The following is a 72,089-nucleotide window of genomic DNA, read 5'->3' as shown; positions in this document are numbered from 1 at the left end:
CCGCCATCCCCGCCCCGCTCTGGGACACTGACCGCTGTCCCCGCCACACTCCGGGACACTGACCGCTGTCTCCGCCACGCTCCGGAACACTGACCACAGTCCCACCCTTCTCCGGGACACTGATTGCTGAACCACCCCGCTCGGGGCCCCGACCACTGAACCACCCCGCTCCGGGACACTGACCGCTGTCCCTGCCCCACTCCAGCCCCACTGACCGCTGTCCCCGCCCCGCTCCAGCCCCACTGACCACTGTCCCTGCCCCGCTCCAGCCCCACTGATTGCTGTCCCCGCCCCGCTTCGGAACACTGACCGCCATCCCCGCCCCGCTCTGGGACACTGACCGGTGTCCCCGCCACGCTCCGGAACACTGACCACAGTCCCACCCTGCTCCGGGACACTGATTGCTGACCCAACCCGCTCCGGGACACTGACCACTGAACCACCCTGCTCCAGCCCTACTGACCGCCGTCCCCGCCCTGTGCTGGGACACTGGCTGCTGTCCCCACCCCGCTCCGGAACACTGACCTCCATCTCCGCCCTGCTCTGGGACACTGACTGCTGTCCCCACACCGCTGTGGAACACTGAAAGCCATCCCCACCCCGCTCCGGCCCCAGTGATCGCTGTCCCCACCCCGGTCTGGCCCAATGACCACTGTCCCCGCCCGCACGGGCCTCACTGACCGCTGACCCTGCCCTGCTCTGGAACAGTAACCGCCAATCCCACCCCGTTCCGGACCCACTGACCGCTGTCACCACCCCGCTCCGGCCCCACTGACCGCTGTCCCCACCCCGCTCCGGGACACTGACTGCTGTCCCCACCCCGCTCCGGGACACTGACCGCCGTCCCCGCCCTGCTCCGGGACACTTACTACAGTCCCACACCGCTCCGGGACACTGACCGCTGACCCACCCTGCTCCGGGACACTGACCACTGACCCACCCCTCTCCAGGACACTGACCGCTGTCCCCGCCACGCTCCGGCCCCACTGACTGCCGTCCCCACCCCGCTCCGGAACACTGGTCGCCGTCCCTTCCCTGCTCCGGGACACTGACTGCTGTCCCCACCCCACTGCGGCCCCACTGATCGCTGCACCACCCCAGCCTGGCACCACTGACCGCTGTCCCTGCCCTGCTCTGGCCCCACTCACCGTTGTTCCCTGCCCTGCTCTGGAACACTAACTGGCATCCCCACCTCACTCCGGCCTCACTGACCGCCGTCACCACCCTGCTCTGGCCCCACTGACCGCCATCCCCGCCCCGCTCCTGGAACACTGACCACTGTCCACATCCCGCTCTGGCCCCACTAACTGCTGACCCCGCCCCGCTCCGGCCACACTGACCGCCGACCTGCCCTGCTCCGGGACACTGACCTCCGCCCCACCCCACTCTGGGACACTGACCGCCGTCCCGGCCCCGCTCCGGGACACTGACCGCCATCCCACCCCACTCCGGGACACTGACCACTGTCCCCACCCCGCTCCAGGACACTGACCGCCGTCTCCACCCCACTCTCGGACACTGACCGCCGTTCCCGCCCCGTTCTCGGACACTGACCTCTGTCCCCGCCCTGCTCCAGGACACTGACCGCCGTCCCCACCCCGCTTCGGAACTCTGACCGCCGTCCCCACCCCTCTCCTGCCCCACTGACCGCCGTCTCCCCCCCGCTCCTGCCCCACTGACCGCCATCCCCAGCCCGCACCTGCCCCACTGACCGCTGTCCCCTCCCCGCTCTGGGACAATGACCGCTGTCCCCGCCCCGCTCTGGACACTGACCGCTGTCCCTGCCCTGCTCCGGCCTCACTGACCACCATCTGCACCTTGTTCTGAGACACTGACCGCGGTCCCTGCCCCACTCCGGCCCGACTGACCGCCATCCCCACCCCGTTCCGGAACTCTGACCGCCGTCCCCTCCCCGCTCCGGGACACTGACCGCCATCCCCACACCGCTCCGGCCCCACTGACCACCGTCTCTGCCCCGCTCCTGCCCCACTGACCGCCGCTTCCCTCCCGCTCCTGCCCCACTGACCGCCGTCCCCAGCCTGCTCCGGGACACTGACCGCCGTCCCCGCCCCACTCCGGCCCAACTGACTGCCGTCCCCGGCCCGGTCCGGAACACTGACCGCCGTTCCCACTCCGCTCCTGCCCCACTGACAGCCGTCTCCCCCCCCCCCCCCCCCCGCTCCGGGACACTGACTGCCATACCTGCCCCGCTCTCGGACACTGACAGCTGTCTCCACCCTGCTCCGGGACACTGACCGCCGTCCTTGGCCCGCTCCGGGACACTGATCGCTGTCCCCGTCCTGCTCGGGCCCCACTGACTGCCGTCCCCACCCTGCTCCGGCCCCACTGACCGCTGTCCCTGCCCCGCTCTAGCCCCACTGACCACCGTCTCCGCCCCGCTCCGGCCCCACTGATCATTGTACCTGCCCCGGTCCGGCCCCACTGGCCACCGTCCATGCCCGGCTCCACCCACACTGAAAGCCATCCCCGCCCTGCTCCAGGCCACTGACTAGAATCACCATTCCACTCCAGGCCACTGGCTAACATCACTGCTCCACTCTGGGCTACTGACCACCGCTACCACTCCGCTCCAGGTCACTGGTAGAGGAGGAAAGAGGCAGGAGAAGAAAAAAGAACACAAGAGAAAAAGAAAGGAACAAACAAAGCAATCAAGTTCTGGCTGGAATGCCCTACTCTGCCGCCATCTTAGATTTTGCACTTGGCACTGGAAGTGAGGGTGGAGGAGGTTGACAAGGGATGTGTTAACGTAAAGCATATGTTGTATAGTTTCAATAAACTACATTGCTGCTACCCAAGGCTCTTTCCATTTTTGCAAAAACATCAGAATTGAATCATGTGGTAGATTTTCATTGTAATGTTTCATTACATCCTCCAACTTTTCATTCCGTTTTCCAACATGCTAGGTGAGATTCAATTAAGACAACAACAAAGTGTTGTTTCCTATCATTGTTTCATCCAGAAAATAAATTTTGCACCAATCATTTTGGTGAGTGGAGGGTGAAAACTACGTGTTACAATTCAACACAGGATGGTTGTTTTTATGAAGGCATTTCAAAGCTTTGAAAACTGCAAGAAGTGTTTTGCAAATAATTCAAACAATAGCAAACAATCAAAATTACTTGTGCACTTTAATCTGAGAAACTTGTTCAATGAAATAAATCACATCAATCTTTGTGAGGAAAGAGCCTTGGGTGAATGATAATCCTGACTGCAGAACAAAAAAACAATGAGCCCCTTTGAAACTCACCAATGTGCTGATTTACGGGAATACAATAGTGTAAATTATGAAATCAAATACAGATGAAAACAATTGACAAATGCAACGATTTATTTATTTATTTTGCGGAGATGCGACTTTACTTTGGAGCAATTGAGGTAACAAATAAACATAGATTGTGGACTGGAAGCATCAAGAATGAGATGTTTCCTCAGTACTGGTGTGTTGAAGTCACTGCACAATTGGACAATGGTCCTTGCTTTTTGAGCCCAGCAAGGTATTTCCTAGAGGTCACCATAGTAACAGGCTTGAGTCAGCGCAGAAACAGAAGAGTCTGATTCATCCTGTATTAGCCCAGCTGGTAATTCTACTGGAAAAGAATATGTAAATAATATTTCCATTAGTGAAATGGTTCATAAAACACGGCTAAAATGAATGTAATCAGTGCTTGCTGTTGGTTTGCGAGAGAGAAAGGTAAATTCATAGTAAGATCAAGTGGAAAGATGTAGCACATTCTGTTTAAAGTCTTTGGTTACATAATTGAATTTAAAATTCTTCAGTCACTATGAATTTAAAAAGTAACAAGTACAGATTAGTGCAAATGCCTTATTTTGGATGGGGGGGTTGGTGGAGGTGGGTGGAATTTTGATAAGGTCCATTTCAAGAGGCAATGCATCATTGCTTTCTGTCTGCACAAGGCAGGCATCATGTATATTCCATGCTGGCAGCTCATTTCAAAGAATGTAATGTGCAGGTCAGTGAGACACCCAGTTGACTGGCTTCATCCACAACAAGTGGCCCATTAGTGTGCATAGCCAAAATGATACACAGTCAGCCAAAACTTCTAAAAGGAGAAGTACACTTGCAGAAGCTGTACTGCAGAGGCGTGGCCAGAAACAGATAAGGCAGCAACAGCTGGAGAGATAGAGAGCGCGATCCCAGGTTTTCAAAGGAGGCGTTGGGAATGTTATTGATGGTGGTGGAAAGACTGGAAGTGACACCTTTTCAAGAATGCATTCCTCAAGTAAAGCCAGTGGTAACCAGAGGGGTGTAATTCTCAGGCTTTGACTTCCAAGGACTTTCTTCAGTCCTTGGAATATGTTCAATTAAGGAGGAGAAAGTGAGGTCTGCAGATGCTGGAGATCAAAGTTGAAACTTTATTGCTGGAACAGCACAGCAGGTCAGGCAGCATCCAGGGAACAGGAGATTCGACGTTTCGGGCACAGGCCCTTCTTCAGGCCTTTCCTGAAGAAGGGCCTGTGCCCGAAACGTCGAATCTCCTGTTCCCTGGATGCTGCCTGACCTGCTGTGCTGTTCCAGCAATAAAGTTTCAACATATGTTCAATTAACTTGTGTGACTGTAAAATGATATCTTCAAAGGATATCTCCAACCCTCTGCATCTCTGACCTCTATTACACTGCTCCTCAGTCACCCGAACCTCAATCAGGACTTCGGCCTGATATTTAGAGGCCTCACCTCAAATTACGACACATGCCAATGCTGCCTGTCTCATACCCACCTGTCACTGGAGATATCCTTTGAAGATATCATTTTACAGTCACACAAGTTAATTGAACATATTCCAAGGACTGAAGAAAGTCCTTGGAAGTCAAAGCCTGAGAATTACACCCCTCTGGTTACCACTGGCTTTACTTGAGGAATGCATTCTTGAAAAGGTGTCACTTCCAGTCTTTCCACCACCATCAATAACATTCCCAACGCCTCCTTTGAAAACCTGGGATCGCGCTCTCTATCTCTCCAGCTGTTGCTGCCTTATCTGTTTCTGGCCACGCCTCTGCAGTACAGCTTCTGCAAGTGTACTTCTCCTTTTAGAAGTTTTGGCTGACTGTGTATCATTTTGGCTATGCACACTAATGGGCCACTTGTTGTGGATGAAGCCAGTCAACTGGGTGTCTCACTGACCTGCACATTACATTCTTTGAAATGAGCTGCCAGCATGGAATCTACATGATGCCTGCCTTGTACTTCTCCTTTTAGAAGTTTTGGCTGACTGAGGATCGGGTGACTGAGGAGCAATGTAATAGAGGTCAGAGATGCAGACGTTGGAGATATCCTTTGAAGATATCATTTTACAGTCACACAAGTTAATTGAACATATTCCAGGAACTGAAGAAAGTCCTTGGAAGTCAAAGCCTTGGAATTACACCCCTCTGGTTACCACTGGCTTTACTTGAGGAATGCATTCTTGAAAAGGTGTCACTTCCAGTCTTTCCACCACCATCAATAACATTCCCAACGCCTCCTTTGAAAACTTGGGATCGCTCTCTCTATCTCTCCAGCTGTTGCTGCTGCCTTATCTGTTCAGCTAGGGCAGGCATATCACTTTGACACCTTACATTTTTACCAAGGCACATTCAAAACATTCTTACCCCTTTCTCACAGGACAATGAAGAGCAAAGAACCAGCAGGGAACAGAGAGGACTGCATTACTCAGTCTGACCTTCCTCCCTCACCTTCCAAAAGAGTAGAAAGTGCTCCATATCACCTGACCAGTTACAACTGAGGCTGAGATTTGGAATAACGAAGGACATCCAGAATAGCAAATGTCTCCTTATGTCTCTTCTCAAGTCACACACACCGTCATCCCAAGACCTGACATGAAGTGTCAGCTGCAGAAAGTGCAAACATGGATGTCCTGCTGTCTACCCCAGAATGCACTTGCCTCACATCACCCCTTTCCTTCTGCCTTTCTGCTTTCACATGCCCCAGAATGCGACATGGCCAAGCATGGCAGCCTTAACATGATGGGCAAGAATTCCATCCAACCTTAAGTGGACTACAGCCTTGACATGGGCACTTTGTATAAAAAATCCCCTTTAGATTGTTAGAGAAAATAAAGCCTATCGGAGAGTCTATGGGTTTTCTGGATTATAACAGATATGATCTTCTGTTGATAGTCTTCCAGCTCTTTCCTCTGATCCCCCCTATGCTGCCTGAGATCCACTTCTAAGTCATGTTGCAACTCAAGAGACACTTTAGGTCGAGCCCCCATTCCTGAAGCAGACTGTCTCCTGAACACGTACTGCCGGGAAAGTTTAAGGGAGGATGTTAAATGGATTTGTGCCCCAAAAAATGATGGATTACATACCATATCAGCAGTGGAGGCTGTTTGACGACATGAATTGTCCACTTTGTTGACTTCCAGTGTGGGTACGGCACATTTGCGCTCATGCTTTGTCAAAGAGTACATGACACGCAAGTAACAGAATGAGCTGAACACTCCTTTGCCAATCGTTCGATGGTTTAGAACTTGAGCCACCTGTTTCCACCTCAATTCCAGGCTTCCCGTCCTATAGCTGGCCCAGTATCTTATTTCCAGTGCCTGGACCCATCCTCAATTCCAGCTCCAATTCAGTCCCCATCCTGTCTCTGATTCTAGTTGCTTCCCTAATTCCCCTCCCAGTCCCAGTCTCAACCCAAGTCCTAGACATGTCAAAGTTTGTGAGAAGATTGGATAAGGATACTAAGGATAGCTGGTCGTGTCGTTTCGTGGCTAGTTGGTGTTCATTGATGCGGATAGTTAGCTGTCTTCCTGTTTGACCTATGTAGTGTTTTGTGCAGTCCTAGCATGGGATTTTGTACACTACATTGGTTTTGCTCATGCTGGGTATTGGGTTCTTCGTTCTGGTGAGTTGTTGTCTGAGTGTGGCTGTTGGTTTGTGTGCCGTTATGAGTCCTAGTGGTCGCAGTAGTCTGGCTATCAATTCAGAAATGCTCTTGATGTATGGTAGTGTGGCTAGTCCTTTGGGTTGCGGCATGTCCTCGTTCTGTTGTCTTTCCCTTAGGCATCTGTTGATGAAATTGCGCGGGTATCCGTTTTTGGCGAATACATTGTGTGGGTGTTCTTCTCCCTCTTTTTGCAGTTCTGGTGTACTGCAGTGTGTTGTGGCCCTTTTGAATAGTGTCTTGATGCAACTTCTTTTGTGTGCGTTGGGGTGGTTGCTTTCGTAGTTCAGGACTTGGTCTGTGTGTGTGGCTTTCCTGTATAGCTTTGTGGTGAATTCTCCATTAGGTGTTCTCTGTACCATCACGTCTAGGAATGGGAGTTGGTTGTCCTTTCCTTCCTCTCTAGTGAATCGGATTCCTGTGAGTGTGGCATTGATGATCCGGTGTGTGATCTCTATTTCTGTGTTTTTAATGATTACAAAGGTGTCATCCACATATCTGACCCAGAGTTTGGGTTGAATTTGCGGTAAGACTGTTTGTTCTAATCTTTGCATTACCGCTTCTGCTATGAGTCCAGAGATGGGTGAGCCCATGGGTGTGCCGTTAATTTGTTCATATATTTGATTGTTGAATGTGAAGTGTGTTGTGAGGCACAGGTCCAGTAGTTTGAGTATGCCGTCTTTGTTGATAGGTTCAATGTCCTGTTGTCTGTTCTGTATGTCCAGCAGGTTGGCTAGTGTTTCTGTGGCTAGCGTTTTGTCGATAGAGGTGAACAGTGCCATTACCTCGAATGAGACCATGGAAAAAGAGGAAGAAGAACACCCATACAATGTATTCACCAAAAACGGATACCCATGCAATTTCATCAACAGATGCCTAAGGGAAAGACAACGGAACGAGAACATGCCGCAACCCAAAGGACTAGCCACACTACCATACATCAAGAGCATTTCCGAACTGACAGCCAGACTACTGCAACCACTAGGACTCATAACAGCACACAAACCAACAGCCACTCTCAGACAACAACTCACCAGAACGAAGTACCCGATACCCAGCATGAGCAAAACTAATGTAGTGTACAAAATACCATGCAAGGACTGCACAAAACACTACATAGGACAAACAGGGAGACAGCTAGCGATCCACATCAATGAACACCAACTAGCCACGAAACGACACGACCATCTATCCTTAGTAGCCACACACGCAGATGACAAGCAACATGAATTCGACTGGGAAAACATTACTATTATAGGACAAGCCAAACAGAGAACAGCCAGGGAATTCCTAGAGGCATGGCACTCATCCACAGATTCAATCAATAAGCACATCGACCTGGACCCAATATACCGGCCACTACAGTGGACAGCTGAAACTGACAACCGGAAGCGGCAGGGACAGGCCACTATAAATGCCGGAGGAAAGATCACAGAAGCGCTTCACAGGAGGCTCCCAAGCACTGAGGATGTCACCTAGACAGGGGACGAAACATCTGCAACACAAATTCCCAGCTCGGCGAGCAGAACCACAACAACTAGACATATCCTCAATCACCAGCCTTCAGAGCTGATCTCCAGTTGCATGTTGCCCACATTTGGATGAAATGCCAGAAGCAGAGAGGCAAATTGAATTCATTGTAAATGTGCTGTTTGAAGAAATGATGCTTTGGATCCACTGGCATCAGAGAATACACAATAGATAGGTACTGCGGCTTTTATAATTCAGAACATCATTACATTACATCAGTGAAGTTGGCTATGAGGGCCAGATCACATCATTAGAATAACTGATGGTTACCATTCAAACATGCATTATATGGAGGATATGGTCATGCCATGTGATCATGGTATGCAGGCAAACATAAAGAAACAAGAATTCAACAAAGCAAGAGATCATTTCATGCCAGTTTCACTTCAAAAGGCTTCACATCTTTGAAGCACTTGGTGCCAAAGTTTCCATCCTGGAAGTGCCAATTCAGGCAGGAGTATGCATCTGCAGCATATCCATCAGTGAACGCAGACCTACAATGGTACCAGTGCAAACAACTGTTGTTCAAATTGGACTGTGCTCCAACCTGCAGACTCACAAAAGACGTGAAAAGGTGACAGTGATGAAAAGCCAAAGAGAGAGCAGTATTTTGTCTGCAGTAAAGAAATCATTGAAACCTGTCATTGATTTAAACTTTAGTCGAGTGTGAACTTTATCAGGAAGTAACTGTGATTAGTGAAAGAAACAAAAATCTAGATTAACGTTATTTCAAATGAGACTTTCCCTGAACTCAAAACTGTGCCAATATTTTGCTTCAGTAGGGAGGCTGGATAACCTGAGATTGTTCTCCTCAAAACAGAAAATGTTAACTGGAAATGTAACTTTGTGAACTTGGGAAGAGTTTTGACAGAGTAAATAAGGAGAAATAGTATCTGCAGCAAGGACAGTCACTGACCAGATACAGGGTGAAGAGAAGGTTTTTTTTTTGTGCAGTGAATAATTATGATTCAGAATTCGCTGTCTGCCATAGCGACTGAAGCAGATTCAATGGTAACATCTGAAAGGAAACTGAACAAGGCCTTGAAAAGGAAAGAAATTGGATGCCTATGTGATAATAATAGGGTAGTGGGATAAATTGGGAAACTCGTTCAATAAGCTGCCATTGGCACAATGAGATAAATGGCTTTTTTCTATGCTTTACTCTCTCCTGATTTCATCCAAATGTTGTTGGTTATTGTTCATAATGACTATTTTTTTTCACATTCAGTCTCAGGAAGATATCAATTATGTGATTTATTGCATTACTATGGTGATTCAGTAACTCTGAAGATAAATTAATTAAGAAAGCAATTTGGTTGTAGAAAAATTAAGCTTTTATCCCTTGGAATTAGCTTTAATTAAATATAGAAAACCATCTTTTGATCAGCCCTGAGTAAGTTTTAAATCTGCTGCAACACTAGTAAAAAACTTTATAGTTTCATACATGGGCTTGGTAACTGGGCAGCCTTTCATCTTTTATTCATAGAATCCCTACAGTGTAGAAGCAGGTGATTTGAACCCTCGAGACCATACTGACCCTCCGAAGAGCATCCTACCCAGACTCACCCCAACCCTATCCCTGTAATGCTACATTTCCCATGGCAATTCCATCGAGGCTGCACATCTTTGGACTGTGGGAAGAAACCGGATCAGCCAGAGGAAACTCAAACAGACACAGAGAATGTACAAACTCCACACACACAGGCACTGTGAATTTGCAGTGTTAACCACTGAGCCACTGTGGTGTCCCAAACTAATGGAATGGAAACAGCACACACTCCACTGCTGGGTGGTCTCGAACCACCCACCTATTGCTTAACACACTGACCAGTTACACCACAGGGACTGTCAGAAGCTCCTGGTTCAAGCCATGTTGTACGATATGGGTAACTCATTTAAGCTGAGCCAGTGTAATACAGTCTGAAGAACTTTCTTTACTCAATGTTAAGTTCAGATGTCACCTAGATATTCACCAGGGTGAACGGATGGAGCAGGAGAGGTGTTACAGTCAGGAAAGCTGACCATACAGATTTCCCAAACACCGTTGAGTTTTAGTACCGGGTTTCCTTGGCCCACAGTTGACTGATTGACAGACCTGGCCTGTTGAACAGGAAACTTTCCAAAGAAGACCACAGCTTAAGTCAGATGAAGTTTTGTGATTTTGAGAATAGAGATACAAAGCGGGTTTGGAAGTAGCTTGAATGGTAAAGTATGGTGATGGGAGAGGTTAGCTTGATTATGGAAGCCTTCTGTTGGATACTTAGGGGGAGGTTTTGAAGGGAATCAGAGATTGATGTAGTGGGGACCAGAGTGAATGACTGAAAAGTCAGAAATTGAGAGTAGTGACGAGGGGTTATCAGCAGTCACAGTGGTTATGATCAATAAAAGGGTATATCAGGGAGGATTGTGGTGGGTTAGCTTGTTGGACCAAGAGGGCACATTCTTTACTTTCCTCACCTATAAAGGGTGTTGTAAAGATGTTTATATCTCAGGAATATAATTCTTTGCTTTCTGGGTTTACCATCTTTTTATTTCATTCAAATCCGATAAGTTATTCTTCAGAAGAGCTATTTGTTCATATTCGAGTAACCTGGCTGATACGGTAAAAAGTAAATTATTGTAAAAATAGAAACTCACAATGCCCACAAATTGACTGAAAATATATTTGTCACCTGTTCTTTATTCCACCTCTGTTAAAACCACTGAAACTGGTTTGAGATAGTTTGTGATTCATTTCAGCTTTCTAACATTTTAAACTTCTAATGCAATTAAATCCCCTCATTTAGGGTTGGCATTAATCTTCTTTGTCTGTACACTCAAGTGGATGTAAAGGCTCCTTGACACTATTTGAAATGTGACAACATTCTCCTGGTGGTTTAGTAAACACTCAACTAACTTTCCCCAGGATAGAATATCCAATCATTCGTCTCATGACTTGTGTTTAACTTCCCTCCAAATGTGACTGTCATATTTATCAACATTGAGGTCCCTTTCGGTCATGGCTGACCATGGGTAGCCTCCTCGTTGTTCTGGCTTTCTGCTTTCCTGAAGCAATGTCGCTTGTGACAAAAGAGACCAATACTGGAGTGACAGTCCCCATCGCAGAGGTGACATCTGTATGTGGTCATTGATCTACGAGAGCTGCTGCACTCCTTCCTGTGTGCCCGCTTGTCTGCTGCAGCACTCTTAGAGTCATAGAGTCAGAGAAGTGTACAGCATGGAAACAGACCCTTCGGTCCAACCTGTCCATGCCGACCAGATATCCCAACCCAATCTAGTCCCACCTGCCAGCATCTGGCCCATATCCCTCCAAACCCTTCCTAATCATATACCTATCCGAATGCCTTTTAAATGTTGCAATCGTACCAACCTCCACCACTTCTTCTGACAGTTTATTCCATACACGCACCACCCTCTGCGTGAAAAAATTCTCTTTTATATCTTTCCCCTCTCACCCTAAACCTATGCCATCTCATTCTGGACTCCACGATACCAGGGAAAAGACTTTGTCTATTTATCCTATCCATGCCCCTCATAATTTTGTAAACCTCTATAAGGTCACCCCTCAGCCTCCGACGCTCCGGGGAAAACAGCCCCAGCCTGTTCAGCCTCTCCCTATAGCTCAAATCCTCCAACCTTGGCAACATCCTTGTAAATCTTTTCTGAACCCTTTCAAGTTTTGCAACATCTTTCAGACAAGAAGGAGACTAGAATTGCACACAATATTCCAACAGTGACCTAACCAATGACCAGTATAGCCGCAACACGACCTCCCAACTCCTGTACTCAATACTCTGACCAATAAAGGAAAGCATACCAAAAGCCTTCTTCACTATCATATCTACATGTGACTCCGCATTCAAGGAGCTATGAACCTGCACTCCAAGCAACACTCCCTAGGACCTTACCATTAGGTGTATAAGTCCTGCTGAGATTTGCTTTCCCAAAATGTAGCACTTCGCATTTAGGTGAATTAAACTCCATCTGCCACTTCTCAGCCCATTGGCCCATCTGATCAAGATCATGTTGTAATCTGAGGTAACCCTCTTCGCTGTCCACTACACCTCCAATTTCAGTGTCATCTGCAAACTTACTAACTGTACCTCTTATGCTCGCATCCAAATCATTTATGTAAATGACAAAAAGTAGAAGACCCAGCACCAATCCTTGTGGCACTCCACTGGTCACAGGCCTCCAGTCTGAAAAACAACCCTTCACCACCACCCTCTTTGTTCTACCTTTGAGCCAGTTCTGTATCCAAATGGATAGTTCTCCCTGTATTCCGTGAGATCTAACCTTGCTAACCAGTCTCCCATGGGGAACCTTGTCGAACGCCTTACTGAAGTCCATATAGGTCACATCTACCATTCTGCCCTCATCAATCCTCTTTGTTAATTCTTCAAAAAACTCAATCAAATTTGTGAGACATGACTTCCTAAGCACAAAGCCATGCTGACTATCCCTAATCAGTTCTTGCCTTTCCAAATACATGTACATCCTGTCCCTCAGGATTCCCTCCAACAACCTGCCCACCCCCAACATCAGGGTCACTGGTTGATAGTTCCCTGGCTTGCCCTTACCACCCTTCTTAAACATGGCACCATGTTTGCCAATCTCCAGTCTTCCAGCACCTCACCTGTGTCTATCAATGATACAAATATCTCAGCAAGAGGCCCAGCAATTACTTCTCTAGCTTCCCACAGAGCTCTAGGGTACACCTGATCAGGTCCAGGGGAGTTATCTACCTTTATGCGTTTCGAGATATCCAGCACTTCCTCCTCTGTAATATGGACATTTTTCAAGGTGTCACCATCTATTTCCCTAGGTGTTGGTCCTGGGTGTTTCTTATCTTGTGTGGTCAGCTGCAAGCCTTTCCAGGACTCTGTAATGATAACAAGTGTCTTCATGTCCCTCATGCAGACATCCTTGTAGCACAGCTGGGACGCCCAGTGGATCTCTTCACAGATGCAAGCTCTCCATAGAGGATATCCTTTGGAATGCACCTATCCTCCATGCAGTGGACATGGCCCTGCCAGCATAGTCTCCGCTGCCTGAGCAGAGTGTACATGCTGGGAAGGCCAACGTGAGATGGGACCGCTGCTTAGGACACTCTGTTTTTCCAGAATATGCCCAGGATAAAGTGGATATTCCTCACTTGGAAGGTGTTCAGTCTTCTCTCCTGTCTGGCATATGTAGGCCACGTTTCACTGCCGTGTAGTCATGTGTTTGTGACACAGTTGTTGTAGGCTGACATTTTTGTCTTCACTGTCAGCTTGGGATTTGTCCATACTTGAGTCGTGAAGCGAACAAGAGTTGAGGCTGTTTTCCCGTTCCTCTTGCCGATCTGTGTGTCCAAGGAGAGGTTGTCAGTGATGGTAGAACCAAGGTATGTAAACTGATGGACAGACATTGAGTCCATAGTCAGCCATAGTGATGACCGGAGGTGCATCTGTGTTCTGTCCCAGGACACTCTTCTTCTTCAGACTGATAGTCAATCCAAAATCCTTGCAAGAATAAGAGAGGCAGCCTATCAGTAACTGGAGATCCTGCTGGGCGCGTGTTGCGTCATCATCATTGAACAGCATGTCCCTGCTGAGTGCCGCACATACTTTTCTTTCTCTAGTCACTGTCTGGCAATCTGACCCCAAAGTGTCATAGAACAAAGAATGTTACAGCACAGTACAGGCCCTTCAGTCCTCAATATTGCACCGACCTGTGGAACCAAACTGAAGCCCATCTAATCTACGTTATTCCATTCTCGTCCATATGCCTATCCAATGACCACTAAATGCCCTTAATGTTGGTGAGTCTACTAGTATTGCAGGCAGTGCTTTCCACACCCCTACTACTCCTTGAGAAAATAAACTACTTTTGACATCTGTCCTATGTCTAACACCCCTCAACTTAAAGCAATGCCTCCTTGTGCTAGCCATTGTCATGAGGAAAAAGGCTCTCACTGTCCAACCATGGGCGGCACAGTGGCACAATGCTTAGCACTGCTGCTTCACAGCACCAGAAACCTGGGTTCAATTTCTGTGTCAGGCAGCAGTCTGCATGGAGTTTGCACATTCTTCCCGTGTCTGCGTGGGTTACCTCCGGGTGCTCTGATTTCCTCCCACAATCCAAAAGAAAATGTGCGGATTAGGTGAATTGGCCATGCTAAACTGCCCGTAGTGTTAGGTGAAGGGGTAAATGTAAGGGGATGGATTGCTCTTCAGAGGGTCGGTGTGGACTTGTTGGACCGAAGGGCCTGTTTACACCATGTAAGTAATCTAATCTATCTAACCCTCTGATTATCTTATATGTCTCAAATAAGTCGCCTCTCAACCTTCTTCTCTCTAACGAAAACAGCCTCAAGCTCTCAGCCTTTCCTCATAAGACCTTCCTTCCATACCAGGCAACATCCTAGTAAATTTCCTCTGAACCCTTTCCAAAGCTTCCACATCCTTCCTATAATGCGGTGACCAGAACTGTCTGCAAAATTCCAAATGCGGCCACACCTGAGTTTTGTACACCTACAGCATGGTTCCAAAACTCAATCCCTCTGCTAATAAAAGCTAATACACCATATGCTTTCTTAACAACCCTATCAACCTGGGTGGCAACTTTCAAGGATCCATGTACCTGGACACTGAGACCTCTCTGCTCATCTGCACTAGTAAGTATCTTACCATTAGCCCAGTAATCTGCATTCCTGTTACTCTTTCCAAAGTGAATCACCCCCTCACACTTTTCTGTATTAAAATCCATTTGCCACCTCTCAGCCCAGCTCTGCAGCTTATCTATGTCACTCTGTAACCGACAACATCCTTCATCACTATCTACAACTCTTAACGACCTTAGTGTCATCTGCAAATTTACTAATCCATCCTTGTATGCCCTCATCTAGGTCATTTATAAAAATGACAAACAACAGTGGACCCAAAACAGATCCTTGCAGTGCCCCACTAGTAACTGAACTCCAGGATGAATATTTCCCATCAACCATCACCCTCTGCCTTCTTTCAGCTACCCTTCAGCTGATGATACACATGGCCAGCCTGAAATTATTGAACCACTAGCTGGGAGGGGGAGGAGGAACCTTAGAAAATGGTTTTTCGGATGATGTGGAGGCAAGCAACTCACTCACTGGCATTGTGAAACCTAAAGCATCAATATCTGATGGCTTGAATGAAGTGGAGTCAGATTATCAATAAGGAATCCTAGTGCAGCCCCTGTGTTGTGAATCCAGGGTGTGCATCTAGTGTGGGGAGTCCGAGTCCTGCTCTGGGAAATGACCTGATGTGAGGCAGAAACTGAAGTAAAAAGGTGCTGAAGATCATATGACTCATAGAGACCTGACAAACCTGGACTCCAACATGATGCTTTGCCACAGATCTGGATCTTTTGGAAAGTACAAATGCATAAAAGGCTGAGAATGTCCTCTTGAACAAATGTTGGTTAGCACACAGACATTTATCTTTACCAGATTGGGGTGCAAGAAAAGAATGCTGCCTCAGATGTGGACCCAAATGTTTCAGCCGCATGGTACAATTGAATCTGTTAACTGTACAAATACGTACCAAATGGTCGCTGTGCAATATGTCCAGTTATCAGAATCTCACATCTCAAGCAGTGACATATGTAATGGACCCTCCAGCAGCAGGTGGCGATGGTGCCACCGGTTCCGGTTGTCCGCTGTAGTGGCCGGTATATTGGGTCCAGGTCTATGTGTTTGTTGATGGAGTTTGTGGACCACAAATTCAACCCAAACTCTGGGTCAGATATGTGGATGACACCTTTGTAATCATTAAAAACACAGAAATAGAGAAAACACATGGGATCATCATCTCCACACTCACAGGAATCCGATTCACGAGAGAGGAAGAAAAGGACAACCAACTCCCATTCCTCGACATGAGGGTACAGAGAACACCAAACGGAGAATTAATCACTAAGGTACACAGGAAAGCCACACACACAGACCAAGTCCTGAACTATGAAAGCAACCACCCCAATACACACAAACGAACTTGCATCAAGACACTATTCAAAAGGGCCACAACACACTGCAGCACACCAGAACTGCAAAAAGAGGAAAAGGAACACCTATACAAGGTATTCGCCAAAAATGGATATCCTCGCAATTTCATCAACAGATGCCTAAGGGAAAGACAACAGAACAAGGACATGCCGCAACCCAGAGGACTAGCCACACTACCATACATCAAGAACATCTCTGAAATGACAGCCAGACTACTGCGACCACTAGGACTCATAACAGCACACAAACCAACAGCCACTTTCAGACAACAACTCACCAGAACGAAGGACCCGATACCCAGCATGAGCAAAACTAATGTAGTGTACAAAATACCATGCAAGGACTGCACAAAACACTATATAGGACAAACAGGAAGACAGCTAACGATCCGCATCCACGAACATCAACTAGCCACGAAACGACACGACCAGCTATCCCTAGCAGCCACACACGCAGACGACAAACAACATGAATTTGACTGGGACAACACTACCATTATAGGGCAAGCAAAACAAAGAACAGCCAGGGAATTCCTAGAAGCATGGCACTCATCCACAAACTCCATCAACAAACACATAGACCTGGACCCAATATACCGGCCACTACAGCGGACAGCTGAAACTGACAACCGGAAGTGGCAGGGACAGGCCACTATAAATGCCGGAGGAAACACCACAGAAGCGCTTCACAGGAGGCTCCCAAGCACTGAGGATGTCACCTAGACAGGGGACGAAACGTTTGCAACAAAAACTTCCAGCTCGGCGAACAGAACCACAGCATGGTCTCTGAAGGAAATGGTTTCTTTGGAGAAAGAAAAATTTTAGCGTGATGGGGAGAGTGGATGGATCACACTGATAAAGGATTTCCTCAAACAGATGTAAACCACAGACTTATTTCATGTCAATACTGTGTTTCCTTGTTTAATCTTAAGTTTCCTTCATGTTTATCAATGCCAGATGCCAGTGCAGTAAAAATTCCTTGCCTCATGATCTTTGGACCATCTGTGTGTACAAATCTTGTGTTGTAGTTAAATTCCCCATGTTCGCCAACTGTTTTAGGTCTCAGACACATTGCCTTTCCTCTTTAAAAGAAAAGGAGCATCATATCAATATTAGTGTAAAGAGAAAAAAAGACATTGAATATAGCTCTGGTGGTTTACAATATTTTTCCAGCTAGGAGAGGCAAAGTGCATGAATCCTTTATGAAGAAAGCCTTTAAAGAGAAAAAGAACTCTCCAAGTTCTCTTGGTTGTATTTTTCTTCATGTATGTGAAGGACATCAGAACGAAGACACATGTGAATGATGGTGGCTTATAATTGCATGAAGCCAGGTAACATTTCTAATTTATTTTTTTCTCATTTCTCTGTTGCTTACAGGAATATTAGACAGGTGTCACCCTGAGTCTGTAGATTAGCTATCAATCCTTGTTGACATGTATAAACATGGCAAGCTTCCAAACTAACTGTATTAACTGCTCTGAGTTCCCCTTTTGGTTTTTCTGAGTGTCCCTTCTGCTTAAGGTTGAATGTTAATTGAACTAGTAATCAAGTGCATCAGCATTCAATGGATTCAGCTTCAGAGCTATGCAAACAAGTAGATTAATATTCAAATGGTGTTTGTTGAAGACAAATGTTACTGGAATGGTAATGGCATAATTATAAATTAGGTGAGTTAACTGCTTAGTTACAGGAGGCAGTGATGAAATATAAATTACAATGCATTTTGCATTTTATTGGTGGTTTGCAATTTCTTGAGTTATATGTGATGCAAATTTCTTAAAACGTCTTTCTCTTTAAAGAGTAACTTCGGAAAGGTTGTGAATAGCTTTTGACAAAAATAATTCAAAATTTGAAATTTACTAGCTTTGAGAAGGAAAAGGAAGAAGATATATTCTTGGAGGGACATTTCTTGATGACCAGCTAAATATTTATTTAAATACCAGCAACAATATTATTTTTGAAAATCAGAATTCCTCATTTATTTTTTTGAGGATGGTCCGATAATCGTGAGATAAATTACAGATGAAGGAGATCCACGAGTATTTAAATTAATTCATTTAGTGGAATTCTTCAGTGCCTTCCTCTTTGCAGCATTCAACTGCTTCTTAGATGTTTCCAGTATTTTTCATCCATTACCTTGCACAGCAGCACATTGATCATTTTGGGGTTTTTTTTCCGCATTGGAATTTTCAAGGAGAAAAGGGCCTCAAACTGGTGTCAGACGCCTTACAGCAACTATAGCTAGCTGGAGATCCAGGCTCTATATTGAAAGGATGTAATTTGGTATTAGAAGTGGCCAGCTTCTTTTTGGTGGCAGGCCCCGTTTTAATATACAAATCCTATGATGAAAACAGCACCCGATTTCCATTGTGCAATGGAATGGTTTGAAGTCACTGATGCAGATCCACTTTGGAGCCAATCCTGAAGTAATGCCAGTCACTTATTTTTCAGAAATTCCTGCTTTGACTTGATCAAAACCACATTCTCACTGTGCACTCCCCTCTCCAAAGCTCACTTTATTTGCAGTCAACAAAGCCTTTTACTGTACTTATTGGCCTTAACCGAGCGAGATGAACAAGCAGGCTTTTTTGTCACTGAACCACTTGCTGGTCCTCAGCTCAGTCACTGTTTTACTGATTGGTTGTCAAAAATCACAGTTAATTATTTTGTGTATGGATAAACCACCTGATATCTATCTTAAATTTGTCTAGCTGTTCACTGGTTTGAGTCTATAAACTCCTGCCTTCCTAAACAGGATCCCAAAGCAGGGCAGAGCTAACATGAGAGATGCTAGAAATAAAAACAGAAAATGCTGGAAAGACTCAGGTAGCTTCTCTGTAGACAAAGACAACTAAGCTAACTGTTCAAGTTTGATGACCATTAACAATGTTTCTTTCTCTACACACAACCTGCTGCAATTTTTACAGCCTTTTCTGTTGTTCCCTCTGATTTCCAGCATTCACAATATTCTGCTTCTCGATGAAGGCAAAATGGAATGTTTTTGATGCCTCATTTGCTGGCCGCTGAGATGACAAAAGACCTGTACTCTGTCTTTCAGGAAAAGCTGCCAAATAGGGCAGTGGCAAGACCACTAGTGTGCTTTCCTCTAGAATCAAAACCCTGGCAGGGCTGAAGAGGGCATTGGATGATTATTTAGAAAGATACAGTGTGCAAGGCTATGGGGGAGAAAGTAGGAGATTGGCACTGGCAGGGACAATGGCACAAATGGCCCTCTTCTGCATCATAACAATTCTAAAATTCTGTGATATTCTTGGTACTTTGAATTCTGGTCGTCTGGTCCTTTGTGCTCAGCAGTGCCACCAGGGAGGCAGTGGTTGCTGCAGGAAGTACACTTGTTGACGTACAAGGTTTGTTGAGTGAACCAGTCCACAGTTCAGTAATTTACAAGGTGGGAGTCACAGGGAAAGAGGCGTGTAGAGGGGTCAGCAGCAAAGGTGAGGAATGGCTCCCAATGCCATCCTGTTCCCGATGTCCAGGTCCTCTATCAGGTAAAGCATTCTTTGGAAAACACAGAAATGGCTGAAGAAACTTGACAATGCTGGAGAAACTCAGCAGATCCCGCAGCATCTGTGGAGAGAAAATTGGAGTTAAGGTTCTGAGTCCAGCATGATGCTTCTTCAGACTGACTGAGGTGAGTTAAAGGAGAAGTTGTATACAATGAGCTCAGCCAGGTGAAAGAGACTAGATAGAGTTAAACAGCATCGGAACAGACCCTTCGGTCCAACCAGTCCATGCTGAACATCCCAAACTAAACTAGTCCCATCTACCTACCCATTTCCCTCCAAGCCTTTCTATTCATGTACTCACCAAATGTCTTTTACAAGTTATAATTGTGCACACATCCACCACTTCCTCAGAAAGTTCATTCCACATGTGAACTACCCTCTGTGCAAAGAATTCACCCCTCAGGTCTTTTTAAAATCTTTCTCCCCCATCCTAGGGAAAAGACACTACCATTAACCCTATCTAGATGGAGAGTTTGAAGGCCTCTTTTCAAGGAAAAAGTGAAGACACTTCAGACCATCCTGATGGGGAATGAATGTGTCGAGGAACTGCGTGGTGAAAAGGGGGCAGGTATGGTGGGAAAGTTGAAAATTGTGGAACTGACATAAAGCATCAGATGCATCACAAATGTAAGTGTGGAGAGACTGAAAAAGGGGGGAAAAAATAGAGTCAAGATAGAAAGAAATAAGTTTACTGGGATAGGAACTGCCTCAAACAATGGGACTGCCATAGACAATCCTGTCTGTGGATGTTGGGAAGAAGGTAGAAGCAAGCTGAAGTCAGTGAATGTCTTGAATGTTCAATGGTTTGGTATGGTTCAGCAGCAGAAAGGAAGAAGTGACTGCAAGTTAACACTCATCCTCTGTCAGTTAGATGTCAGCATGATGATAACAGCAGCCTCCTTATCAACAAGTTTGATCATTAAGTCAGGTTGGGCCTGAGAGAGAGTGGAATACAGCGAGCACAGAGGGAGATACGTTACAGTGGGAAAAGGGAGCAGAGAAATTAAGGGAGCTGCTGTCACTTTAGCAGTTATCAATGGAGATAATTTGCAAATTGAAAGTCAGATATGGGGTCCAAATGGAGGGCCATATTGGAGAAAGAATCTGTGTGGCAGGGGGAGGGTGCTGTCCAAAGAAATGGACATGGAGATAAAGATAATGGAAGAACACTTTAGCATCATGTCATGCCCAAAATTTATTGAAATGAGGATGTAAAGGGATAAAGTTAACTCCTTTGCTTAAGTGCACAATGTGACATCAGAGAGGGGAAGGTCAGAGGATATATTGAATTATAATCCTCAGCTTCATTGTTCTACTTTAACCCCATAACCCTTGATTCCCTTACTGATTAGAAGCTGTTTTATCTTGCCTTGAATATATTTAATGACACAGCCTCAACAGCCCACTACAGTAAAGAATTCCACAGATTCACCACCCTCTTACAGAAAGAATTCCTTCATATTTCTGTCTTAAACATGTGGAAGAAACTATAGTTTATGGAGACCACAATCCTATGATTTTCATGGAATGATTTTGGGACAGGAACTTAATAATGTTTTGATGGAGCTTAATTCCCAACCATATAACGTTAAAGCTTGTTCATGTGCCTATAAAAGGAAATGCTGTAGCAGACACTTTAACAAGGGTACATTTGAAGGACATATAATTCTGCAAAGATAGTTGACTAACAAGAATATTGGACAGAATATTTTTTAAAAAATGGTGTGGGGGGGGGGAGGAGTTACAGTACAAGTGAAAGTTAGTCAAAAATATTAAAACAGAGGGTAAAATTTCTCCAGATATTTGAAAAGGGTTAACAAATTAAATGTTGGTCCTCTAGAAATTGAACAGATACCGTGTGTCAGTCTTCACTAGAGACGATGCAAGTAGTATCCTGGAATGAGGTGTCCCACACAGAGGCAACTTATTTGTTTTAAAGGGTGAGGCAGACATCTTTGAGTTTATTAGTAATAAATCTTGTTTTTTTATTATGGTGTAACTAGCCAACATTATTCTGATTCGCCATGAAGATATCACAAAGATATGGCATATATTCTGTAATTCTGGAGTGGACTGTAGATTATAAAAGTAAAATTAATTTAACCTGTCATTTGACCCAATTTCCAAAGGACAATTTAGAAAGTGTAGTGCTAAAACTTTCTAAAATGTTTCACATATTTATTCAACTATCATCCTTATCCATGGAGGAGAAAGACAACTGAGCTCTGAATAAAGGAATAATGCCAATTTAATTTCAATGGATAACTTTCATTCTGACCTTCACAACCATAGCTTTCATGCCATTCAATTGGACTGTATCCAAAGGAGAAATGATGGTCCTCGCTGACTTTATCTTCACATTAAGATTATGAAAAGTAAATTGCAAATATTATGTGAAGGGAATACATTTATTGGGTATTTTAGAGAAGATATACAACTTGAAAAGGTAGAAGACTCCTGTGGTTGTACTTTATCCAGCTTACAAATCACCACCAAAAAAGTAGCACAACCTATATCTCTGTAGTGGCCTATTAATGTGGGGAACTGAGACGTGTAAGATAGCCTTTTGAACCTTACAGGTGGGTTTATTAGGCTCTGATTTTGTCAGACATTTTTTTTAGTAGGAGTGCACAACAAAGATGAGGAGTCCACATATTCCATCAGTCCCCCTGATGCACAGCAAACACAATATTTAAAATAAATAAGAGGTACAATTGAGCCAATTGACCCATATAACATGCTATAACACATTTGATATTGGCAGATGAATAGGATGAGCATTTCTCTATTTTTCAGCAGGTTGTTTAAAAGGAAGAGAGACTCATTATTTGGAGAATGCACAGATCTAGAGATAGCCCACATCCAAACTGAGCAAGACCTAGACAACTTTCAGTCTTGCATTGACAAGTGGCATAAAACATTCACACCACACAAGTGCCAGACAATCTGACAATCTCCAACAAGAGAGAATCTACTTATCGTCTTTTGACATTAACTGGCTTTACCACCACTAGATTCTTCCCTCTCAATATCCTCGAGGTCACCTTTTACCAGAAACTGATCTGAACTGGCCACATGAACACAGTGGCTATGACAGCAGGTCAGAGGATAGGAAAGTAACACACATAGAACATTGCAGCGCAATACAAGACAAAAGTCAGAAATGTGCTAAAAATACTCTCCACTTCTATGGATGAGTGAAGCTTGACACCATCCAGGACACCACATTTACTCCTTCCACTGCTGATCTACAGTAACATTAGTGTGTATCATCTGCAAGATACACTGTGGAAATTCACCAAGCCTCCTTAGACAATACCTTCCAAACCCATGATCACGATATTGAGAAGTACAGGACAGCAATTACATGGGAACCTCACCATCTGCAAGTTCCTCTCCAAGCCACTCACCATTCTGACTTGGAAATATATCATTGTTCCTTCAGTGTCATAGGTCAGAATTCTGGAACTCCCTTCCTAACAGCATTATGGAGGCTCTTACACTCCAAGGATTTCGGAGGTCAAAAACAGCAACTAACTACCAACGTCTTAAGGACAATTAGGCATGGGCAATAAATGCTGGCTGAGCCAGCTAAATCCATATTCCGTGAATGAATGACAATAAGAAAACATGGCTCTAGATTACAGCATTCATATTGAAAATATATGTCGTCAAAGCAACTCAGACTCCCATGAGTGTCCTGTGGACAGGCAGTGCATATTAGCTTAGTGCTAACAAAAGCTGTATGCTTCTTGTTCTGGCTGGGACTGATTCTTGGCCTGCCTCTTTGTCCGACTCATGGTGGAGATTGTGGTGCTATGAGTCAGACATGCCATCGGTCAGAGGATTGAGGATGAAAGAATTTATCCCATGAGAGTTAAACCCATGTTCAAAAAGTTACAAATCCACCTTTTCTTTATTTGCTGCCTGGCACAGTCTCAACCCAATGGACCCGTGAAGGTGCAATGTCAGGAGCTGCAGAGAGGGGAGGTGCAAGGTGTAGATAGCAGTTAATCAGGGCTGCTACTGTCAACCTTCCTGCTGTTAAAATTGCATATTTCAGGTCAGAAGATTAACAGGCTTGATGAAGACATAGCTTAAAGTTAATCAACTGTCAACACCCACTGTCCAGGTTCACACATGAATTAAGGGCATACATGTGATGTACCTGGCATGTGACCAGTGTTGGAACCATAGCAGCCAATATATTTTGAGGATGAGAGAAGGGAAAAAATTTGGCAATAATGTCAACGTTTACTTGTACAAAACCTTTAATGCGATGAAATGGATCATGGTGTTTCACAGGAGTGTATTAAACACAATGATGCTGAACCTTACACTAATAATATCATACTAATTCTTCAGTTATATTTGACAGCAGATACCATTAAGGAAGCTGATATCATCATCATGGAAAGTGACCAAATGCAAGTCTCAATCTTATTGAACCCTGTCTTCTTGCAGCATTATATAGTGAGGGATCTATGTTGCATGGCACTGCAATTGTTTTGATTGAGCCCAGATGCACAAGTGCCTATAATTATAATGTGAGTATGTAAATAGCAGAAGCTGTAATAAAACTTCATTAAATTTTACAGTATTACATGACCTACATCTCATATTTATGTTACATACTCTAATGTAAATATCATGTGTTACTATTATTTCATGGTGACAATAAGCATCAGTAACTGATTGTAAAGGATTCCTCACAGAAGATTACACAGAATCATGAGGCATTCAGATGACAAAATGCTGTAGGTTTACAGGAGCACCGATCTCCAACTTACATAACCAGAAAGCAGACCTTACAACTTTTCTACTTAAAATTCAAGACTTACCAAACTAGAAGCACCTGTATCTCTTCTACAAAAATTAAAAATGAAACAAAGAATTAACCAGTTTCCTGGCATATTAAGTTAAGATAGAACAATAAAAAAAGCTTATGGGTTTAAAAGAAAAATTTGCAATAAAATGTGTCCTTCAGGCTTAAAACTAATATTAGCAGTCAAAAAATACTGTCAGTTTAAATATAGAGCCATCCTGCTTAAACAAAAAATGCATTTTAAGGAATGCAGAAGTAATTTTTTAACCCTCAGAAGCTAACCTAAGTGCAGTGGTCAGATGGTTTCACCATTTTAAATCTTCAAAACGACACCAAAGCTGTTGTGACAGCATCACTCTTTATTTGGCGAGAAGTCACTTTAGGGGCTGAAACCTGTTACTAATGGCCTTTATCTCTTAAAGGCACAGAGTCATACCTAGTAGGATTTCCCAAAATCACTGCAACAATGAAAAAAATTGAAATAGTTGCAAAAGAAGAAAATTTACATGGGCAGAACAGTGAGTTATGTAAAAGAAAGGATCAAACAAGCCCTGCGCTCTATTCCAATAAAACCAAAAAAACACACTTTTGACAGGAAATAGAAGGCAAGTATTTGAATTTAGATTAGACAGCAGGTGACATCTTCACCAAATTATAGCTATTTAAGCAAGCATATTTTATGTACGGTTCCATCAATAAATGATGTAGAAAAGAGATCTCTTAAAATATTACTTGTTATTCACATTATAAATACATCAAATTTTTAAGTCTAGGTCTAATTTTAAATCATTAAAGAGGATGATAAGAAAGATCCATAGAGGATTTGGAGTGCATTTAAGAACCAGTTCAAGGTATGAATCAATATCTGAATTAACAGACTCTAACTTACGTCACATAGAAGGAATTCCCATGAGTCTATGAACAACCTTGTCACCAGATAATGCAGCGCTAAGCTGGATGCCAGAATGAAGCCGTATTTGCACACTAACATCAGTAATATGCTTTGGGGCAGACAGCACTGTTGCTGCAGTCACCAATGTGTACTAAACCAGCAAAATTTGTCACAGATGCAGTTTGTTGCACCCAACCAGAAGTTATCCAGCTTTTCTTCACATCTACAAAGCATGTGGCACCAAAGAACCTTTGACACACGTGCAGAAATTCTAGTTTCAAAGGATAAACCAGATCCTGGAACAAGGTTAACCAATAAGATGGTACAACACCACTGTACTGGTGGCGCAGAAAGTCATCCAATTGATTGGAAATGTATCAATAAAGTGAACAACCAACAAAGTGAAAAGATGACCAAGCCTTGTATGTTAAAACTGAAAGGACTGTGGATTCTGTAGTTGCTGGAAAAGCTCAGCAGGTCCCGCAACATCTGTGAAGAGAAAGCAGAGTTAATGTTTCAGGTACAGTGACCCTTCCTCAAAACCCTTCTGAGGAAGGGTCAGCAGACCTGAAACATTAAACCTTCGATATTGTCAGCCTCATAGATCATGTCCACAGTATAAGATGAGGATAAGGTTGAATGACCATCAAAATATTATGTCCTCAAAGGGCAGTTGACCTGCTGTGAAAACCAAAAGTGCTACAGGATCTAGTGCCATATGACCACAAAGCATTCTAAAAGACATAAGCCAACAAGTAGTGCTCAATGGTACAACCTACAGAATACTGTCATACAGTGTAGAAACAATCATCAATCTCCTGTAGTGGCATTTTCATAGCAGTCCCAATCTGCAAGTTTACCTTGAATTCCCAAAATATAAACCTGATAGATACAAATTATCCAGCAGCGACACAGATCTCAGTGTTGTAACCATTCATAGGATTCAAAACACACCCATAACAGAGAGAATGAAACAGCCATAGGGCATTTGCCTCAAAGACACAGGAGATTGAACCAGAAACATGATCAGTGAGCAGGTAGAGAACTTTGAGAGTGTGTGAAAACCATTTGCAAATACTCAGATACCAGATATCAGCAATAGTTTCTAAGATACACAATGAGCCCAAGTTACGTGAAGTTATACCTGATCGTGGGGCTACAACGCAAAAGAACAGAAATCTAATCTGACCAAAGTATGACACACCAGTAATGCACATAAAAAGTAAGGAAGAAAACTCTAACAATGATGGTTCTCTGATGATGCTGAGCGCAAGCAACTAGTAGCAAGTCAACCAAGTTGTCAGCCACGAGCAACCAAAGAGTAACATGTTCCTCTCCTGATTGGTACAGTACAACCTTGGTTATCCGAACATCATTTATCCGAATTTCGGATTATCCAAACAAGATCTCAAGGTCGGGTAAAATGGTATTAGGAAGCTCAGTATTCAGTTATCAGTTAAACGCATTGCCAGATAACCGAGGAATGTTAGATAACCGGCACTCAAACTACTGCTCGTTTATAATCAGAACAATTATCCGAATAAAATACTCCCCACCCGTCTCATTCGGATGATCAAGGTTGTATTGTATTCAATCAATAAATGGCCAGAACATGATAACCAAGTCTGCATTATTAATCTTGTTAACTCATTTTTGCATGTCATTATAATTGTTACATTGACAACATGTGCCTACAAGTAATGGTTTATATTGTAAGGGATTTCTATTCTTTGGGAAAAGGAGGAAGTTGTGTTGAGTCTCGCAGTAGATTTGTGACATACCTTTAAGTGACATGCTCATGATGTCTGCATTATATCATGGCATGTGATCTAACGCTCTCAATCTCCACCTTACTGTGTCCTGTCCTCTTGCAGCATGACATACTGAGGAATACAATACATCTAAATTGTTTAACTTAAGCTCAGACATGCACGTGCCTGTGAATGTTATTTATATATGTAAACGAGCATAAATTTCTTCAGTACTGCATGACCTATGTCATATATTTATAAAGCAGTAAAAATACAAGTATCAGAGCATGGCAGTTGCAAATCTTCAGCTTTCATGCTTTCCTATTGTGTCAATAAAAATAATGGTATTTTATTCAAAAAATACATGTGCAGTCCAAGCGCTGCATTGCTGTATGATTTATCTTAAAAATTTCGTATCTAATAATCAGGTCAAAAATAAAGTTGTATCACTAACACAGTAACAAAAACAACCAGGTAAGTTGAGAAGGGAACAAGTGGAAAGGATACTAAAAGAAGTGTTTTGTTGAATTAAAATCATATTTAAATTACAAAATAATGTCAATAAATTGGTTTAGATGCCTAAAAGTGTGGTCAAAAAGGTAGGTTTAGAAACAGGAATGCCCTAGAGGCCACATTCAGATTTGCATATAAATCTCAGAGGTTTAAGTAGTTGGAGGAGCTTACAGAGAAAGGGGTAGGCTAGACCATCGAGGGATTTGAAATGTAGGATTTAAAATCAAGACATCGCAAAACCTGGAGGCAAGGTGATAGAGGAATGTGTCTTGGTGTGAGTTAAGACACAGCCAACACAGTTCTGATAATCTCAAGTTTTCAGAGGATAAAAAATGGCAAATCAGTAGAAGTGCATTCTAAGAGTCAAGTCCCGAAGAATGAAGGCATGGATTAGGCAACAAGAAGCAGTAGGTTCGAAAAGTGGATAAAAATCCTCCCCATTCAATTTCCCCGAACTCCCCCATCTCCAGCCAAACAACAAACAACACAAACGAGAAAAGGAATATATATTTACTGATAGACTTTTTCTAAAAAAAAAAGCTGTTATTCACTTCTGCTGGGAAAAGTTTATTTTTAAAAAAATGTAATTCTATTTGATCCAAATTTCGTCAAGAACTAACTAAAACAGACTGCAAGCAGAGCCTAGTAGGGAAGACAGTAGAGCAAAAATGGCAGGAGTTTGTGGGTATAATTGAGGATACTGTACAGAGGTTCATCCCCAAGAAAAGAAAGATTATCCAGGGAGGGATTAGACAGCCATGGCTGACAAAGGAAGTCAGGAAATGTATTAAAGAAAAAGAGAGATCCTATAAAGTGGCCAAGAGCACTGGGAAATCAGAAGATTGGGAAGGCTACAAAAACAAACAGAGGATAATAAAGAGAGAAATAAGGAAGGAGAGGATCAAATATGAAGGTAGGCTAGCCAGTAATGTTAGAAATGATAGCAAAAGTTTCTTTCAATACACAAGAAACAAACGACAGGCAAAAGTAGACATTGGGCCACTTCAAACTGATGCTGGAAGACTAGTGGTGGGAGATAAGGAAATAGCTGGACAACTTAATAAGTACTTTGCGTCTTCACAGTAGAAGACATGAGTAATATCCCAACAATTAACGGGAGTCAGGGGGCTGAGTTGAGTATGGTTGCCATTACAAAAGAGAAAGTGCTAGAAAAGCTAAAAGGTCTTAAAATTGATAAATCTCCTGGCCCCAATGGGCTACATCCTAGAGTTTTTTTTAGATTACTTACAGTGTGGAAACAGGCCCTTCGGCCCAACAAGTCCACACCGACCCACCAAAGCGCACCCAACCAGACCCATTCCCCTACATTTCCCCCTGCATCTAACACTACAGGCAAGTTAGCGTGGCCAATTCACCTAACCTGCACATTTTTGGACTGTGGGAGGAAACCAGAGCACCCGGAGGAAACCCACGCAGACACGGGGAGAATGTGCAAACTCCACACAGTCAGTCGCCTGAGGCGGGAATTGAACCCGGGTCTCTGGCGCTGTGAGGCAGCAGTGTTAACCATTGTGCCACCGTGCCGCCCGAGTTCTGAGGGAGGTGGCTGAGGAAATAGTAGAGGCGTTGGTTGAGATCTTTCAAAAGTCACTGGAGTCAGGGAAAGTCTCGGATGATTGGAAGAATGCTGTTGTAACCCCCTTGTTCAAGAAAGGATCAAGACAAAAGATGGAAAATCATAGGCCAATTAGCCTAACCTCGGTTTTTGGTAAAATTCTAGAATCCATCATTAAGGATGAGGTTTCTAAATTCTTGGAAGAGAAAGGTCGGATTAGAACAAGTCAACATGAATTTAGTAAGGGGAGGTCGTGCCTGACAAACCTGTTTGAATTCTTTGAAGAGGTGACAAGTAGGTTAGACCAGGAAAACCCAGTGGATGTGGTCTATCTAGACTTCCAAAAGGCTTTTGATAAGGTGCCACACGGGAGGCTGCTGAGCAAGGTGAGGGCCCATGGTGTTCGAGGTGAGCTACTGGTATGGATTGAGGATTGGCTGTCTGACAGAAGGCAGAGAGTTGGAATAAAAGGTTCTTTTTCAGAATGGCAGCTGGTGACAAGCGATGTCCCGCAGGGTTCAGTGTTGGGGCCGCACCTGTTCACGTTATATATTAATGAGCTGGATGAAGAGACTGGGGGTATTCTAACGAAGTTTGCCAATGATACCAAGTTAGGTGGACAGGCAGGTAGTACTGAGGAAGTAGAGAGGCTGCAGAAGGATCTAGACAGTTTGGGAGAGTGGTCCAGGAAATGGCTGATGGAATTCAATGTGAGCAAATGCGAGGTCTTGCACTTTGGAAAAAAGAATACAAGCATGGACTACTCTCTAAACAGTGAGAAAATTCATTAAGCCAAAGTACAAAGGGATCTGGGAGTGCTAGTCGAGGATTCTCTAAAGATAAACATGCAGGTTGAGTCCGTGATTAAGAAAGCGAATGCAATGTTGTCATTTATCTCAAGAGGGTTGGAATATAAAAGCACCGTTGTGCTACTGAGACTTTATAAAGCTGTGGTTAGGCCCCATTTGGAGTACTATGTCCAGTTTTGGTCCCTACACCTCAGGAAGGACATACTGGCAGTGGAGTGTGTCCAGCGGAGATTCACACGGATGATCCCTGGAATGGTAGGTCTAACATACGAGGAACAGCTGAGGATCCTGGGATTGTATCCATTGGAGATTAGAAAATTAAGGGGAGATCTAATAGAAACTTACAAGATAATATATGGCTTGGAAAGGGTGGACGCTAGGAAATTGTTTCCGTTAGGCGAGGAGACTAGGACCCGTGGACACAGCCTTAGAATAATTTAGAGGGGGTAAATTCAAAACAGAAATGTGGAGACATTTCTTCAGCCTGAGAGTGGTGGGCCTGTGGAATTCATTGCCGCAGAGTGCAGTGGAGGCCGGGACGCTAAATGTCTTCAAGGCAGAAATTGCTAAATTCTTGATATCACAAGGAATTAAGGGCTACGGGGAGAATGCGGGTAAGTGGGGTTGAAATGCCCATCAGCCATGATTGAATGGCGGAGTGGACTCGATGGGCCGAATGGCCTTCCTTCCACTCCTATGTCTTATGGTCTTATGGTCTAAATTAATATTAAATTTAAGCATAGAGCTTTTTAAAAAAATAATTGCAATATTACTTTTTAAAAAAGCATTAAATTGTTCTGCTATTTATATACAAATGATTACAAAATTATTATTAGCTATTCTCAACAGCAATGCTCCCAGGAAGGTTTGAATCTGCTCTGTGCAGTTGGCGCTGCATTCATTATCCCTAAATGAACAGAGCAAACAAACCAATCATACTGACTGCTACAAAAGAAACTAATGGATAGTAAGAGCTCATCATATCCCTAAAGCAACTATCGCATGTTAATATTAGGGTGAATTTAATGAACAGACCGAGTTTTGTATTGGAGTCGAGTAGATGTTGGTCTTGTAATTAGACTGTGTGAAGATTAGCAAAATGGGATCATGCCTCATTTGAAATAGCAGATGAAACAATTTCATGCAAGCATTAACCACACAATATATATCCAAAGCACTCAGGATACCAAAACTGTAGTTAGTTTTGCTGCCTTGAAGAATGCAGTGCATTAAGAAAACCCATTTTAGTCTCTGAACCCTATTACTAAATTTATGGTTATCTAGCAAAAAGAAAATGACTAATGTAGATTTATCCTTTTCAACTGGAAGTGAAGATTTCAAAATGAAAATTGATTGAAATATAAATTATTAATTTGATGCTATAAAATTACCAAAAGCAAAATACCTTGGCAGCCATAAACAGAGGCAAATGAACCAGAAGTACTGCATTCATGGAGAGATCTTGCTGATGGCATGATGGCAGAGCAATTTATCAATTATTGTCTTGCCCTGCAGATACTCAATGACCATACAGATGACACGCATTCATAGTTTCCTCCAGCTGAGAGGTTAGTAAAACCATTGCGGTGGGTGCTGTGTTTAAAAAAATGAAGTCAGAAACTTGATGGTAGATATAACATAATGGATAGAATCACAGACCTGGAGAGAGATGTACTACAAAGGGTTATTTGATTATAAGCGATGCAGTGCTACATGCTCATGCTCTCTCTTGTAACCTCATGCTAAGGTGAAGCCATTGTAAGATGTTGTTTAAATAAAGCTAATATTTAAATAGAGCTAATTTTTTCCTTCCCTGAGTGGACTATAAATATTTTACAATGACATAACACCAAGAACATAATAATAATGTTAATAGTAATATGAAGAAGAAGCAAAAATTAAGCCCTCTTCAACTTCGATTACTGGATTTCCAGAGATCTGAGATCACTGGGACAGACGTATGGGGTCATGCAAACTTCAGTAGGCGTAAAATGGGTGACACAGCAGACTGGGTTCAAGAAATGGACAATGGAGAGATATATAACAAATAATGCTTCTGCTTTTCTTAGAATCACTCCGTGTGGTCTTTTGCATCCATCAAAGAAACTCAACATAATGTCTTCTCAAAGATGGCTCGTCTGACATTGCAACATTAACTCAGCACAGCAACAATGTGTCAAACTGGATTTTTTGCTCCATTGATTCATGTAGTCATAAAAGGGATACAGCTCAGAAAATGGCCCTTCGGTCTATTGTGTCCATATCGGTCAAAACCAATCACCTAACTATTCTAATCCCATTTTCCAATCTATGGGTTTAGATTTGCACACAACCTTCTAACTCAAAAATGGTACCTCTGGACATTAACTAGTGCAGTTCAAGACTAAAGAGCAACTTTCTGTACTGATGTTGGTGTCATACTCTAAACCAGACCCCAGTACATTACTTATGTATACCTCTGCTGAAGTTAAAATTTCTGCCCATGCTAAAGCACAGTTCAAGTATGAAGTTTTCCTTCTCCATAATCTAAAGTAAGTTGCATATAGTTATTCATCTATGACAACAATAGTTTGTATTATGTCGGTTCTAACACCAAAAACATCCCATAGCCCATCAAGAAATATTTTATTTCTTAAAAGGAGAGATTAGAAGCTTGGTCAAAATGGGCCATTACAAGGCTTCTCAGAAGTGAGAGAGCTGGAAAAGCAGGGGAGATAGGACAGGGAATTCAAGATCATGGGGTCGCAGCAGCTGAAGATAGGGTACTCAATGCTGAACGAATAGATGGTGGATTCAGGGTGTATCTAAGTTTATTTCCTTACAGTTTATATTTTGCATTTTTAATGTAATGCACAAAGACTCTATAGCAGTTATTGGTGTAATTTTTCTGTGAAACTAACTTTTGCTTCATTTGACTACATCTATCGCTTTGGGTGCAAGTAAAGGTGCAGAACTTGTACTTCAAATGACACAGTTTGGGCGAATCACCAACATACCTTGACATGTAGTAAATATTTAATTATTATTGTGACTATAACTTAAAGAACTACAAATTATAAAATAGCTTGAATTTATACTACAGGCTCAAGAGACATCATAAATTATGCCTGAGGGATTGGTGGATATCATATGAACCACAAGATTCAATTAAAATTGTTCTTTGATAACCATACATTTGTACAATCATTTTACAGTTTTAATTAAATGAAAACACAATGTAATGACATTTAAAGGAGGTGGAGGAATTACACTAATGCAAAACTGTGTGTCTGTTGAGAAACTGTCCGCACAGATTAATGGTGTCAGGAGATTGACAGAAGGACATAATAATGTTAAAACCAAGATTGTAAGGGAGTTGAAGCCTGACATGTATTATTTATGTTTATTCTTTCATGGATTGTAGGCTTCACTGGCAAGGACAAGATTTGTTGCCCATCTCTAACTGACTATGAACTGGGTGGTTTACTAGATTAATTCAGGGGTAAATTAGGGGCAACCATATTGCTGTTGATCTTGTAAATCAGTTTAAGCATTGATGACCGGCAGAAACTCTTCTCTAAAGAGCATTAGCAAAGCAGATTAACAAGCAACAATGACTTCATGTCCACTATTATTATCAATGATTGTATTAAAGCTACTTATGAATTCTAAACACAATCTACCTCTTGTTCGGGGAGATGGTGTTATTGTTGTGATATCACTAGACTAATAATCTCGAGACACAAGTTAGTGCTCCAAAAGCAAGGGTGCAAATCTCATGTGGGAGAATCTCAGTTAAAATGAAATACCACAGTATAGAGCTCGCTGTAATATTGTCAGTGTCACTCACTAAACCAGACCTCACGCGTGATAATCTCAAGATAATTTCTGGAGCCATACATTCCCACCTAAGTTAGCCCCCCCATTGAAGTTGAAATTTTTATCTATCCAAAAATGTTCTCCAAATAAGGATTCCCTTTGCTCTGTAAGAAGTTACATAAATTTAATAATTTAAATAGTTTATATTTCTCTATCAGCTTTAACACCAAAAGTATCCTAAAGCTAAGAACCAGAATTGATTTTTTAACGTAAAGGGAAGGTTATGGGGGTGGTTAAAAATCTTTTTGAAATGTCCCATTTTGATCACTTATGTTGGAGTTGCAGAGGCAGAGGAGTTTAAGCTGGGAATCTCAGTAACCTTTTAAATGTTGTAAATGTATCTGGATAGGTATATGAATAGGAAGAGTTAAGAGGCATATGGGCAAAATACTGGCAAATGGGACTAGAATAATTTACGATATCTGGCTGGCATGGATGAGTTGGACCGAAGGGTCTGCTTCCTTGCTGTACATTGTTCTGACTCTATGACTATAAAACACCCCTCATCAATGCTGGACTAACAGAAGATTCAGGCTGTGACTAAGTTGATTTTTTTTTAATCAATGTTGTTTTTTAAATCTTAGTTATCATTATTAACAGAGCATGTAACAAAACTACACAGGTATTTTAAACATAAAGCACATCCCTCTGAAGAAGATGGTGGTGGTATATTGGTAACGTCTCTGACCTAATAATTTAGAGATCCAGGCGAATGCTCTGGGTCAAATTCACTTAAAAACAATTAACACTCGAAGCATTCATTCCTTAAGGATATCGTGGTAACCCAAACTATCTGTGATTACCATAACTATATAATCTTTCATAATGGAAACAAATTCATGACAGTGTGATGGAATGACTATAGCATTAATAGAATAAAGCATTATTCCTGTGTAGAGATTGTGTTCCACTCAATTGTAGCATCAGGTATGCAAAGCATGTGTTTAATTCAGACAACTTCCTTGCCGTTGATTTTAATGCTATTAAATCAGAAATGCAATGAATCAAATGAACGTGCTTTACACTGGACACTCTACATGGCATTGCTGCAGAGCAATCCCCCAGTTTTGTGACTTATATGTCAAAAACACTTGAGCATCAGAAGAAATAATATAGCTGTTGTGGAAATAGCTTCCCTATCAGCTAGATTGGCTAGCAGCATATACTGGATACAACCAAGGAAGAGGAGATAACTGCCTAAAGATTTACTATAGGCCACCAGTTTTAAACAAAAAAGACAGGTTATTCTATGAAGAGATGAGGAAGGTAAATCCAAAGAGAAAGATCATTCTAAAGATGGAGTTTACCCCGTCTTGTATCCAGCAGGACTGTCAAACCAGTTTATATTCTGAATTAGTGAATGTAATGCAGGTCTACCTTCTAACCCAGAGAATTAGGGGTGCCTTGAGACATAACTCACAGCTCAGCTTGGTAATGAAAGGTGATCCAGATAACATAATAATATAAAGTGATGTTCTAGTGTTGAATGAGTAGTATGTAAAGAGATTTGTTTGCATTAATAGGCGAATGAGACATTAGCTTAATCAACCTTCGAAATGACATAGAAAACAACTCCTACACATTCATTCTGGAGAACTTTCGACCAGTCCTCTTGTTTTAGATTAAAATTTCAGAGAAACTAACATGACAGGCTTAATTACCTTCAATGCCTGCTTTATACATAAAGATCTTACACTCTGGGATGAATAAATATTTAAACCTACTCAGCCCTGCAATTCTAGATGGGTGTCCACAGTTTGAGGGAATACAGTCCAGGTGTCTACGACCTCAGTATTCACAGCCTGGATTTTCACAGTGTCAGAACAGACTGGAGGCTGGCATTGTCGGCCCCTATATTAGCTCCTTACACTGCCCTGACCCCAGCAATTCTTATTGAGATGGAAAGTGGTGGACAGTCAATTTAAATTAATCAATGTGAGGCTCTGTTCACATGCTGACAGACATATACAGTCAGCAATGAGGGGGGTTGTGGGTGCAGGGGATGGTGTGACAATCTATGTCAGTCAACAGCGTGATGAAGCTGCTCTTTTAACAAGGTTATGCTCTCTGTTTTTTCTCAGAGAGATTGCAAATGACACAGATTCTGAAAAATCTGAATTTGGATGGACTTTAGGGCCAATTTGTTTATAGCTAACAGATATTGCTTCAGGCGGAAAGCTTTCAAGTTTAAAAAAACTTGTGCAGTTCTCCCAGCTCAGCTATCCTCTGGTTTGATTTTTTTTAGTAGTATGACATGGGGAGAACATGCAATCTCCACATAACAGTTGTCCAAGGGTGGAATCAAACCAGGGTGCCTGGCACCGTGAGGCAGCAGTGCTAACCACTGAGCTACAAAGTCACCCTAAGTTATTTCAGCCACTTCCCAGGCATTCCAGGATTCTAGTGCTAGCATCATTTTTACAGCCCAGCCATGCATACGGTCAAGCATTACCAGCCAGGAGTTATCTTTGACCTGGCGGAGGACTATTCCCCATAGAATTTGTGACATGGCCAATTGGTTGAAGTACTTGCAATGTGTTTGCTGCACCTGTCGCTGGCGCATGGTCAGGGTGAAATTGATACAGCACATTACCATACAAATATCCATCCCTTAACTGATCACTGTTGTTGACCATTGCAACATAGAACATTACAGTGTATTACAGGTCCTTCGGCCCTCGATGTTGCACCGACCTGTGGAACCAATCTGAAGCCCATCTAATCTATATTATTCCATTCTCGTCCATATGCCTATCCAATGACCATTTAAATGACCTTAAAGTTGGCGAGTTTACTAGTGCTGCAGGCAGTACGTTCCCTACGACTCTCTGAGAAAAGAGCCTACCTCTGACATCTGTCCTATATCTATCACCCCTCAATTTAAAGCTATGGCCCCTCGTGCTAGCCATCACCATCCGAGAAAAAGGGGTCTCACTGTCCAACCGACCTAACCCTCTGATTATCTTATATGTCTCAATTAAGTCACCTCTCAATCTTCTTTGCTCTAATGAAAACAGCCTCAAATCCCTCAGTCTTTCCTCATAAGACCTTCCCTCTATACCAGGCAACATCCCAGTAAGTGTCCTCTGAACCTTTTCCAAAGCTTCCACATCCTTCCTATAATGTGGTGACCAAAACTGTACACAATACTCCGAATGTGGCCACACCAGAGTTTTGTACAGTTGCAGCATGATCTCATGGTTCTGAAACTCAATCCCTCGAAGAATAAAAGCCACAACACCGTATGTCTTCTTACCAACCCTATCAGTCTGGGTGGTAACTTTCAAGGATCTATGCACCTGGGCACTGAGATCTCTTTGCTTACTTACACTACCAAGAATCTTACCATTAGCCCAGTACACTGCTTTCCTGTTTCTCCTTCCAAAGTGAATCACCTCACACTTTTCCACATTAAACTCCATTTGCTACCTCGCAGCCCATCTCTGCAGTTTATCTATGTGTCTCTGTAACCTACAACATCCTTTATCACTATCCACAATGCCACCAACCTTAGTGTCTTGGTCAAATTTATTAATCCATCAATCTATGCCCTCATCTAGGTCATTTATAAAAATGACAAACAACAGTGGACCCAAAACAGATCCTTGTGGTACTCCACTGAACTCCAAGCTGAATATTTTCCATCAACCATCCTCTCTGTCTTCTTTCAACTAGCCAATTGCTGATCCAAACTGTTAAATCACCCTCTAAATGCAAGTTACTACATTTGTGTCTGTGCTAAATAGCAGGGCAAGACAGAAAGTTTAAGCTTTGGCTGAGAATCAAAGTGCAAAAATACAAGGCAGACATGCTATAAGCATCCGAGTAGACGCAGAATGAGTGAGCACTAAGAGAGCAAGCAAGGAACCCTGAGATGAACTCTGGTTCAATCCACAAGGTAGATGCATATCCATGTGCATTGGGTCCTGACAACAATATTACAATAAAAGGTGTTGATGCCTATCAAATTGTAGCATTGAAGTGCAGGATTATATTGTAAGTTTGTCAGAGATCAGCCATGGGAGTGCTAATTGATTGCACATATTAATATCAAATTTCATGGATGGGTGAGGGTGGAGACATTTGTGCAGCTGTCACTGTCCATGGATTATGACGTGAGATGTTGGTTACATGTGTCCAAGGTGGAGGCCTGGAGGAACAAGAGTTGTGCTGCAGTCACCAGCTATCCACTCTGATTTTCATGTCAGTAATTGTCACTGTGTAGTTTCCACCTAGCATGTAGGTGAATGGGAAACTGCATATCAATAATAGTGCCATGTTAATGCATGAAAATAGATGCAAATAGACTTTTCACTACTCAACTGCATGATCCTCATCACACCTTCCAACACGTACTTGGAGAATCAGACATTTTCTTCTTGGCATAGAGAATCTCATTTCTGCCAATCTCATCTTATTTTCCAAACCATGATTCATCAATGCCCATGTCATTTAGGATCTGGGAATATTTGGCCCAACAGAACAGAACAAAATAGTGCATACAAAAAGGCACATCCATCATGCATACCTCCATGGTCCACAGTTCGGGAACAGGCCATTCAATTCACAGGTCGATGCCAGTGTTGGTACTCCACATGTCTCCTTTCACCCTTTTTCATTTAACCCCATCACCTATCATTCCATTACTTGCTCCCCCATATGCTGGTTCAGTTTATTTCATGCGGAGGCGATGGTGTAGTACTCATGTCATTATACAAGTCAGCCAGAATCAAAGGCTAATCTCCTGGAGTTCAAAGTCTAAGGTTTAGGAAAACAGTGAGCCTAATCCCAACCATGTAACTATTGCCAATGATTATAAAAATGCAATGACTCATAGTCTTTATGAAAGGAAATATGCTATCCAAACCTGGTCTAGCCTAACTCCAGATCTGCTGTAATGTATTTAACTCCTAATTAGGGATTGCCATTAAATGCTGGTCTAGCCAGTGATGTCTACATTCTATGAACATTAAAAAAATGTTGTTTGCCTCAGTTACTCCTTATGGGATATTTTGACCACTGTTTGGATTTTACTCCTGAATTTCCCATTCAATTTATCAGGGATTATATTTATAGCCTCTAGTCTTGGACTCCACCTGAAGGGAAGATGCTGGTTAGAAGTTAAGGGAAGTTGAGGGTGATATTTGTTGAGTGGTTGACAAATTCTGTAAACCTTCTTGGACAAGATGACACTCTTTGCTGAACCCAAGTTCCTGGAGCACTGTGCCTCCATCATACCCAGGTTCGGTCACTGCTGGAGTATTACAAGCCATTTTCTACACTTCCTGGCTGTTATTGCCTGTTCCACTGCAGTATATTTACCGATTACAACAATCCCTATAATTGTAGAGACGATTCTGCTGATAATTCATTCTTTCTCCGACTAGCATGGCATTGTTTCAAATCTTTCCATTCATTAACTTCACAAACTACCTGGAGAAAAATACTCCACAGCTGCCTAACACTGTAGGAGTTATTCATGATTGATGTTTAATAATCCTTTTCTGTGAATGTTTTGTTAATCCATTTGTAGACACGTTGCTGTGCTGAAAGCAAGAATGATCTCCTGGTTGCTTTCAACATTATGACAGTCAAAATCAAACAGACAGAAATAGTCGGACCAGTAAGTAGTGAATAAGGGTGTTAGATTAAGAATTTACAGTGAAGGATGAACAAAGAACTGAAGGAGCAGCACAGGGGAACAACTAATAGATAAAAATATTTAAAAGGCAACACTATGGAAAAGGATAAATGCAAGTTAAAATTGGCAGAGTCAGGAATTCTCTCCAGAATACTGACGGAGGTTAATAATGAAATAGAAAATGCTGGCAATGATAATTTTAGAACTAAATGACACCAAGTGACAAAAAGACTTCAACACATTATAGTATCTGTTCAAGAAAAGCTAAGTGTAGGTGAGGTCACCTCAAGTCATAGGACTCTGCAATAAGAAGTGACATTAATGAGCACTATAAGGTATGGTTGGTTAAACAAGGGCAGTTACCTCGGAGTTGTAGAAGATGAATAAAGTTTTACCAATTTAATTGAATTCTTTGACAAAACTACCGAGCATATAGAAGCAGGGTATTTTTGAAAGTGCTAAATTTACACTTTCAAAAGGTATTTGATAAAGAGAGTTGTGAAGAAGAAGCTGCATGTTATGACAGTTCAAGTGGTAGAGGAGAGAGCTAAATGGTTCAATACAATAAAAGCAAAAGTCAGAGTATATGGCTGTATAAGTTCAGTTTCTGGCTAATGGTAATTCTCACTATCAACATCGTGAGTTATCATTGGTTAGAATCTGACCTGCACTAGCCATATAAATAAAATGGCTACAAGATCAGGTCCGATGCTACGAATCTTGACTCCTTAAAGCATGTACACTATCTCCAAGGCACAAGTCAGAGTGTGATGGAATACTTCCCAATTGCCTGGATGGGTGCAGCTCCAGCAACACTCAAGAAGCTTGGCATTATGCCGGGCCAAGCAACTCACTTGATGGCACCAGATCCACAAACATATGTTCCTTCCAGCATCAAGGCTCAGTAACAGCAGTTTGTACCATCTACAAGGTGCATTATAGAAATTCAGTAAAGTTCCTTTAAAGAAACCATCTAAACCCATAATTTCTACCATCAAGCAGGGTAAGGGCTGCAGATACATGGGCTACAGCATCACCTGCAAGTTCCTGTCCAAGCCACTTATCATCCTGACTTGGAAGTGTATCACTGTCCCTTCTGTAATGTTGGTCAAAATCCTAGAATTCCCTCTCTAAAGGCACTGCAGGGACTGCAGAGGTTCACAAAGACAGATCGTCACAACCTCTCAAGGGTGATTTTGACCCAGCCAGTAAAACCCATATTCTAGGAAATAGAAAAAATGTGTGCATTGGATTTGTAATTTACAATTAGTGTGAATATGGGGATTCCATGTTGGAACTTGTTCTGTGATATGATCTAGAGAAAGTAACTTTAACAGTATGAATGTGATGATTTTGTGTGTGACACTGATTAGCCCACAAACAAAGTTCAATGTATATTTTAATGTATTGTATTATTTAAGGTTTTTGAAGCAATGTAAAGATGCAATGTCATCAGAATGACACTAAAAATGAAAGGATGTACTTATAATGAAAGATTGAAAACATCAGAGTTAATCCTACTTGAATAGAAGTTAAGGGATAAACAATGAAATATTGTTTAAAATAGTTAGTAAATCAGTAAATTGGACTATATATTTTGGATTACTATGAGAAATATAAAGATGAGGAAAAAAATAAGAGTTTTCATTTAAAAGTTTTCTTTTGTTGCCTTAAAAAGCTATTGAAGCCTGAACAGTCTAGTCATCAAAGGAGATTAAGCAAATATTTCAACAGTGAATGTATTAAGGAGAGTGAATATCAGAACTGGTGTAAGTAGGACAGTAGTTAATGATTCTGATGGGGGTCAGCGTGATATGGCAACTGATAAAACATTTCACTGCATTTTCTTTTGTAAAAATATACATAATATAATAAATTGTTATTCTATTCTATAGGGATATTTCAACAATTTGTCATCTGTAGAATTCCCATTACAGTATATGGATGTGGAATCTTCAGGAATGCCTTGGAATATCCCTTGATATGTTTTCAGTTGTTCATGTCTGTTTTTACTGTAAATTATTGACTTGACAGAATCACAGAAGGAATATGGGAAAGAACAAAGCTAGATTCAGTCCATTATTTATTCACTGGCTCTACAAAAGACAAATTCCATGCCACTTAACTGCATGAGAAAGATTGCCCTCATATCGCCATTGCTTTTGTTTCAAATTAAAGCCTGTGCTCTCTTCCTTTCAATTCTTAAACCAATGAAATGCTGTTGCCTATCTACTCTGCCCAGACTTCTCAAGATTTTCATCATAATCTGTGTAATATCTACTTTCTTAGGAAAGACAGATACAAAGTATTCATTAAATGCTTTAGCTATGCTCCAGCCTCCATGACTAAATCTCGGTTTTCATCTCTAACTTGGACCTTTTACTATGCCTATAGACAGTGACCAGAAACTTGTCATTACAATGAGAAACTTGTCTTTTTGTTTGAGTTCTGATTTGATAATCTCAATTTCTCTAATTGATGTATGCAACTGAAGTTCTTTATCCCATACCCATGAATCTTTTCTACACTCTCTCTAATACTTTCACATCTTTCCTAAAATGTGTTGCCAGAACTGTACCCAGTACTCCAGCTGAGATTGTACCAGTGTTTTATACATGTTTAACATATTTGTAATCTATGTCCCTATTAATAAACCTCATGTTTTATGAACCATTCTCTCAGCCTGATCTTTCAAATTCAATGCTGAGTGTGTGTATCTTAGCTCCCTGTGCTCATTCAGTCCCAATTTCTAATCAATTTTAAGTACAGACATGCCTTCCAAACCCTCTTCCAAGACTATTGTAAACTCTTCAAGTATCTTTGATGCCTTCTTTTTCATCACAACCTGTGTAATGTCTACTTTCTTGGGAAAAACAGGTACAAAATATTCATTAAATGCTTTAGCTATGCTCCAATCTCTATGACTAAATCTCGGTTTTCATCTCTAACTTGGACCTTTTACTATGCCTATAGAAAGTGACCAGAAACTTGTCATTACAATGAGAATCAGTTATCTCATCCCACAATATTTTCCCTGGTTATAGTAATTCATTGTTAATTCAAATTAACAGTGATGCAGAGATAAATGAAGAAAACATCGGTTTATTTGTACCAGTCATTAACACGTGAATCTGTTTGCTCAAACAGTTCATTATTAAAAGAAAATATTTCACCTATCAGTTAAGTAACAGAAACTACTCGTGTTCAACTGAAACAGTAACTTTTGATTGGTGAAAAAAATTGACTTGATGCTAAGACTGCTCTGTCTTTAAAGAGAAAAAAACTGTAAAGATGATAACAGAAATTGGCAGGAATGTTAAACGTTAAAAGCTTGCAAAGGTTCCAAACACATCAGCAAGGGACCAATGTCATTTTCTATTTGTAACATGTAGATTATTCAAGAAGAATCATCAATATTTCAGGCATTCTAGTTGCAAGCATATGAAAAAAGGATTCTGCTCAAATACTTGATTTGTAGGGAGATGTACTTCAGGGACTACACTCAATGTTGCCTTTGCCTGACCTCCTTTCATCATGCAAGTACTTTTCTGGAATTTCAGGTAAAGAAGATCTAATATCTATGTACAGTTTCTTCTTCAGTTTTAAGTGCTGGCATTTAAAGCAGTACTGGGAGATAACCAACTCTACTTCCCTTACTCACTAGTGACCACATTTCATATGCCTGTTTTGAAACATGCATTTTTCAACAAGCTGTCATGGGTCTGCTAAGTGTTCAGGTTGAAGATGTGTCTTCAAGAAGATATATTTAGCTCCATTTTACACAGATAATTAACGCTGACACTGGCACAGTGTTAACAGAATTCATGAAGGCGGCAATGCATTTCCAGGGGGTGCAGTTGGTTTCACTTGATTTCTCCGAAGTGGTCCATTCCTAAGACAGAGTTCCAAAGGATGCACCCAACTCACTTCAAAATGGTTGTGAGTCAGACACACAGAAGGTTTCATACTCCTGAAGGAAGATAGTCTGGAATGCAAAGTCCATGAGATAGATAGGCCTTGGAGATTTTGAATCTCAACATTGTAGATGTCTTAGGCATATTGCCAGGGTGATGTGCTTTTCCATATCCTCAGACTAACATTGTCATGGCTGCCAATGAGTTGATGAAACCAAGTCTGAGCTGGTCAGAAACAATCACTCAGTTGTTCTAATCACATTTTCCAGCATTTGACCCAGAGCCTTGGCATTGCAGGTGTATGTCTAAACACTTCTTTAATGTCATGAGGGTTTCTGCCTCCACCATCCTTATAGGCAGTGAGTTCCAGGTTCCCACCATTCTTTGGATGAAAATAGATTTTTTCACATTCCTTCTAAACCTTCAACTTATACCCCTGGTCTTTGATCCTTACACCAAGGGGAAATGTTATATAACTCAATCATATCTGAGTCTCAATCCCTCTCAATCTCCTCTGCTCCAAGGAAAACAACCCCAGTCTATCTGATCCCTTTTCATAACTCAAATTCTTCAGTCTGGTAAATGTCCTCTGCATCCTCTCCAGTACAATTACATTTCTCCTATCATGTGGATTAGAGAACTGCACACAATATTTTAGCTGTTGCTTCACCAAATTGTGATACAGTTCCAACATAACCTACCTACTGTTAAACTCCAATCCCATCTAATAAAGTCAAGAACCCGATATGTCTTCTTAACCATTTTATCTACCTGTCCTGGTACCTTAAGGGACAAGTGGACATGCACATCAAAGTCCCTGTGATCCTCAGAGCTTCCTAAGATCCTATCATTCATCATGCCTGTGCTGCCTATGCGCATCACAAACACTTCTCCAGACTGAATGGTCAGACAGGGATTGAAATTATTATCAGCACCCCATTATTTCATTCTTTGCATCACTTATCAGTCTGGGATACGTTTCATCCAGCACTAGTGATTTATCTAATCTTTTTAAACTTACTAGACCACTCAGAACCTTCTCTCTGCTAATTTCTTTAAATATATCACAGTCCTTCTCCCTGATCTCTATGTCCACATCATCCCTCTCATTATTGAACACCAACACAAAGTGTTCATTTAGAATCTGACTGACATTGTCTGGCTCCACACACAAATGGGCACTGTGGTCCTTAATGGGCCCTATTCTTTCTACCCAGCTGCAGGTGCTCCTACTCACTTCAGAGAGCTGAGTGGAGGCAGCAGTAGAGGTTCCTGGCAGAACCTAACTCTTTGTTGGGAAAATCAAATTGATGTTTTCGATGGCACTACCCAGTTACCTTTGACATTTCAGTTATTGATATACACGAAAGATGCAAGGTTGATGGACCTGAAAAACCATTGACATTTAACACCTCAACAAGGTAGACAGACTGTAAAATTTGTGATGCCTTCAGATCTAATGGTTGTTATGCACAGCCCATCACTGAATGCATTAATGTACAGCTGCACTTTTCAGCAGGAGTCCCAAGTTCATGCCAGATGAACATAAATACAAACAACCCTATACTATCACAACCTGTACAATGTCTCCGGAATTCAGTGCAACACCTTGAACCCACAGATGCTGAAGGAGCATGCTGGTGCATTCAAACAATTCAAAGCTAGCTTGTCCTATTTAAAGCTCTTAAATGAGAATTGCAATCTGACTGCAGCAGCTGGGCAGAGGTAGTAGCATTCAATTGGCAGGAGATAGGGTTAGGGTTAGGATTAGGGTGTCAAACATGACCTTAAACCAGAGGCAGAGACCATTAGCAAAACAAAGCCATTATAAAATAAAGTTTGACACTAAGCCACACAAAGAGATAACCAAAATCTTGCTCAAAGGGTAAACTTTAAGGAATGCCTTAAATAAGAAAAACAAGGTAGAGAGGCAGAAAAGTCTCGGGAGATAATTCCTCAGCTTGGGTTCGAGGCAATGTAGGCACAGCCACCAAACGTGGAATAATTATCATAAAATTAGAGAAGCACAGATATATCAAAGGGCCTGTGGCTGGAAGAGATTACAGGGATTAGGTGGAAGAAAGGCATGGAGGAATTTGGAAACAAAGATGAACATTTAATCAAGTCAACAAGTGCAGAATGATAAGGGAATGGGAACACCTGTGAGTTAAGACCGAAGCAGCAGAGATAATAAAGGGTAGGATGTGGGAAGAAATGCCTTAGAATGGTCATGTCTAGAGATAATGATGGCCAAGTGGTTTAAATCAGGAGACATTACTGCAGCTGAACCACATTGTTAAAAACAATGATTTTTAAAATATTTAACATCCCATTTAATTAGTTGGTTAGGATTGAGATGTAAAGGTAGGAGATGTGTTGTAGATATAGTATGTGGGAGCTAGAAGATGCAGAAGTGATCCAGTATTAACTTCTGCAGTAAGTGCTTCATGCACAAGGAATTTCTGCTCAGAGCTGCTTGGCTGGTGTCTGTGCAATAGACAAATCAGCAAGTCAGAGGAGTAACTTGACACTGTGAACCAGAAGGCAGTCACACTTCTTAAGTTAATGTTGTCAAATTTGGTCCATGGTCAGGGACAGTAGGGGTGTGTCTGTGAGTCAAGTAGATCTAGAATTTAGCTTTGGGGAAGCCTCAGTTCTCTTGTACCTTGTGTAGACACAGAGTGCAGGGAGGATAAGCAAACTAACAAAGGTATGACAGTACAGACAGCTGCTGTGATGAGGTGTTTGGAGCGTGTGAAATAGGAAGGATTTGCAGATGGATAACTCCAAGCAGACATTCCTAGTTCTGTAATCTTTTCCAACTGCACAACCCTCTGAACTTCTGCACTCTTCTGGTTTTGGCATCTTGTGTTCTTGCAAATATAATTACTACTCATGACCTTTAACTGACTCTCGCCCCATGCTCCAGAATTCCATGCACCCACCCCACACACTCCAACACCTCTCCACTGCCAGACTTCACACCCCTCCTTCTGAACACTCCTGAAAATCAGATTCATCAACCAAGGTTTTGGCCGTGCAAACTAATAGCTCCTGTTTTGTCTTGCTGCCAGACTTTGTTTTATAGTGTGAAACGCATGGGAATGTTTCATGACAGTAATGGTATTATATGAATATGCAATCATTGCTGCTGCCCCTCAGACACTGTTTTTGCCCAAGGTCACAGATATTCCAAAGTCCTGTGACATCCAATTATCTCATGTCTCTGTCGTAGCTGGTTAATATACCATTTATTATGTAGCATACATTGCTGTTCAAAGTAATTTTTTGCTGTCAAGCTGAGGACAGAACACACAATTACTACATAAGCTTTCAAATCTGCTCAAGCAGAAAAACTATAACCAGCTTCCAAAAAAGTGGCTCAGAAAGTCAAAGGTCCTTTTTACCATGACCACATTGCAACTTTAATCATACAGGGTCAGTGAATGGGAGCAGGATCTGGTGATAGGCAAGGGTGAAAATAGCAGTTAAAATGGCACCTTTTTGACCTGTATTTGTGTGCAAAATTAAGGCTTCAGCCTTTTTTTGATGAGTGCTCTGGCCAACAGGGTTGAAGTCCACAGAAAGAAGAATAGGTGCCAAATCTACGTTAAGTTGCCAGACCTTCCATTGAGCTTTCACTGTTAACCATTTTCGGATCAACCCATCAAGAACAAAAACTATCCATATCTTAGAATTTATCTTGAACATATCCCATGTGAAAATCATGAAGGATTAGTAATGGTAGGATGATAGAGAGGTGGCTTAAAGATCCTCAAATTCGCTGGTTGATGTAGATTAAAGTTGATTAAATAGTTCTTTTAACCGACAGAGTTAAAACCTGCTGCAAGCACAGCAGCAGAGAGGAGATAACTGATTACATCTTACTAATTATGCCATTGAAAATGAGTGAGGATTCAGCAAATCTATGGTAAATTAGAGGGAAACATAGCATCAGTTTCCAGGAGGGACTAACTTGGTTTGATTAAATAGGTTCTATTTGGTTTCCATGTCATCAGCAGAGTTCAATGACAACTAGTCAATGATAGGTGTGATATGTAAAAGAAGGTGTTCAATTATCATTCCAGAAATATCACCTTTACATCAACAGACACGCAAGATTGGCAGTGGGACTTGACCTTTTACACTAGGCATACTAGACAACATGTTCCCCGGCAGGCAGTACATTTAATTGTAATTCAGTCACCTACAAGTTCTATTTGCTTAAATGTGTAGAAAGCGATTGACAGTTTATTCAATCTTCAGAATGGGCAAAGAAAATGTGCACCTGGTGTGCTTTTGTTTACTTTTTCTTTTGAATTTTAATCTTCAGTTGGCTGCTCATAAGTATGAATTGCCTTTCCTTGTTGCTAATGGTGAAAAGACAGGTAAGTTATTACCATTCAGCTGAATACTAACACAAGGGAATAACATTCTCATCCAACATAATGGGAAAATGAAGAACTGCTGAAGTAAATGAAATCTATATTATATTCCTCTCAAAGTAAATCCATGTAAAAATGCATTTGTTCCATATAATAGAAAATGAAAATGTTACAATGTTTAATAATAATTTGCATTTATCTTAATAACTTTAGCTCAATGACCCATTTTTTTTTAATGTGGAGGCTCCAACTGTAAAAGCAATTAAAGATGCTTAGGGCCGATGGATTCTGCTTGTATTGATTTATCCAGATGAGCTCTTCTTCAGGTGACTGTTGAATTGATTTATTCATCCATGGCTTATCCCAAATTGTAGACAAAGGTGTCAGTGGTAGATCCATGTTATTTTTGCATTGCAACTGTGTTAACACTGAGATCTTTGTCATTTGTCATTTGTCTGACAGAATAAGAAAGAAACAGACTATGAGTGTCACCAGCTCCAAATTGGACAGTGCTGGCAGAAATGAATAATTTGGGTTCAATGTTTACAAAAATTGAAGACGGCGAAAATGTTAAAATTAAGGAACTAAACATCAGACAGAATAAAATAGAAAAGGGAATAGGCAGTCATAAGAGTCTTCTCCTTTGCACCCAGGAAACATTATTTCTTAGATAACAGAAGTAATGAGAGAAAAGGTGTGTGTATGTGTCCTTTTGTGTTGCCCGAGATTTGCTGAGGAATCTGGAAATGGTTTTCACCAGCACCGAGATCCTGTGCTAATGGCACATCGTGATAGCAGAGGTTCTCAATGCTGCTGAAAACCATTTCCAGATTCCTCAGCAAATCTCGGGCAACACAAAAGGACACATACACACACCTTTTCTCTCATTACTTCTGTATTCTAAGAAATAATGTTTCCTGGGTGCAAAGGAGAAGACTCTTATGACTGCCTATTCCCTTTTCTATTTTATTCTGTCTGATGTTTAGTTCCTTAATTTTAACATTTTCGCCGTCTTCAATTTTTGTAAACATTGAACCCAAATTATTCATTTCTGCCAGCACTGTCCAATTTGGAGCTGGTGACACTCATAGTCTGTTTCTTTCTTAGAGTGGTGCGGGAAAATCACAGCAGATCTGGCAGCATCTGAGGACAGGAAAATCGACATTTCGGACAAAAGCCCTTCATCAGGAATCTATTTTCCTGGTCCTCAGATGCTGCCTGACTTGCTGTGCTTTTCCAGCACCACTCTAATCTCTACTATCATGATGTGCCATTAGCATGGGATCTTGATGCTGATGAAACCTATTTCCAGATTCCTCAGCAAATCTCAGGCAACAGAAAAGGACACACACATACCTTTTCTCTCAGTACTTCTATGTTTGTGTGTGTGTGTGTGTGTATGTGTGTCTCTTTTGTGTTGCCTGAGATTTGTTGAGGAATCTGGAGATGGGTTTCGCCGGCATCGAGATCCTATGCTAATGACACATCATGATAGTAGAGATTAGAGTGGTGCTGGAAAAGCACAGCAAGCCAGGCAGCATCTGAGAACCAGGAAAGTAGATTCCTGATGAAGGGCTTTTGCCTGAAATGTCGATTTCCTGTCCTCAGATGCTGCCTGACCTGCTGTGCTTTTCTAGCACCATTCTAATCTCCAGCATCTGCAGTACTCACTTTTGTCTATATCATGATAGTAACCCACACCTCAAGCATCATTGTCCTGCATCATTTCAAACAGACTGACAAACTCAGAACCATTTTGTGGGCTCATTGAGAATTGGTGAACCTCAGACTTTCTGTCCAGCCACATTCAGGTCTGTAAAAAATCAATGGCAAGAACATAGAAAGGCCTAGCGTTACGTGTCTTTTTAACTGATACAATAACGGAACTTAAGGCCGAGAGGCCTTCTGTCTGCCATTTCTAGACAATAACCAGAAGATTGTGCCCGTTGCAGAAGACCTCTCAGGTCCTGATGAAAGAAGCAGATTTTAGAAATACCATGCGTTCAGCTGATATCCTTGTTAATACAACGTGGATAAATTCTGTTTGCTTATTATCCAAGCAAGGTGGAGGGAAGGAGATTCAGCCCTGCAATATGCAAAAATATTTATTAAATGTATTTAAATGAATCACAACAAGTGGTGAGTGGTAAATAGTAATGTGAGTGTTGACAGGAGCCACAAAGCAGCAAGGAAGAATGACTGGGAGAAATGCAGAAAAGGGAACCACAAAGGTGGAAACGAGGAGCCACAATTGTGCAACAAGATTGAGGATCTTGCAGCTTGTATAGGTGATAGCAGGTGCTTCAGGGTGAATGAGCAAACTGACCATGTCTGTGATACAGGAAGGTTTATGAGTGGTGGAATATAGAGATAGAAGTGATACAATCGTCAATTGGATGGACGCTGTTCTCTGCAGCCAAGAGCAAGAGTATAAAAAGCTGTGTTGATTGGCTTGTGCCAGCGGTCAGATTGTCTAAACTGGAACAAGCTTGCACAGGGATAGGGAGAACCCAGTTACCATGATCCATAAAGGTAACAAACACATAGGAAGGAGGTCCTGCTTCTGGAATGTGAGCAGCTAGAGGCTAAATTAACATGCAGAACCACAAAGTTAATCATTTCTAGCATGAGCCATGAATAAATTTGTACAAGATAAATACAATCAGAGAGGTGAATACATTGCTCAAAGATTGGTGTATAAGGTATGGCTTTCAATGTGTGAGACACTGATGTCAGTACTGGGGAGAGTGAGAACTGTACCATGCAATGGTGTTCATCAGAACTTTGCAGGGATCAATGTTCTGGTGAGTCAAATGACCAGAGCAGTTGCAAGGGCTTCAAATGAAATAGGACAGACTAAAAATCAAGTGAAGGAAGATGTGATAAACTAAAGTGAGAGGAGATTGAGGTATCAACATGGATAAGAAAATCAGAATATGGCAGGAAGGGACACAGTTGACAAATCCAAAAATGCACTGTAAGATAAGGCTAAAGGTTGCAAACAATGTTAAAAGACAGAATTGAAGACTTTGTATCTGAAAGTTGACAGCATGCGTAACAAAAGGGTAAATTGTCTTCCCAAAATGAAATAAAAAATGCACATGATCTTTAACCATTACAGAGATATGGATGCAAGACAAAGAAAGTTGGGACCTGGATACTCAAAGGAACATGACATTTCAGAAGGACAAGAAGCTAGAAAAAAGGAGTGAAAGAACTGTTAATTAAGGATGACCATATAATAGAGACTTAATTCTAAAGATCAAGAGGTAGAATCAGTTTTTTATAAAATAAGATAGAGCCATATTAAGAATCACATGTGGGAATAATTGATAATCTTGCTAACAGTAATTACACTGCAGGATAAGGTACCTTTTTTTATTCACTCAGGGAATATAGGTGTCAGCATTTATAGCCTGTACCAAGTTGCCTTTTGAGAAGGTGCTGGTAAGCTGCCTGCTTAAATTGCTACAGTTTATATACTGTTGGTAAACCCACAATGCCCTTTACAAGTGAATTCCAGGATTTTGACCCAGAGTCAGTGAAAGAACGGTGATATGTTTCCAGGTCAGTGGCTTGGAGAAGAGCTTTCAAGTAGCAGTGTTCCCATGTACCTGCTGCTCTTGTCCTTCTAGATGGAAGTAATCATGGGTTTGGAAGGTGCTGGCTGAGGATCTTTGGTGAATTTCTGCAGTGCATTTTGTAGATAGTACACACTGCTGCTGGGAGCATCAATGGTGGGTGGAGTGGATGCTTGTGGATATGGTATAATCAAGTGGGCTACGTTGTCCTGGATGGTATTGAGCTTCTTGAATGTTGTTGGAGCTGCACCCATCCAGGTAAGTGGGAATTATTCGATCACACTCCTGACTTGAACTTGCTGAGTATTCCTAGCTCCTGATCTACTCTTGTAGGCACTGAAGTTATGTGACATGTCCATTTGAATTTCTGGTTAATAGCAACCCCAGGATCTGATTCCATGATGATAATACTATTGAATATTAAGGGCTACTGATTAGATTGTCACTTATTGGACATGGTCTTTGCTTGATATTTATGTAATGTGAATGTTACTTGCCACTTGCCAACTCAAGCCCAGACATTGTCCAGATCTTGTTACGTTTGAACATAAAGTACTTCAGTAACTGAGGAGTCTCAAATGGTGTTGAAGAAATTAGTGGTATAGTCAACAATGAAGAAGGTTATCTAAGACTACAAAGAGATCTTGATCATTTGGGCCAATGGGCTGATGAGATGTAGACTGAGTTTAATTTGGATTAATGCAAAGTATTACAATTTATAAAATAAACAAGGGCAGGACTTATACAGTTAATACTAGGGTCCTGAGTAGTGTTGTAGAACAGAGATTTCGGGGTTCAGGTAGATAGTTCTTTGAAAGTTGCATCACAGGTAGACAGGGTAATTAAGAAAGCATTTAACATGCTTTCTTTCATTGCTTAGATCATTGAATATAGGGGTTGGGACATCATGTTGAGGTTGTACAAGATGTTAGTGAGGCCACTTTTGGAGGGACTGTGGACAGTTCTGGTTGCCTGCTATAGAAAGCATGTTATTAAATTGGAGAGGGTTCAGAAAAGATGTACACAATGTTGCCATAACTGGAGGGTTTGAGTTATAAGGAGAGGCTGGATAGGCTGGAGCTTTTTTTACTGGACCATAGGAGGCTTAGGGGTGATCTTATCGAGGTTTATAATATCATGAGGGGCATTGATAAGGTGAATAGCAAAGGTCTTTCCCCTCTGGTTAGACTAATAAATTAAACTGCATTTATTTCGATGCAAGAGGCCTGACAGGTAAAATAGATTAACTTAGGGCATGGTTGGGAACATAGGACTGGGTTATTATAGTTATTACAGAACTGTGGCTTGAAGAGGGGGCAGGACTGGCAGTTTAATGTTCCAGGGTATAGATGCTATAGGAAGGATAGAAAGGGGGAAAAGAGAAGAAGGAGAGTCATGTTTTTGGTTAAAGATAACATTACGGTTGTATTTAGGGAGGGTTTTCCTGAGAGATCATTCAGTGAGGTTGTATAGGTGGAACTGAGAAATAAGAAAGAGATGATCATTTTACTGGAATTGTACTATTGGGCTCCCCAATACAGTCATCGAGATGTACAGCACAAAAACAGGACCTTCAGTCCAACTCATCCATGCCGACCAGGTATCCTAACCTAATGTAGTCTCATTTGCCAACACTTGTTTCATATCCCTCTAAACCCTTCCTATTCAGATACCCATCCAGATGCCTTTTAAATCTTGTAATTGTACCAGCCTCCACCACTTCCTCTAGCAGCTCATTCCACATACGCACAAACCTCTGTATGAAAAAGTTGCCCCTTAGGTCCCTTTTAAACCTTTCCCCTCTCACCTTAAACCTATGCCCTCTAGGAATCCTCTGCCCCAAGGAAAGGGCCTTGTCTATTTACCTTATCCATGCCCTTCATGATTTTATCAACCTCTATAAGGTCACCTCTCAGCCTCTGATACTTTTGGTAAAATAACCCCAGCCTATTCATTCCCTCCCTATATCTCAAACCCTCCAACTTTGACAACATTCTTGTAAATCTTTTCTGAACCCTTTCAAGTTTCACAACATCCTTCCTATAGGAGGGAGGTCAAAACTGCATGCAGTACTCCAAAGGTAGCCTAACCAATGTCCTGCATGTCTGCAGCATGACCTCCCATCTCCTATACTCAATGCACTGACTAATAAAGGCAAGTATACCAAACGCCTTCTTAACTATTCTATCTACCTATGACTCCACTTTCAAAAAATTATGAACCTGTACTCCAAAGTCCCTGTGTTCAGCAACACTCCCCAGGACCTTACCATTACCCCAGAAGGAAATTCAGAAGTAAATATGCAGAGAGATTTCAAGTATCTGTAAGACTAATACTATTGTAATGGTAGGATATTTTAGCTTTCCAAACATTGTGAGGGACTGCCATATTGTTAAGGACTTGGATAGCGAGGCATTTGTTAAGCCTGTACAAGAAAATATTCAATATATGTATGAACCAACTAGAGAAGGAGCAAAACTTGACATTCCCTTGGGAAATAAGGCAGGGCAAGTGACTGAGGTGTCAGTGGGGGAACATTTTATGGTAAGTTTGACCTGGCTGTCTCTGTATGACATGAACTTAAGGACTTAAACTTCAAGCAAATTTTCTAAAGCCTGAAAAACCATTTTCAGGATCTTTGTAGTCATCATCAAAAGTACCAGAGAGAATTTTATTCTACTTAAAGCTTAACTGTTCAAAGCAAGAGAACGTCTGATTGCCTATTGTTTGTTCTGTCACGTATCTGCCAATCCATACTACTATCCATACAACTCCTTCCTATCGGAAAGATGTTGTAAAACTTGAAAGGGTTCAAAAAGGATTTACAAGGATGTTGCCAGGGTTAGAGGAGTTGAGTTATAGGGAGAGGTTGAATAGGCTGGGGCTGTTTTCCCTGGAGCATCGGAGACTGAGGTGTGACCTTATAGAGGTTTATAAAATCATGAGGGGCATGGATTGAATAAATAGACAAAGTCTCTTCCCTGGAGTTGGAGAGTCCAGAACTAGAGGGCGTGGGTTTAGGGTGAGAAGGGAAAGATATAAAAGAGACCTATGGAGCAACATTGTCATGGTACGTGTATGGAATAAGCTGCCAGAGGAAGTGGTGGAGGCTGGTACAATTGCAACATTTAAAAGGCATCTGGATGGGTATATGAATAGGAAAGGTTTGGAGTGATATGGGCTGGGTGCTGGCAGGTGGGATTAAATTGAGTTGGAATCTGTGATTGGCATGGACAAGTTGGAACGAAGGGTCTGCTTCTGTGCTGTACATCTCTGTGACTCTCTGATGATTTTTTTTATTTAACTGAATTTTCAACAGAATTTCAGTTGAATGTCATCCCATTTTCAGATATATGCTTTCCAGTTCTTTTGATCTTTAAAATGCAGCGTAAAAATCTATAGTGCGGTGTAATACATTTGTGTTTTTTTTGTTTGCTTTCCTGCTCCTTTTGTAATCTATGTTGTTCCCCCTTTAAAAACTGAAGGCTTGTAATTTCAGGTTTTTGACTGTAGCTGACATACATACAGAAATACAGGACAACATAATATGGGCTTTTAAAAAGAAGTATGCAATTTTGGAAAAAGTAAATGGCATAGTCAACTCATGTTGGACACACAATTTTTTTCAGTGGTCTTAAGTAGCAATTTCTTCTTCGAGCACTTCAAAGCTGTATGTATAGGTCATTTTAACCTCTCATCCTTTTTAATCAGATCAATGGCAGCCTCTTAGTTTTTTTTTTGTTTAGAGACAGAGAAAGCAAAAAAAGAGTATTAACAGAGCTTCATCACAGTTTTGGTTGTAGTTATAACTTCAGCTCTGTACTCAGATTGATTAATGACTGTTAGGAACTACTGTCACAACTGCTATGTTGCTTTTATGTTTCATTCTTAATGTCCACTTGTTGCCACCATGATACCATTTGTATTTCAGTTTCTGCAAGCTAACGTAGTTTCTCCGACAACACCTTCTAAACCTGTGACCTCTACTAACTAGAAGTACAAGGGCAACAGATACATAGAACAATACAGCACAGAACAGGCCCTTCGGCCCACGATGTTGTGCCGAACATTTGTCTTAGCTTAAGCACCTATCCATGTACCTATCCAATTGCCGCTTAAAGGTCACCAAAGATTCTGACTCTACCACTCCCACAGGCAGCGCATTCCATGCCCCCACCACTCTCTGGGTAAAGAACCTACCCCTGACATCCCACCTATACCTTTCACCCTTCACCTTAAATTTATGTCCCCTTATAACACTCTGTTGTACCCAGGGAAAAAGTCTCTGACTGTCTACTCTATCTATTCCCCTGATCATCTTATAAACCTCTATCAAGTCACCCCTCATCCTTCGCCGTTCCAATGAGAAAAGGCCTAGCACTCTCAACCTATCCTCATCCGACCTATTCTCCATTCCAGGCAACATCCTGGTAAATCTCCTCTGCACCCTCTCCAAAGCTTCCACATCTTTCCTAAAGTGAGGCGACCAGAACTGCGCACAGTACTCCAAATGTGGCCTTACCAAGTTCCTGTACAGCTGCAACATCACCTCATGACTCTTGAATTCAATCCCTCTGCTAATGAACGCTAATACACCATAGGCCTTCTTACAAGCTCTATCCACCTGAGTGGCAACTTTCAAAGAGCTATGAACATAGACCCCAAGATCCCTCTGCTCCTCCACCTTACTAAGAACCCGACCGTTAACCCTGTATTCCGCATTCTTATTTGTCCTTCCAAAATGGACAACCTCACACTTGACAAGGTTGAACTCCATCTGCCACTCCTCAGCCCAACTCTGCATCATATCTAAGTCCCTTTGCAGCCGACAACAGCCCTCCTCACTATCCACAACTCCACCAATCTTCGTATCGTCTGCAAATTTACTGACCCACCCTTCGACTCCCTCTTCCAAATCATTAATATAAATTACAAACAGCAGAGGACCCAGAACTGATCCCTGCGGAACTCTACTTGTAACTGGGCTCCAGGCTGAATATTTACCATTTACCACCACTCTCTGACTTCGACCGGTTAGCCAGTTCTCTATCCAACTGGCCAAATTTCCCACTATCCCATGCCTCCTGACTTTCCGCATAAGGCCTACCATGGGGAACCTTATCACATGCCTTACTAAAATCCATGTACACTACATCCACTGCTCTACCCTCATCCACATGCTTGGTCACCTCCTCAAAGAATTCAATAAGACTTGTAAGGCAAGACCTACCCCTCACAAATCCGTGCTGGCTGTCCCTAATCAAGCAGTGTCTTTCCAGATACTCACAAATCCTATCCCTCTGTACCCTTTCCATAGGAACTTCACCACTGGCAAGATCCCCTTCAAGCAATACACAAGCTTGACTTGAAACTATTTCACTGTTCCTTCACTGTTGCTGGATCAGAATTTTGGAACTCTGTCTTTCTAATAATTCTGTGGGTATCCCTACAGCATATGACTACACTGCTGCGAAAAGGTAGCTTGGCACCATCTTTGTCATTGCAATTAGGAATTCACCTCGCCACCAACACCACATGAATAAATAAAAGATAAAGTTTGTGGAACATAGCCACAATGCGTTGGGTTCTTGGGACACAGAAGTCTTGAAGTTTGTTTACAGTACTAATTATTTGCAAGGCTACAAAATCTTAGATCTATGTGCATAGTCTGGACACTGTGCTTCATAATGTTATTGTACATTGCACAGACATAACTGGCTGACTACAATGCCTCCATTCCACAGCGGGAGAGTGATTGAATGAAGTAGATACTTTTATAACAGTGTATCGTATGCCTTGATGTCATGTAAATGTCTTAAATATCCAGGCCTATGTAGTCTGGATTCAACACCATAGTACAATTTCTTCAAAGTTCCTCTGCTGATGTTCTAATAAGATTACAATGGCAACTTGGGTAATTCCTGTAGAAATTGTCTCCTGTTGAAATTCATCATTTAAAATGTCCAGTGGCATATTAGGTAGAATTTACCATTTTTTTTAACTAAAGAATTTATTGATTTTTATTAAGGTGTCTATTTCAATGTCTGCCAGAGTTAGAAATTTTAGAATGCAACTAACACCCAAAACAGCTCAACTGGTCATTTATTGCATTGCTATTTGTAGAATTTTGTCCAATGCAAATTAGTAGCTGCATTTCATACACTAGAATGTGAATTCGGCTCAAAAATAGGAACTGTTTTGAGGTGCTGTGAGGTCGAGAATGTTGCTGTACAAATTCGTACTTCCTTAATTCGTACTCCATGTGCTAACTTTCTGCTGTGTTCTATATCTATTAGTGACAATTATAGTTGCAATCTTTTGTTATTTTTGGTTTTTGGACTTCCACAAAAATAGTGTCTATTTTTTTAAAATCTCAAATCCTTTTCCTACAGTTGACAAGAAAGAAAGAAATAAAAACATTTATACCATTTGCCACATGACCAAGATGTTGTAAAGTCATGCCAAGTCTACAAAAGTATGTAACTGATTTAGTTTGTTAACTTCATGTTTGAAAATAATTTGAGTTCTTTTGTTGGTCCTGTTCAAGTGTCTACAAGTTGTCACAGTGTCTGTGGTTTATAAATTTGAATAGAGGATTGGGGTGTAGGTTTGCTCGCTAAGCTGTAGGTTTGATATCCAGACGTTTCATTACCTGGCTAGGTAACATCATCAGTGGCGACCTCCAAGTGAAGCAAAGCTGTTGTCCCCTATTTTCTATTTATATCTTTCTCCTGGATGGGGTTCCTGGGGTTTGTGGTGATGTCATTTCCTGTTCGTTTTCTGAGGGGTTGATAGATGGCATCTAGATCTATGCGTTTGTTTATGGCATTGTGGTTGGAGTGCCAGGCCTCTAGGAATTCTCTGGCATGTCTTTGCTTAGCCTGTCCCAGGATAGATGTGTTGTCCCAGTCGAAATGGTGGGTTTTATCATCCGTGTGTAGGGCTACGAGGGAGAGAAGGTCGTGTCTTTTTGTGGCTAGCTGGTGTTTGTGTATCCTGGTGGCTAACTTTCTTCCTGTTTGTCCTACGTAGTGTTTGTGGCAGTCCTTTCATGGAATTTTGTAGATGACGTTGGTTTTGTCCATGGGTTGTACTGGGTCTTTTAAGTTTGTTAGTTTTTGTTTGAGAGTGTTGGTGGGTTTGTGTGCAACTAGGATTCCGAGGGGTCTTAGTAGTCTGGCTGTCATTTCTGAAACTTCTTTGATATATGGTAAGGTGGTTAGGGTTTCTGGTTGTGTCTGGTCTGCTTATCGGTGGTTTGTTCTTGAGGAATCTGCGCACTGTATTATTTGAGTATCCGTTCTTCTTGAATACATTGTATAGGTGGTTCTCCTCTGTTTTCCGAAGTTTGCCTGTGCTGCAGTGTGTGGTGGCTCATTGGAATAGTGTTCTGATACAGCTTTGTTTGTGTGTGTTGGGATGGTTGCTGGTGTAGTTAAGTATTTGGTCAGTGTTTGTCGGTTTTCTGTATACGCAGGTTTGTAGTTCTCCGTTGACCTTTCTTTCGACTGTGACATCCAGGAATGCAAGTTTGTTGTCAGTTTCTTCCTCCTTGATGAACTTTATGCCTGTGAGGGTGTTGTTGATGATGTTAAATGTCTCTTCTATCTTGTTTCGTTTTGTGATGACAAAAGTGTCATCTACATAGCGGACCCAGATTTTTGGTTTGATGGTTGGTAGGGCTGTTTGTTCTAGTCTTTGCATTAACGCTTCTGCTATGAATCCTGATAGCGGAGATCCCAGGGGTATGCCGTTGCTTTGTTTGTAGACTATGTTGTTGAAAGTGAAGTGGGTGGTGAGGCACAGGTTCACTAGCTTCATGATGTTTTTGTTGGTAATGTGATTGATGGTGGTTGGTGTGTGTGTGATGGTCTCTTCTAAAAGTGCGGTAAGTGTTTCCTTTGCCAGGTCGATGTTGATGGAGGTGAATAGTGCTGTTACGTCGATTGAGATCATTGCTTTGTCTTCCTCTATTTTGGTGTTTTTGATGACTTTTAGGAATTCCTGGGTGGAGTGGATGGGGCGCTGTGACTCTTCTACTCGGTATTTCAGTCTTGCATGTAGTTCTTTGACCAGTCTGTAAGCTGGTGTTCCAGGTAGTGAGACTATGGGTCTGAGGGGGGCACCTGGTTTATGGATTTTTGGTAGTCCGTAGAATCGTGGGGTGTTGGTCCCGTCGGGTTTCATTTTCTGGAATTCCGTCTTGTTTAATTGTCCGGAATTGTGTAATTTTCTTAGGAGATATGTAATTTTGTTTCCTAGTTGTGGGGTCAGATCTAGCGCCACCTGTTGGTAGGCATTGATGTCTGCGGGTAGTGCATTGGCTTTCTCTATGTAGTCCCTTCTATTCAGGATAACTGTGAGCCGACCTTTGTCTGCAGGTAATATAACGATGTTTTTGTCTCTTTTGAGGTTTTCTAGGGCTTTCATTTCTTGTGTGTTCAGTTTGTTTCCTTCCCTCTTTCGGCTCAGAATAGGTGCAAGAAGGATGCACCTATTCTGAGCCGAAAGAGGGAAGGAAACAAACTGAACACACAAGAAATAAAAGCCCTAGAAAACCTCAAAAAAGACAAAAACATCGTTATATTACCTGCAGACAAAGGTCGGCTCACAGTCATCCTGAATAGAAGGGACTACATAGAGAAAGCCAATGCACTACCCGCAGACACCAATGCCTACCAACAGGTGGTGCTAGACCTGACCCCCACAACTAGGAAACAAAATTATATATCTCCTAAGAAAATTACACAATTCCGGACAATTAAACAAGACGGAATTCCAGAAAATGAAACCCGACGGGACCAACACCCCACGATTCTACGGACTACCAACAATCCATAAACCAGGTGCCCCCCTCAGACCATAGTCTGTCTGATCGTTTGTTCTGTTTCTCCCCTGAGATTGTTGTCCTTCAATGTGGTTTCTAATGCCGCTAGAAAATCCTTCTTGTCAGCGTCTCGGTAATTGAAATTTAATCCTTTTACTAGTATCGCTTTTTCTGTGTCTGATAGTGTCCCGTCTGATAAGTTCTTTATCCATGCCCCTGTGTTATCGGTTTTGTCTTTTTTTGTGAAGTTTTTTCTTCAGGTCCCGATTTTTCTTTTTCTGTGTTTGCCGTTGGTTGGTATTTATGGCTCGTTCTACCGCATCTGTCCATTCTTGATTTGTTGCTTGTTTGAATAACGGTTTTCGGCGCGCAATTTCCCGGTTGTATTTTCGGAGTCTGTGGTGGGCGTCATTGATTATTTCTCGGAGCATTCTGCGGACATTTTGTTCTGTTAAACTTCTGGCTTGAGGTATTTCCTGGCAAAGGAAACACTTACCACACTTTTAGAAGAGACCATCACACAAACACACACCAACTACCTCAATCACATTACCAACGAAAACATCATGAAGCTAGTGGACCTTCAAAACAAGATAGAAGAGACATTTAACATCATCAACAACACCCTCACAGGCATAAAGTTCACCAAGGAGGAAGAAATCGACAACAAACTCGCATTTCTGGACGTCACAGTTGAAAGAAAGGACAATGGAGAACTACAAACCTGCGTATACAGAAAACCGATAAACACTGACCAAATACTTAACTACACCAGCAACCATCCCAACACACACAAACAAAGCTGTATCAGAACACTATTCCAACGAGCCACCACACACTGCAGCACAGGCAAACTTCGGAAAACAGAGGAGAACCACCTATACAATGTATTCAAGAAGAACGGATACTCAAAAAATACAGTGCGCCGATTCCTCAAGAACAAAGCACGACAAGCAGACCAAACACAGCCAGAAACGCTAACCACTTTACCATACATCAAAGAAGTTTCAGAAATGACAGCCAGACTACTAAGACCCCTCGGAATCCTAGTAGCACACAAACCCACCAACACAGTCAAACAAAAACTATCAAACTTAAAAGACCCAGTACAACCCATGGACAAAACCTACGTCATCTACAAAATTCCATGCAAGGGCTGCCACAAACACTACGTAGGACAAACAGGAAGAAAGTTAGCCACCAGGATACACGAACACCAGCTAGCCACAAAAAGACATGACCCTCTCTCCCTTGTAACCCTACTACACGGATGAAAAAAATCACCATTTCGACTGGGACAACACATCTATCCTGGGACAGGCTAAGCAAAGACATGCCAGAGAATTCCTAGAGGCCTGGCACTCCAACCACAATGCCATAAACAAATCACCTGACAATCACCTGATGAAGGAGCATTGCTCCGAAAGCTAGTGTGCTTCCAATTAAACCTGTTGGACTATAACCTGGTGTTGTGTGATTTTTAACGCCATATACGCATAGATCTAGATGTCATCTATCAACTCCTCAGAAAACGAACAGGAAATGACATCACCACAAACCCCAGGAACCCCATCAAGGAGAAAGATATAAATAGAAAACAGGAGACAACAGCTTCGCTTCACTTGGAGGTCGCCACTGATGATGTTACCTAGCCAGGTAATGAAACGTCTGGATATCAAACCTACAGCTCAGCGAGCAAACCTTCACCCGAAACCTCAACCTGAGCCACAAACCTTGCATAGAGGATTGCTTCACCTGGAACTAATGTTGGTGCTATGCAGTGAACATCTGAGCAAATAAATGAGGAAATAAACACAATAGTGCATCACTCACTGTCCAGAAATTCTATCATGCATTCACTCTCTGTTAAATGCAATCTTCTGTCAATGTGATGGAAGTTTCAAGAGCAGTGCAAATAGAAATATGTGTCATCATGTATTTATTTGTGTTCAGCACCATTTTGCAGTACATGGGTTTAATCATCTCTCAGTGGTTTCACATAGCCAGTTATCATGTACTCTATCTAAGAATATGGATATTGAGAGTATTTTGAGAGATCGAGCTTTACAAGTATTAATTAAATGACCCTGATATAAGTTGAGTTCTGAAGAAACATGCTGCTTTCAATTTTCTGCTGATTGTGGCCTTGTTATACCATTACTATTTCTAGAAAGGTGAAAGATAAGAACTAAAGCTGAGTACAGTTTTATGACTTATCTCTTTGTATCCATGGGAATATTTGATCTTTTGAAGGTTATTGGAATTTAACTTATTAAATCCTGTTCAATCATTTGCAGCTTTGTTAGACCACACTTAATGTGAAGATTTATAGTACTTTCCAAGGCAGCACTATTTGATAATTTCATATTATTTTTCCTCTCTTTGAATGAAAGAAAAGAACATGAAAAATGTAAATCTTAGCAGAGTTAGAACATGTTGACCTGAAAGTGCCCTGTTGCATCAACACCATGGAAACAAAAATCAAGCACAGAAAAATACTTGTACTAAAGTGGAAGACAGATAAAGGACACAGAATTTACTGAGTGCATGGTAGATTGGAATGGAGGGTGTGCAAAATAGATTACTGGATTTTTTTTAGTTGAATTTTGGGGATATATCTCTGAAGATTTGGGATGTTCTCAGTGCTGTAGTGACAATAAGTTCACCAGAAAGTTATGGGTGCAAATGTGACCAGAAGGGATGAAGGATAATCTCATAATCAGTAGGTCAGTATAAGTTTAAAAGACATGCTCATGATACTATCTCAGTATGATAGAATGTGAGTTACAGCTATTAAGATCTGACACACTATCATAACCCGGCTCAAATAAATCATGCCATACAATTGAAAGAATGCTGCTCTACTAAAGCCAATAGCATAATGTTCACCCAGTGCCTGTGAATGTAATGTTTATATATAATAGCTCATTGTGATAAGTATTATTGCATTCTTCAGTAAACATGATATCCACAGTCTGGTTTATTATATTACGAGCGATAACATAAGCATGACTACATTCAGTAAAATGACCTGCTATTAGCAAAACTCCAATCATGATTACCACCAATGACCATCTAAAAAAAACCTCCAGGGTCTCAGTGGTAGATATTTGGAAAACTAGTTCAAGACCCAGTGAATAATTGCAATGGACGTCAGAGAATTCAGACAATCCGCAACATCAATGAGTACAGATGGCTACACAGATCTGTACCTAGGCAGTGACCAGCAATATGAACATTCAACCTCACTCTTCCTCCCTTTAAAACAAAATCTGAGAGCCATTTTTTTTAAAGTACTGATAGGAGAAATTATATCTTTAAAATACTAAAAAGTGGCTATCTACAATAGGAGGGCTTATCTGCTCCATACCTTCGTTGGTTCTTTTACTTTTCGAAATTACAACAGTGTTATCATCAAGAAGAAACTTTATAGAATTAACATGCTCAGTCTTTCCATTGATGATCAGAAAGATGCAGAAAGAAAAATGTAGAAGTTTTTTAAAGATCAGCTCAAGGTGAGCATTAACTTCAAGATGAGACCATTCATGTCAGACAGATAAGAACTGTGGGCGGCACGGTGGCACAGTGGTTAGCACTACTGCCTCACAGCGCCAGAGACCCAGGTTCATTTCCTGCCTCAGGCGACTGACTGTGTGGAGTTTGCACGTTCTCCCCATGTCTGCGTGGGTTTTCTCCGGGTGCTCCAGTTTCCTCCCACAGTCCAAAGATGTGCAGGTCAGGTGAATTGGCCATGCTAAATTGCCTGTAGTGTTAGGTAAAGGGTAAATGTAGGGGTATGGGTGGGTTGCGCTTCGGCGGGTCAGTGTGGACTTGTTGGGCCGAAGGGCCTGTTTCCATACTGTAATGTAATCTAATCTAATCTAACTAAAAGAGCCTATTGACTAGTTTGTCAGAAGATGCTGCAGCAGGACTTGGGTGTACCTTTTCCAAAGAGGAACTGTCAGAGAGGTTAATTATATTAGTTATCACCTCATTCTAATTAAAGCCTTTAGGAAGGATCTTCTGAGCAAGAAAAAAGGCCACATCATTGACACATGACTTGAGTGTAAAAGCCATAATGGCAGGCCAGCGACAATTACATGCTTCAGGTGCAGCCAACACTATTGCTGAAACGGGCCATGGAAGTGGTGGCATAGTGGTCATGTCACAGGGCAAGTAATTCTGAAGACCAAGTAAGTGTCAAAATGTCCTGGGTTATGGTTTCAAAACCACCAGGTCAGATGGCAAAATTTGAATTCAATAAAATCTAGAAAGAAAAGATAATCTGTCTGTTGATTGTTGTAAAAAAAAATCTGGTTCACTAATCTCCATTATGGAAAAAAATCTGCAATACTATATATAACTCCAGACCCACTGTAATGCTGTTGACTCTTGACTGGTCTCTGAAAGGGCCCAGCTCTCTTATCAGTTCAAGGGCAATTAGGGATGGGCAAAAAATGCCAGGTTCACCAGTGATGCCCACATCCCATGCAAGAATGAGAGCAAAAGCAAAACACGCCAAACCAACAACATTCTTACACATGTAATTTGTCATATCTACACAAAAACTGTCCAGGTTTTCTTGATATCTGCAAAGAAGTGTGGAAAATCTGGTTCTAAAGGTCAAGCCAGAGTTTAGAATAAAACACAGATCATCAAAAAGATTGTGCGATACCCCAGCACTGACAGCAAGGAAAGTGTTACAAGGTGAACAACTGGGAAAAAAAAAATCAGTCAAGTTTAGAATTAAACAAGCAAAAAGTAAGTTTCAGAAAATGACCAAATTTTCCATATTATTAGCCTTGAACACCATGTCAAGGGTATCAGGTTTTGCAATCATGAGTATCAGAGGTCCTGAAAAGGCAGAACAACATTAAAGGCTATACTTAACACAACAGCTAGTGCCACTCTGCATTCTGAAAGACATGTACCTCAGCAAATGGCTTTCCATTGTATGGTTTATGAGAGAGAGCAATATCTTATTGCGTATAACAGTTTATCAATTTCATACATTGACAGAATCATACTGCAGTGCAAGTACACTAACTCATCTTGAATGCCAAACATCATCTAGCTAATAAATACCAATGGTCCAATAGTGACAGAGTTCCCTTGGGGAGCAGGGCACAGATCGAGATGTACTTACAATTCATGAGATTGAAAATACACCACTGTGACAGAACAGACCACACATGATGTTGTTGAATATGTCAACAGCTCAAACTCCTGTTCCAAGTATAATACGACAAAATGGCAACTTTAAGGTTGAGAATATACCCAGCTGTATTTACGTACCTGATGACATCATAGTCATGTGCAAGACAAAGGCAGACCATAACAACACCATCACTTACTGAAGGCTGCAACACAACAGCAAGGATTAGTGTTTCACTGTCTGAAGTTTCAAGTCAACTTCTGTTAGATATACTTCTTTAGATCAATTCTACAAAGTCCGTCACAATCCATGATGTTTGAAAATGTTAACCAAATGTTTACCCTGCAGGACAAAGAGAATTCATGAAATTGTCTCAGTATTTTTTAACTAATACATGCCTTTCAATGACAATTTCATGAAAAAGATATATACATGGCAAGATAACCTCTAATATATTTTCGGCTCTCTCAAGCAGGTCTGTCAGCAGTATCTTGTTTACTGCAATACCATGACTAAAGGCAAGTCCTGATTCTTGAAGTAGATGCATTACAAAAACCAAGGTGCATGTCTGCTACAAGGTGAAAAGTCTTTTGCTTTTGCTTCATAAATCTTGAAACTTGCACATGCCAACTGTTCCAATATAGAGCATGAGACATCAGCTATTTGGCAATATGCAATTTCAGACATAGTTAACATAAAATTTACCATTGAAATAGATTGTATACCTGCTCCAAACTGCTAACCATTGCAGTATCTACATGTCGCGATGCAAGGGTATGACTTTTAAGTGAAATACAAACTAGCTACCAAGATGATGATGTCTGACACAAATAAAGACCAAGATATTTCTCTTGGCTTGATGTTCTTGGCTACTAAACTGAAGATACTGAAAGTTGATATTTCACTTTGTCCAGAGCTAGTGTAAACAGCGCAACCAACAACTGCCAAAGATTAAAAAAAACTACAAGAGTTACCTGACAGTTTCAGAAAACAATTGGAGAGGATTTAACAAAAAGCTTTCCTTTTCATTTCAGGCAAAGCAATGGATGTGATCTATACGGATTTCAGTATGGCGTTTGACAAGGTTCCTTATCAGAGGCTGGTTAGCAAGGTTAGATCACATGGAATACAGGGAGAACTAGCCATTTGGATGCAGAACTGATTTGAGGGTAGAAGTCAGAGGGTGGTGGTGGAGGATTGCTTTTCGACTGGAGGTCTGTGACCAGTGTTGTGTCACAAGGATCAGTGCTGGGTCCACTGTTTTTCATCATTCATATAAGTGGTTTGGATGCGAACAAAGGAAGTATGGTTAGTAAGCTTGCAGATGACACCAAAATTGGAGGTGTAGTGCACACCGAACAAGATTACATCTTGATCAGATGGACCAATGGGCCAAGGGGGGGCAGATAGAGTTTGATTTGGACAAATGTGATGTGCTGTATTTTGGAAAGTCAAATCAGATAAGGACTTATACACTTAATGGTAAAGTCCGAGTGAGTGTTGCTGAACAAAGAGACCTTGGAATGCAGGTTCATAGTTCCTTGAAAGTGGACTCGCAGGTAGATAAGATAGTGAAGAAGACATTTGGTATGCTTGCTATTTTTGGTCAGTGCATTATGTATCGAAAGTGGGAGGTAATGTTGCAGCTGTACAGGACATTGGGTAGGCTACTAATAGAACTGTGTGAAGTTCTGATCTCCCTGCTATAGGAAGGATATTGTGAAACTTGAAAGGGTTCAGAAAAGATTTACAAGGATGTTGCCAGGGTTGAAGAGTCTGAGCTAAGGGAAAGGCTGAATAAACTGGTGCTATTCACCCAGGAATATCAGAGGTTGAGAGGTGACTTTATAGAAGTTTATAAAATCATGAGGATCATGGATACGGTAAATAGCTTTTCCCCAGGGTGAAGGAAGTCTACAACTAGAGGGCAAAGGCTTAAGGTTAGAGGGGAAAGATTTTAAAGGGACCTAAAAGACAACTTTTTCTTGCAGAGGTTTGGTGCATGTGTGGAATGAGCTGCCAGAGGAAGTGGTGGAGGCTGATATGATTACAAGATTTAAAAGGCATCTGGATGGATGTTTGAATAGGAAGGATTTAGAGGGATATGGGCCCAAAGCTGGCAAATGGGACTTGATTAATTTAGGATATCTGGTCAGTATGGATGAGTTGGACCATAGAGTCTGTTTCCTTGCTGTATAGCTTTATGAGTCTATGACTTCTATGGTTGCAAACTCCCAACATCCATTCATAGCGCTTTGTGTCACATCCCTTCACTTCTCTGCCCATCAACACTTCAAAGCTGTCCTGGTCTCCAGTTCCATTTCGTTCTTCATCTTATTCTGCACCTTAACAAGAAATTGCTTTCTCTTCTTTTCAAATGTTAAGAAACACAAGTACCAAAGATTCCCAGGTACCAACATGTCTCTGGATTCCTCTTCTGCTTATAACCCATCTCTTCTTTTAATCCTACTTCTTGTCAGTCATTTACTGTACCCACTGACCTTTCCCACTCTGATACTAAACGATCAGCAAAGGACTTAATATTATCTCTCTATGTCCCCACATCAATAAATTCTGGGCACAACATGGCATTGAACTCTTCTTCTATTGCCTTCATTACCATGCTCATTTCTTTGGATAGGAGTCCATTCCACGCACCAAAGATCTTTCACTCTCCTTCCATCTGGGCTCATGCCTCTGGCTTCTTATTTACACATGATCTCTTCATCGAGAACTGACAACATGACATCAGCTACCTGAATTTCTCAGCTCCTTTAAAATTTATCCTGTCTCCCTCCTCGCTCACCTACCTCCCATTCTCTCAGTTTTGAGCCTGGTTTTGTTTTGTAGCCAACCCTGCTGATATGGGTGGAACTGCTATTGTTTGGCCTATTGACCTCTACATAGCAGAGGCTGAGTGCCAACTCTTAGTGCATATATCCTCTGGATCATGATCCTACCACTGACCATCAGGTTGCGGTTTCTAGGACTGTCACTGATTTTATCCATTCTGGAAAGTTCCCTTGAAAACTTCCCACCTCATTGTCCCCAGTACACCCCAAAGCCTGCTTCGACAAAATCTACAAACAAACAGAAACACATTGAGGTTAACCTGGTCTGCCCTACTGAACACATTTCTTCCTCCCCGGCTCTATTTTCTCCTGCCTTGTACAGCCTCTCCACACTTACATTAGTGATTCTTTATATCAGTTTCACAATTTCCAGTTTTCAGGCCCTAGCTGCCTCCTCTGTACCATGGATATGCAACCTCTCCACATCAGGACTGTCTGAAAGCTCTCTACTTCTTCCACAAAAGGCAGCCTGAACAGTTTCCACTCGCCACCACCCTCCTTCACCTGGCTCAGCTCGCTTTCACTTTGAACAATTTCTCTGTTAACTTATTTCACTTACACTAAGCAAAATGTCCCGGTCATACCTGTCTCTTTGTGGGTTATTTGAATCATTCCTTGTTCCAGTCTTTTTTGGGCCATCACTCATAACTTCTTTGTTCTACTATACCAATGACATCGTCAGTGCTGTTCCTGGCTCTCATCCATTTTGTTTCCAATTTTCAATATTCCTTCACCTTAATTTGGTTCATCAATAACTCTTCCCTTCTTTAATTTCTCTGTTTTCATATCTGTCCACCAATATCCACTATAGACCTATTAACTCCCACCATTACCTTGACTACACTTCCTCATGCATTACTTTCTCTAAGGACTCTCTGTCACTGTCCCAGTTTCTCAATGTAAATCACAGTGGGAGGTAATGGCCCAATGGGATTATCTCTGGACTGTTCACCTAGAGACTCAGATAATGTTCTGGGGATCTGGGTTTGAATCCTGCCATTGCAGTTGATGGAATTCAATTTTAAAAATCTGGAATTGAGAATCTGATGCTGGTCATGAATCCATTCTGGGAGGGAGAGGAAGGAGTGAAGGCAGAAATGTAAGGGATATACTGGATTGTGAAGAAACACCCATCTGGTTCACTCATGTCTTTTAGAGAAGGAAACTGCCAATCTTACCCAATCTGGTCTACGTTGGATTCCAGATCCACAGCATAATGATTGACTCTTAACTGCCATCTGGTCAATTAAGGATGGGGAATAAATGCTAGTCTAGCCAGTGATGCCCTCATCTCGTGGGTGAATAGAGAAAAAAATCTGTTCCAATGATTAAACTTTTCACAGAGGTGCTTCCAATATGGTTTCCTTTCTTCTCAACATAGGATAGTCATGTCTAATACATCTCCTACATTGCTGCCTTCATTCCTTTCCCTCCCTCCCAGAATAATAAGAGATTTCCTCTTATCATCACTTTCCATCTAACCAGTCTCTGTCTTCAAAGGATCGTCCTCTGCCATTTTAGCCACCTTCAGCAAGATGCTATCACCAAACATATCATCTCCACCCCTCCCTTGACAGCATTCTGCAGGAACTGTTCCCTCCCCACCATTTTGGTGTATCTTGGATTGGATGGTGTTGGACAATGGCAAACCATTTCAAAATGTGTACTGTAAGTGTGGAATGACCCATATTAGATTAGATTCCCTACAGTGTGGGAACAGCCCTCTTGGCCCAACAAGTCCACACCGACCCTCCGAAGAGTAACCCACCCAGACCCATTTCCCTCTGATTAATGCACCGAACACAATGGGCAATTTACCATGGCCAATTTACCTGACCTGCACATCTTTGGACTGTGAGAGGAAACCGGAGCACCCAGAGAAAACCCACACATACACGTGGAGAATATGCAAACTCCACACAGACAGTTGCCCGAGACTGGAATCGAACCTTGGACCCTGGTGCTGTGAGGCAGTAGTGCTAACCACTGAGCCACCGTGCTGCCCAAGATCCACCATCATTCTATTATTCTTGTTAAAACAGTCCAGAAGAACATATTGTACTTAGAAAGACAGAAACAAGGATGCATAGTAAATGATTTAGTCCTGACAGACATTCAATATGATCGTGGATGATCCTCTATCTCAATTTCTGATTTCTCCCCATACCCAACAATGCCTTTAAAACCTATAAAACTTTCTTTTTCTTGAAATAATTTTTGACTTTGCCTTCACAGTCTTCTGTGATGGGGAATTCCAGAGTTTCACCACTCTTTAAATGAAGCAAATTATTTCTCATCTTAATTTTAAATAATCTATTCCTTAGTCTGAGGCTTTGTCCCCAGTTCTACACTCCACAACCAAGGCAAACCATTCTCCCTCCATTTGGTGTGTCTGGCCCTGTTGTGCACATACTTTCAAATCAATGATCATTAAGGATCTTGCAACAACTTAAGACTTTCATATCACATCACTTATTTTTCTGCAAAACTAGTAGAGAATGGATTACCATAATTTATGCTTAGATGGTAATTGCGAATAATCTTTCCCAGCAACCAATTGTCCAACCATTTTGGTACACAGGACGTCATCATTCAAAGGAAGAGTCAAATAAAAAAAACCATTCACTTGGCAGCAAGCATGCATTAAGAAGGCAAATGTTTGGATACCACCAAAGCTTTTTAAAATATGCAGCCAACTCCGCTCACACTATGTCATCACCAATTAAAGAGCTATGTTGCGAAGGATTGGAATCAATCCAATATATACCACATAATCATGCACAAAGAGCATGAAGGCAAACACTCCAACAATTCTCATTGTGCAGTGATATTGAGTGACAGCAACCAGCAGCAAGACAACTAAATTATGAAGGATGTGCAACAACAGAGAACAGTACATACTTCTCCAGATACATTACAATCACCAGATCAAGATGAGTGGTCAAACCTTCAAGACCACTGTTTAAAGTTTGAAACATTAGTTTGTAAACATTTTTACATGCTTAGATAATTTCTCAAACTGACAACATGCAAAACCATGTACATTTTTATTTGAGTTTTTATTTTTGTATACCTCTATTTCCAGAAGAAAGGTATAGATTAGATTAGATTAGATTACTTACAGTGTGGAAACAGGCCCTTCAGCCCAACAAGTCCACACCGCCCCGCCGAAGCGCAACCCACCCATACATTTACCCCTTACCTAACACTACGGGCAATTTAGCATGGCCAATTCACCTGACCCCTGCACATTTTTGGACTGTGGGAGGAAACCGGAGCACCCGGAGGAAACCCACGCAGACACGGGGAGAACGTGCAAACTCCACACAGTCAGTCGCCTGAGGCGGGAATTGAACCCGGGTCTCTGGCGCTGTGAGGCAGCAGTGCTAACCACTGTGCCACCGACAAATAAAAAATGTGCAAACTTGACACAGATAGTCGCCCGAGCTGGAATCGAACCTGGGACCCTGGTGCTATAAGGCAGCAGTGCTAGCCACCGTGCCGC

The 72,089-nt window shown here is 41.7% G+C and overlaps 1 protein-coding gene across 1 annotated transcript; it reads right to left on the bottom strand.

The window, feature by feature from the left end:
* Positions 1-13,674: 13,674 nt before the first annotated feature.
* On the bottom strand, positions 13,675-65,891 carry LOC148150645 (uncharacterized). The gene is made up of 3 exons (XM_087976675.1): positions 65,873-65,891; positions 59,224-60,125; positions 13,675-13,851 (listed from the first exon to the last, which is right to left on the bottom strand). Exons 1-3 carry the CDS (start codon positions 65,889-65,891, stop codon positions 13,675-13,677), a joined length of 1,098 nt encoding a protein of 365 aa, XP_087832801.1.
* Positions 65,892-72,089: the final 6,198 nt, after the last annotated feature.

Source organism: Chiloscyllium plagiosum, unplaced genomic scaffold (assembly GCF_037043375.1).
Source record: "Chiloscyllium plagiosum isolate Xiang-an unplaced genomic scaffold, Cpla_swu_hap1 HiC_scaffold_3, whole genome shotgun sequence".
Classification (NCBI taxonomy): Eukaryota; Metazoa; Chordata; class Chondrichthyes; order Orectolobiformes; family Hemiscylliidae; genus Chiloscyllium; species Chiloscyllium plagiosum.
The sequence above is the reverse complement of the archived record's forward strand: the minus strand, read 5'-3'. Positions and strand labels throughout refer to the sequence as shown.

Bases quoted from the DNA above. Each gene is read 5' to 3' on its own strand.
- LOC148150645 (XM_087976675.1), bottom strand. The intron at 13,852-59,223 runs GTATACAGAAAA...TCTGTCCATCAG, and splicing joins ACGGAGAACTACAAACCTGC to TTTACATACCTTGGTTCTAC.